General features: G+C 38.0%; 2 protein-coding genes across 2 annotated transcripts; both read left to right on the plus strand.

Moving 5' to 3' along the window:
* The first annotated feature begins 10,661 nt into the window (after window positions 1-10,661).
* Window positions 10,662-21,917, plus strand: LOC149785586 (ETS homologous factor-like). The gene is made up of 5 exons (XM_089931210.1): window positions 10,662-10,796; window positions 12,771-12,909; window positions 13,531-13,854; window positions 14,564-14,759; window positions 15,825-21,917. Exons 2-5 carry the CDS (start codon window positions 12,891-12,893, stop codon window positions 15,910-15,912), a joined length of 627 nt encoding a protein of 208 aa, XP_089787336.1. The 5' UTR covers window positions 10,662-10,796; window positions 12,771-12,890; the 3' UTR covers window positions 15,913-21,917.
* A 35,617-nt stretch (window positions 21,918-57,534) lies between these two features.
* Window positions 57,535-64,699, plus strand: LOC149785587 (ETS-related transcription factor Elf-3-like). Its single transcript, XM_089979385.1, has 6 exons — window positions 57,535-57,664; window positions 57,961-58,078; window positions 58,506-58,682; window positions 59,415-59,648; window positions 60,497-60,692; window positions 61,148-64,699. The coding sequence occupies exons 1-6, from the start codon at window positions 57,656-57,658 to the stop codon at window positions 61,233-61,235; spliced, it is 822 nt and encodes a 273-aa protein (XP_089835511.1). The 5' UTR covers window positions 57,535-57,655; the 3' UTR covers window positions 61,236-64,699.
* The last annotated feature ends 7,390 nt before the right edge of the window (window positions 64,700-72,089 follow it).

The following is a 72,089-nucleotide window of genomic DNA, read 5'->3' on the forward strand; positions in this document are numbered from 1 at the left end:
ACACAACCCCGGAAAACTTATCGGTTGAATGTCGCCATGGATACGTTGTAAATATCTCAAATTTTGCAGCACTAAACACAGACAACCTGTATACACCAGTGACTGTTGGCGGTATATTTGATAGCATTATTTTGCTTTGACCATGTTGCGAACCCCAATGACACTGTGTATACAATGTTGGTAATCTGCGCGGAGTTAACCCGGGGGGCGCAATTTTAACCAGACTAGTTTTGTTAACGATATCAGGAATTCCACTTACGATATCTTCTTGTGTTTTCTTAACTGTATCCAATGTTTTGTTATATCAAAAAGTTTTATGTCGGCCGTGAGCGGAGTACCAAAGAATTCCTCTGCGGTTTCATTAATTTTTCTAAAGTTTGTACGGAGATTTGTGAACGTGTTTACGTGAACGTCATACTCGGCCCGCAACGTGGATAATTTACCATCAACGCTGCTGTAGTTAACGTCAACATGTTTTTTTTGTCTTCATCAGGTATGGATCTGTTACGGCTACTATTTTATTTCCGTTCATGCTGAGTGCACCTGTCATTGTATCGCCAGTTTATTTTACACGATTAGCAACACTCGCTGTGATTTTATCGTTGATGGTTGTAAATGATATACTTGAGTCTCTGATTTTTCCGCTGTCAGTAAACACAGGGATGTTATCGGTGACCGCACCAGGAACACGTCTAACTATGTCATTCCATTTGATATTGCTGATTTTTATCACACCATATTGGTCATGAAAAACAACAACTTCATGAGATCGCCGATTTCATCTCTAGTTGCATATTTTGATAAATCAATATCACCTTGCTGCTTACTAATATCACTACGAAGTCTTTCGTAAATATCTACCATTATTCTTCTTCGTTTTTTCTTCTTAAAATTATAGATTTCCAACGCTGACGACTTTGCCATCCACTTGTATAATCATGCACAACTTTGTGAGGTGGTAATGATGATTTTGATATAGACTCGAGCACATTAATTGCTTCACAGCCACATAATGGTGGATCGGTTAATTTTTGGATGTCTTAGACCTTTTCCTATCTATATAAGTTCCTGGAAGTCTCAGACCTGCTCCCTTTTTTTATGTCCTCGCCCTGTCGCTTTCTTTAACGCCATTCCAGCAGCAGTTCCAACAGCACCTAACGCAGCTGCTTTCGCAACAGCTGGGGCAGCAGCAGCTATCAACGCTGGGATTGCTGCGAGAAGTGGAGAGATTCCTCCGGTTTTAACTGCGTCGCTGATAGCTCCGGCGGAAAGTTGAAATCGCAACCCAGTGTTGGATTGTTTGGCCTTATCGATATGTTTAATCTGACGTTTTGTCAGGGACAGTTTATTTTCGCCACCTGTGATTTGATTATATTTTAACGTTATTGTTGTTCCGGTTTTTTTCACGCGGAATGTAATTTCTTGATCTGACCAGGAGTCAAAGTGACATTAACCTGACTATTTGACATTTTTATAATTAACGCGATTGGTCTAATTGTCTACATGTTTTCCACTGGTGCATCGACGACTTGCATTCGGCCACCAGCGCCTTCAAGTAACATTGATCTATCGCTGAGTATAACTGCAATTGCTCTGCCACCGCCGGCAGGAATATCGGTTAAATTACTTCGAATGATTACATCGACAACAGTTTGCCTAACTAAATCAAGATGTTCCAGCGATAAGTAATAAATCGGGTATAAATTTGTAAAAATCAAACGGTGATATCTGAAGCCCAGTGTCAATATTTTGATCACGCCCCAAATAAGACATTAATCGGTAGTGTGGGCGTGAAATGTCGTGATCGGTAAACTTTATTATTATGTCTTCGGATGGTTCTTGATGGCCGTTTATCCTCAACGAGACATTAGTAGTTCCGAATGTGTAAAACGCCATTGAATTTCCTTCTTGGTTATTTTTTCTGTTAGCTTGTTGAAATGCGATAAATATATGCCTGGGTGCTGAAATTCCTCGTTGTGTTGTTAATTGCCATGTAAATTCCTGCATGTTGACCGCGATTCTATCTGTGCTCATTGACAACTATGATAATGCTGATTTACAACCTTTTTCCATGAAAGCAAGTAATCGCTGTTCTACATCGATCGATGGAGTTAATGTTGGCATCCATAATTGTAGTTTTATTAGTACTACTTTACCTGGGTCTAATGCTGGATCTCGCCATATTGCATCATTGCTACTACCTTTTCTAACAAGTGATACTTCATGTCTGACGCCAAAATATAACTTTTCGGACGTCTCTGCAAAATCCAAAAATATGAGACAATGGAATCGTGCATGAAAACTTTCTCTCCTTACCTTTTAGCATAAATTTACATGTTGCAAAACCCAAGTTGTAATGGGTATTCATTGATGTAACCACAGGTGTTTCTGCGATCCCAGCTGCATTTCTTACATTATCTATGGTTACATGTTTGTGATCTGGTTGATCAGTTGTGTCTTTGGCAAACATCAACGCGAGACCGGACGGTCTTGTGTAGTCATCGGAATATCTTACAAGGCCAAGGATTGTTGTAGCGACGTCGACATCATCATGACATAATTCAATTTCTTTCCCATCAATAGAGTATGTAGCTTTGCTAAATAGTGTCATTACACCGTTATTAACAAAACCAATTTTATCATCGAGTGCGTAATTAGTATTATCTGTTTTTGTGATTCGCCCAGTAATTTCAATGTATGCTTCAGCGGGTAAAAAATATATACTTGTATCATGAACTTGTAAGTCAATTTTTCTTTGTTTGTCGGGTGAACGCTCAGTGTAAGAGAAATGTTGGTAATTGCGCACAGACCCATCTATTTTGACTAGTGCGTCCATGTCAAATGCTGTATCAGATACACGCGTAAACATATTTATTTTAATTACCATGGTTTAATACGAAGTCCACTTCCTGCTATCAAATTCGAAGCTATATTTTTTTCTATTTGTTCGTTAGACAATTCTGCTAATTTTTTATTTGCAGCTTGATCTATTACTTTACTGATAGCTGCCGGCATAGCTTCGGTGCTCGGTAATTTTACTGGTTGAGGTTTTCTGCGTACTAATCGTGTTAATCTGTCTTTGATCGTCGAGAATGCTTTCCCGACAGCGCCAACGATTGCACTTGGTGCTTTCTCACGAACAACATCCATGGCTTTCATTGATAATTGTTTTGCAATTGGACCTATCTTTGGTGCTATCCTTGTAAACAATCCCTGAATAACACTGCTGAATCCATCTCCGTAGTATGTTGTATAAACAGGATATCGTGAGTTTATTACTCTAACCATTCGGACTTTGCGTTGAGAGTCATGTACTGTCATCTTATTTGGTAGTTATTAGTCTAACAATTAGTCACTTTAGTATTCGTCCACGATTTCATCAACAAGTTTCCAGTAAATATTAATATCCATGATTCCACCTTGAAATAATCGTTGGCAAATATCAGCAGCTTCATTAATTATTTCCGGAGAATTATTTCCAGCACGTACTCCTCCTATGAGAACTTCTAACCGTTGCACATCTCCGAGAATATTATTAGTACCAGTGATAGGACCACATCCAGTAAAACCACTTCCGGTTACACCTTCAGGTAATGGTTGTCTCCGTGGTCGAAATCGCTGTTTTGGCGTTGAAATACCCTTTTTTTTATTTCATTAACTTTTTAATAAAATAATAATAATAATAATAATAATAATAATAATAATAATAATAATAATGAGGACTTTGTATAGCGCCTAATCTTTAGAAGCTCTAAGCGCTTTACAACATTAGACAATACCTATATGATAAAAAACATAATGATATGATTACAAAAAACAAACACCATGAAATTAGAAAACATTAGAAAAACATGCTGAGAATATTTCAGGTAGGAAACATTATTAGGTCTTTAAGTTTGTTCTTGCAGTCGAAATAAGTGAGCTTTGAGAGCCCTCTTGAATGTGATCACTGTGTCTTTGTGTCTAAGTTCAGTGGGCAATTCATTCATCGTTGCTGGGCCCTGGTATGCAAATGAACGCTGTCCATATGACTTTGTTTTCATAGTGGGAATAATGAGTATACGATTGTCAGAAGAGGAGCGTAAGTATCTTGCTGGTGTGTACACATGGGTGAGGTATGATATGTATGTTGGACTAGAGTCCGACAGTGAAACGTAGCACAGAGAACAAATTTTGTGCTTGATTATGGATCGAATGGATAGCCAGTGTAAGGTACAGATCAGCAGGGAGGTGTGCTCTGATCGTGGTACTCTAAGTATGATCCGAGCAGCTGTGTTTTGAACTTTTTGAAGTTTCTGGAACAGATATTGAGATGAACCAGACATAATTGAGTTACAATAGTCCAGTCTTGAAAGTACTAATGAACACACAAGTGTTTTAGTGGCATCAACTGAAAGATATTTGGGAATTGAGCTGATGCGTCTCAGCTCAAGATATGCAGCCTTGCATATGTTCATGACATGTTGGTGCAGTGTGAGAGTACTGTCCAGAGTAACACCTAGGTTTCGTACTGATTGTGTGAATTTAATGTTGGTGCTGCTGATATTTATTGTTCGAGGTAAAGGATGTGAATGAGAAAGTCTTTGTGTTGTGATCAGAATGTCCTCAGTTTTATCATCATATTCGCGCTTATATTGTTTTACTGATTTGTGAAATATCCTTATACTCACGAAATACCCTAGTGGTCCACTCGTGTTCTGGAGTGTTATAAAATTCTGGCTATAGAAGCTGATGCCGTAGTTGATACCCACTTACAGCAACAGCAGCAGGATCAGCAATAATTTGCTTATAACCCTGCTGAGTAAAATATTTAGTTTTTCATTTTGGTTTAGATAGATCATCGACAATATTTTTAATATCCTCGATTTCAGCACGTGTTTTATCGGCAGATTCCATAGCTTTGCTCATTTGTTTTGGTAATGTTTCGATAACCTTCTGTGATGCTGTTGTAGCCTCAGTGATCATTTTGGGTGGTTCAACAATTGGTTTAAATAATTGTTCTGTAGCTGTAGTAAATTCAGCTTGAGCTCCCTGACGTGCTTGTAATTTATGTCTGACAGCATCTTTTAAAGGCATGTACTTTTTGAGTGTTTCTAGTCGCTCTCGTGCTAATCTATATGGTTCTCTGATGTTTGCCATTATTGATATAATAATGATTTAATTTATAGCAGCAACGAGGACGCTGTCTCCAACTTGGCACCGACGTGATCGCGTATTTTCCTGCGATTTTTCGCGATCAGCGATAGGCTGGGTAAGTCAAATTAGAATTTGACAGGGTTGTCTCATCGCGATTTTGTTTTGTTGTTTTTTTTTTGTGATTTTTCAGGAAGGCTCATTGTGCGAAACGGAGAGTGAATCAGTTAGAGGTTGTTCACCCTCCCTGCTGCTACAACTATTTTGAATTGCATCAAGCTATTTAGTAAACATTGTTTTTCAAAATATTCATCCAAGGAAAGGGTTTGCATTTACACTGTGAGCACCACATGCTGTCAAAAATGGCCTTCGGATGTGAAAAATGCATGTATAAAATAGGGGTTGGGGTACATAAACTTCTTCTGCTATGAACCGCCATTGACTTCTTTGGTCAAGTGGATAATATTCTTATGCTTTGTTTTAATATAGGTATCTAAAAATATGGGCCTTTTTGACCTCACTTGTGTATTTGATTGTTTATGATTTTTTTTATACTAGGTCGCTGATTGCGACATTAAATTTGACATAAAATCTGGCCCCTGCCCCCAAAGCATATTTCAACGACAATTCCTGACAAACGAATATTCATTTCACACAAAGCCAGCCAGGCTTAACTAACCAAGCAAATTAGGTCAAAATAACACTAGTACATGGATTTGCGCGCGGTTACTGTGTACTTGTATTACCCAAGGCAATATTTTGATATCTTTCATTGTCATGAATGAGGTGAAATACTATACCTGTATTTTTCAACGCTATTACGTCAAACTGTTATACAATGTTTTTCAGACATATTAATAATGGCGATCTTATTTGTTGAAAATTTAATGTTTCATAATACTAGAACCATTGGAACCATCCTCCAGTCAAGATTTAAGGAATTACATGTATAAATATCAACATTTCCTGAAAGCTGATTGACAAACTAATGTCGTGGGCAGCCGTGGTGTCTTAGCGGTAGTGGGCCAGATTTTTTATCAAAGGGGTGTGCGTTCGTACGCCATGGTGCGTACCTGGAAAAGGCACATTAATGCAATTGTCTCGCTGTAAACTAACATTCGTATACTGATGTGCCGTCAAACACCAAACCAAACCGACTACTATCATCGGTCACAAAAACTAACAATACACAATTATATGCATGTTTAGTTAGCAGATACTGTTTATCACAGAATCTTTGGGGTCCCGGGATGCCAAGTGGTCTAAAGCGATCGCCTTAACCGATCACTCCCATCTCATCTCTGTCCACTTGGATTCGAGTCTGAAGTCTCAGGCTCGGCCGATGTGACTATGTGAGAAAGCTTGCAAGAAGCTTCTCGTAGGTCGGTGATTCTTAACGTGGTTTTCTCGGGTTCTCCCTCCTCAAGTTACAGTGACCGCCATGTTCGCCTGTTGTGCGTTGAAAATGTTAAACCCACAACAACAGCAACAACAAACCTTCATAGGAATAAAAATTGTTATGATTTTGAATACCAAACAGCTATTCGTTAAAATTATTTCATCAAAAGAAATATCACGTAATATATTTAGTCCATTGCGAATTGAGGCCGCTAACACGTTAACTGCGCTCAATTTTGCGGAAATGTAATACCATATATATATATATATATATATATATATATATATATATATATATATATATATATATATATATATATATAGTTTCTTGTTTCAAACACAGATCGCTCCGATGTCGTAGTGGTTAGATCGTCCGTCTCAGATGCGGGAGGTCGTGCGTTCGTACGCCATGGTGCGTACCTGGAAAAGGCACATTAATGCAATTGTCTCGCTGTAAACTAACATTCGTATACTGATGTGCCGTCAAACACCAAACCAAACCGACTACTATCATCGGTCACAAAAACTAACAATACACAATTATATGCATGTTTAGTTAGTAGATACTGTTTATCACAGATACTGTTTACCCCAGCGAGTCATACCAAAGACTTACAAAAATGGTACTAACAGCTGCCTCGATTGTCTCTCAGCATTAAGAGGTTAGTGTTAGGACTAGTCGGCCTGGTTTTAGGCTAATGTGACTGGGTGGGACATCATGCTACATGTCTGCGACATGATGTCCCTGTGCTAGGCATCGCTATAAACTGCCACACTGCAGACATCATAGCTATATGACTAAAGAAATTGTTAAAGCTACGTTAATAATCAAAATCACACACACACACGCACACACACTTTCAAACACAGATATGGTTAATCCTTTCAAGCGTTTATGAACAAAAATAGATGTAGCGGATGTTGGCTTACTGCGAAAAGCAATCAATTGTGCAATCAAATTGTAGAAACACTGGTTAGTAGCTGAGAGCATTTTACTCGGTGTTGGGCCGATATGAGCAATACCCGATTCGTGTCTTTAAAAGGACTTAAATTTATCTTGCTGATGTTGAATGGTTAAATTGAAGCAGACAAGATTTCGCTTTTAGAACAATTATTTCCACTTTCGAAGAATATACAGTTGAAAACGCCTTTTTACTAAATGGGAGTCAGTAACGAGTACTTATTTAAGCAATGGCGTTCGAAGACAGCGGACTGACTACCATTTGCCTGCCAGGAATTGCTTATTCGCAATAAATTGCTGATCGTTGTACCACTTGTCACTGGGTACTCACAGTAAAGGATCAGAACCTGATAAAGGGTCAGAAATACATCAGGCATATTTCTGCTTTCCGCGTTTATTTTGTTGTTTTATTTTTTTTTGTATGCTTTTTTTATATTTTTTTTTGTTAAATTTTTTTTACCGGCAATGGTGGGGGTGCGGATAAAACTAAAACGACTCAACTGGGATGTTAAAATACGGAAAGCAAAGCAGGCAAGAAACACGTGACATCTTGGCAGCATATAGTTTCTCTAGGATTTCCATGCTTGCATGTAAAAACCTAATCCAGCTGGTTACGTTAGAGTCAGTGGAGATGACGGAAAATTGTATTGGCTATCTGACGGTATGAACGATTAGGGAAATATATGCTTACGGCTTGAAATAAGGACATAAATTGCGGGTTTTCATGTTAACCGCAAATAGATTTACCATATTTCTAAAACATACCCGCGCTACAAATGCTTGCGAAAAGAGATGATGCAATGACAGGGCGTAATTTGGTAGGTAATTATAGAATCATTACATACATACATACATACATACGAACATGGATGCATGTATGCACGCACGCACGCACGCACGCAGACATACATACATACATACGTGCATGCATGCACGCACGCACGCACACATACATATATACACACTCACGTATGTACGCACGTTCGCACGTACATACATACATACATACATACATGCGTGCATGCATGGATGCATACTTACATATATACACACACGCAAGCACGCACGCACACACGCACCCCCCACACATACATATATACATACATGCATACATACATACGTGCATGCACGCACGCACGCACACATACATATATACACACGTACGTACGCACGTTCGCACTTACATACATACATACATACATACATACATACATACATACATAAATACATACAAACATACATACATGCGTACATGCATACTTACATACATACACACACGCAAGCACGCATACATACATACATACATACATACATACGTACAATATACATACATACATACGAACATGGATGCATGTATGCACGCACGCACGCAGACATACATACATACATACATACGTGCATGCATGCACGCACGCACGCACACATACATATATACACACTCACGTATGTACGCACGTTCGCACGTACATACATACATACATGCGTGCATGCATGGATGCATACTTACATACATACACACACGCAAGCACGCACGCACGCACACACACACATACATACATACATGCATGCATACATACATACATACGAACATGGATGCATGTGTGCACGCACGCACGCAGACGTACATACATACATACATACATACATGCATACATATATACATACATACACATATACATACATACGTGCATGCATGCACGCACGCACGCACATATACATATATACACACTCACGTATGTACGCACGTTCGCACATACATACATACATACGTACATGCGTGCATGCATGGATGCATACTTACATACATACACACACGCAAGCACGCACGCACGCATACATACATACATATATACATACATGCATACGAACATGGATGTATGTGTGCACGCACGCAAGCACGCAGACATACATGCATACATACATACATACATACATACATACATACATACACATACGTACGTACATGCATACGTACGTACTCACGCTAGCACGCACGTACACAAAAATACATACATACGTACATTTATGCATACATACATGCATGCTTACATACATACATACACACAAGCACTCACGCACGCATACATACATACGTACGTATATACATACACACAAACACATACATACACACACATACATACATACATACATACATACATACATACATACATACATACATACATACATACATACATACATATAAGATGGCGAAGATTAATATATATTGCCGATAATTATAGGACGGTACAGCTATGACGTCAGACGTGAATTAAGCGTTTTCACCAATAGTTAAAGAAGATAATACTCAGATTAACTATGTCGACGAACACAAAACGATTTAACGATTGTAACTCTAAGCACGGACAAAAGCCCCTTTCTTTTGAATCGACCCGACAGAAGGAAGCATCGTCTTCTTCGCTACCTGAATGTCGTCTGCATACCATTGTTAGCACCATATAACGCTGATTGGAAAGTTAGGCAGTGTACGTTGCACAAGCAACACAGCTCAAAGTAGGGGTGGGGGGCAAATGAATGTTCATGCCTTGATCCAAAGAGACTGAGAATTGTTAGAAACAATTCAGGTAATTCCTGTCTTGCATGAGGCATGCGATCGTTGGTGAATGTTGTTGAAATGGAAACAACCTAACTGGTTTGTGTTACATTGATGCAGCAGCGGAAATAATAGCTGTAGTCGTTGTATTTGGTACTAGTATGGGTAGTTTGTTCTTACACAGAAACAGCTCTGTGCAAAAGTGTATGTCTCGTGCTATCTCAAGTAGTGAACCCATGTACTCAGGCGTGTTAGAAACTGCAAAGAAAATACATCGACAAAGTACTATTTTTTTAGATTCAGAAATTAAACACATGCAGGAGATTTGGAACAGGTATAAAAGAAGACAAGTGACGAAATCAGTGGAATCCAAATTGTTTCATAATTATAAGATTTTAATGCAGTCGGTTCCGTGTCATCTAATCCAATCACAAAAATAACGAACCTTCAGCACTCTGATGGAAAAGTTAGTTTACGATGACTGGTGACATAAGGAAGAGAATGTAAGACGATGGTCACAAGACTGAGTTTTGCGGGGAAAAGGATTATATAAATGCAAAACATTATGTAAGAAGGGGCAGATTTGCTCAGACAGTCCCTACTTAATAATTTTAGCAGGGAAATTACAGTTTTTAAAATGAATTCCCAAAACAATTCAAAATAAAAAGGCTTCGCTTCAAAGAAAATGGACCAAAGAAAGGAATACGGTCTGGTCTACACGGGAATATCGGTTGACTTAAAAGCCAAAGACGGGTAAGTTTGCATTGCACAAACGTAAAAAATGGGATTTAGGAAACAATGATAGTGCAAAATGTTGGTAACAAATGGATATTCGATGGTATATTTATTTCCTTTCTATACTAATTAGACTTTAGCATTATATTTATTAGGCTGGAGAAAAGGCGGAGAAAAATTAAGGTTTTAAAAGACACACAAAAGCACACACATACACATACCCAATAAGCGATTCAATAATTAAGTCATTCATAGAAAAAGTCCATTTTCTCAGATTTTTTGTTTTAACTAATGAGCAATCATTGCTTCTTACCAGCACTCTCACGCATAGGAATCACGCTTCTGGATCCGGTATTTACACCTATTATACACTAGATACGGAAAGCAGTAATGAAAATGAAAACATTAGATCCATATCGTTATCATGTTTTCAGGCTTCGAAAATGCTAGTAATCTTTTTTGGTGTTGTGGATTAAACATCTCGGTTTGTGTGAGCAAATAATACATTATCGCGATTGTCACATATTTTTTAGCGTTCAAATACTGAGTCGCTGGCTTAAAGCAAAAATGTGCAAAATATTTTCCTGCAGTACTTTTAGGAAATATTTAATCTTCTAAGAACCACAGATTCTTACATGTGTTCAATGAAATTTCTTAAACGAGTCTTGTTACGATGGTGAAAAGAGTTGTTTGTGTTATACAAAACGACACAAAAGTAATTAAAATTGGTTATAAAAGACAATTTCCTTCATAATCCATGTCCCATCAATGTATTACTAAAAAATTAAAACCTTTCCAAAAAGGGGTGGAAACAATAGAAATGTCTCTTTCTCTTACACTCTTTGTACATCACGCTATTGCTCTTAAAATCAATTTCAACAACCCGGCATTCCATGCGCTTTGTCCCCTCTGTAGAGGTAATTGATTACAACCCATAACATACATAAGACAAGTGCTTAAACAATATGTTAGTCGACTATTTCGTTGAGGTGATTCACAGTTATCGCATCATGAACATAATACCACCAATAGCAGTCACGATTTTGTCATCGATTCTAAGAAATACCCACCACAACCCCAACCAAGCTTGCATTAAATGGATATCATAAGGTGGCAAAATTACGGATTTGGCTTCATCCATTCAAGTTAGGAGATATGCATGAAGAAGTATTTACTAAATACTGTGTGACACATTAGACGTCAGCCGAATTCGTTCATACACAGAAATAATGATAGGAGTAAATATTTCCGGGTGTAGACTATTGGATGGTAAAGCTCAAAAAACAAAAACAAAACATGTGGTCGGGTCAGATAAGAATGAGCGGAAATTTTAGTACTGAATGGTCTAGGCATACTCACCAATCACTATTGATTTAAATTTGGGTGTTTGTAAACTCAACGCTGATTGGTCCATCAACACAACACTCGTAAAACTCATCATCAACGTAAATATATAAAAGAATGGGATGCCTTTCCAAAATCATTTAAGAAACAAAATTTCGTTACTTTAAATCTAACATCTTAAACAACTAACAATTGCAAGAAGTTATACAGCAAATATGCCAGAAGTGAGCGTAAATTATATATATATGTATATTATAGTGTCAATGTGTTATAGGCAATAGTTGCAATATCAGTATTAGTAGTATATATGTGAGCAATCAATAATGACACAGATTATCACTATTGATCGTTGGCAGTTTAGTTTCATGAACACTAAAGAGTTTTAGGACAAAGTATTTGCTTCTTTAGGATATGGATGAACATGAGGCATGAGGTCCTCAAGTACATCCACAATGGATGAACATGGGGCACGAAGTCCTCAAGAACATCCACATCTTTGAAAATCATCGATGATGAGGATGCTGCTTGAAAAATATAATTTTGGTTAGGAATGTTGGCATTTAACAAGGAATTAAAATACGTGTTATTGAAGTTCATTTTTGGATTTCATTTGTATAAATGTCTTCTTACGCATGAATTATTTTTCAGGAACAACTTCCCCACTTTGATCTCCTCGAAATTCTGGGCGACCCTGAATTTCCATCAGTATATCCCCACCGCTGTGTTGTTGAAGACATTAAGAATTGCCTGATCATTTCGACCGATTCTATGGAAAGAAACAGAACGGGTATGTATGGATGGACATAAAGCCCTCATTGTTAAATATAATTGAAAACACTTTATATATATATATATATATATATATATATATATATATATATATATATATATATATATATATATATATATATATATATATATATATATATATATATAATTGGACGAGAAGACGATGGATGAATGGTATGATGTAACATTCAATGTAAGTGTAATTTCTAAATTACTTATATCGATGTAGATCGCAGAAGCGAACGAGATCATAGACAAAATTTTGACGTTTTTGGGACATTACAGTTTGAAGGCGTAAAACACCCATGAAAATGTATATGAAGCTGAATATTTTTCTGTGCAAAATGGATGTGTTTAAAAAACATGGAGACCCTTTCCAAATTGCCATTAATTGATGGGAAGTTGTAGGCAATATATTCATATTGCCTAACAAAGGAAAGCTCAAAATTAATAGCATCTGAACTCAATGGCACTTGCTTCTTGCGATAGATTGATCAACCTTGGATGAAGGCAAAACTTTACTTACAAACTCTCCTTTCTATATATTGATGCATATACCATATGAAAGACTGCTGTCGTTTCAATAACTATTCCTAAAACTATTTTCATACAATTACAGATGATATCCAAACATACATTAAGGAGGAGTGTCTCATCAATGAACAAAATACAGAAATTTTATTTGAAATCGGAGGATTCATGTATCCAGTTGATCCTAACACAGACATTAACATAGGTGACAGGTGCGATGTGTCTGCACTGCCAGGATCGCAGTATTTGCAAATGGCGACACACCCTAGCCAATACTCAGGGCCATTTACATCTTGTCCATCAGACTTCTCGACTCAACTAAGGGATATCAATCCATGTACTTCCGCTTCTGATTCTAGCTACTTCCGGCCTAATCCACTGATTAGTAACCGCACAGTATCTGGAAGACCAAGTAAGACAAATAAAGAGAAAATGGCAGACTTGTTAACAAACAAGAAAACTAACTATCCAGTATTTGTTGTAGCGGCAAACGAAGAAACACTTCAGAAAAATCTTATCCATCCACACACTCCACCAAACTGATGTACGCTATTTACACTATCCTACGCCTGTCAACCGAGTATATTACGAACCATTTTTGTCGTTCTAATGTCATGTAGCTATGTACTTACCGATTAAGTCGTTTTTTTTTTCCTTTTGATGCAGAAGTAGAAGAATTTTTTTAAAGGGACAGGTCCCCGGAACTTCATCCCAAATTATCGTACAAACAACAATTACACATAGGTATAATACCTGCAAATATCTATTGTTAGTAATCAATGGGAAATTTGAAATATCTTTTCGCCAAACGATATTTAAAGGACGAAATATAATTTTGTTCCAATCGATATTTACTCTTAAATATTGTTCCAAGTTAAAGACTCATATGTTATTAATATTATTACTACTACAAAATTTGTATTGTTATTATTATTAATAGTACAGAATTAGTATCAAACTTACTATTAATATTACTACCGAATTATTATAGCTATTGTTATAAATACTACATATGTATTACTGATGTTACTATTAATACTAAACGGAATTATTATTAAAATTCTTATTAATACTACTACCGAATTAATATTAAAATTATTATTATCTATTTTTTTCCTCAGGAACACGGGGTTGCCGGTTGTGGGAGTTCCTCCGGAATCTTCTGAGAGATTCACGCTTCAATCCGTCATGTATTTGTTGGGAGAACGAGGCAGAGAGGAAATTTCGGATCGTAAAATCCAAAGAACTGGCGATATTATGGGGCAGTAAAAAGGGGAATGCAAAGATGACATATGAAAAGCTAAGTCGAGCAATGAGGTAAGCCACCTGTTGAGAAATATTGGAAGTACATTTGGCAACTTAAAAAAAAATGGAAATATCAAAACAGTTTGTTTGAGATATAGGTATGTGAGACGCTATTTAAATGATGTACGAGAAGTTATGACACATGATGATATGTATTAATATCTTCTTCAATCAATATATCGGTTACCTTTATCCAAATTATCTGACCCGTATAAAAATGGTTTGTCTTGGATATGCTGCATTTCAACTGACGTTTATTCTTGTATTTTATTTCATTTTCATTTCTTATGAGCTGAATATATATTTAAAAACGGACAAAATTAACATTATATTTTGTTTCTCACTAGTTATTGTGATTTTTGTGATTTGTAAAAAAAAATTAAGGTAGCTTTAACAATTTTTCAGTCATATCGCTACGATGTCTGCATTGTGGCAGTTTATAGTGATGTCTAGCACTGGGGCATCATGCCGCAGATATGTAGCATGATGTCCCACCCAGTCACATTATCCTGACACCAGGCCGACCAGTCCTAACACTAACCTCTTAATGCTGAGCGCCAAGCGAGGTAGCTGTTAGTACCATTTTTGTAAGTCTTTGGTATGACTAGGCCGGGGATCGAACCAACGACCTCCACTAGTTATTGCTGTTTTATGAATATGAAATTTTATCGCTTTTTACTTCGTAATCTATGGCACATTTATGCTTTTGAAACGAAGTGATCCGTATGTAATTTCCAGGAACTGGCTATTTCATATCTAAACAGGTTGCTACAGAAAGCACCAGGCTCACATCCAGAAATTATCTAATAGTTATTTATCTTTCAGGCATTATGAAAACTTAAAGTGGTAGTCGCACGAACGGTCAGAGAATATATCTTGCTATTCATTCATGCTAACATTCCATACTTTGAAGAATGTTCCCTTTTCCATCTTTCATAATTTTAATGCAGTCGTAGGTTTATTTTAACACACAACTTTAAAGAAAGTCTCAGCTACAAGTGATATAAATTTATATAGTCACGTCAAAATGGAAAACATAACATTTCCTGGAATTTATTCCACTGTTTTTATTTATAGATACTACTACAAAAGGAAAGTTCTTGCCCCAGTGATTGGAAAGAGACTGGTATACAGTTTTGGACCCAGGGCTGACCTCACACCATGATGTTATGTAATTCTGTCTTTTTAAAATAAATACTTTATGTCGAAGGTATTGACCCCCAGTGAACTCTCGGCTTCATCAAGGATTCCGATTTTCATCCATCTTTCGTTGAACGGCTGGTAAATGTAACGACCTGAATCCGCTTAGCAAACGTTAGTGATTTTACTTGAGAACACTGTATCCCACTTATCACAATGGTACCTGGTATTGTATGCCAGTTATCTCATTGGTGTGTGACATTGTATATCACATATCTCTATGGTGTAGGAGATTTTGCAAGAAATCGAATGACGGTGACGATCAAATCAGACTGGCAATACATGTTGTCAGTCAAACATCTATCAGGAACGAGACAGTCATGCCGAACAAAGAATGTACACTAAATGTATAAGATGCAAACAATTCGTGTATAAAGAAGTGTTAAGACTAAGCATGGCGCGAAAAACATGCAAAGTTTAGAAAAAGTTATTGTAATTATTAACCTTTTGTTTTTGTAGAACTTTACTTATGTTGTACGTCTATACAAAATCATTATTTTTATATGAATTTATTTTTATGTATTAAACTGATTTCTTATATTTTCTTCTATAAATCTCTTTTGATCAACCTAAATATTGCAGTAATGTAGCTGTACTAACGGAAATAGGTCTACGGCATTTTTCACATGCTGTGTATATTGTTCATGATAAAATCTATCAAAGACTTTTTAAGACGGGCAAAGAGATCCACTTGCAATGCTTTTATGGGAGACAATAACTTCTTTAACATTGCGATTCCATCATTGAATACATCTGTTCATAATACTGTTCCGACTCTATGGTCTTAAACTAAGTAATTAAAAAGAGCTTACAACTAACAAGTTTTGTAAAATTCAACAATAAATAATGTATTTACCTAGAATACAAAGTGAAAATTTCAAAAGAACTTATGGTATTGTGATATAAATCCCAAATAGTCATTTAAGTTTTATCACAACTCCTAAAGCCTGAAGTTCCAATTGAATTCCATTGGTATTCCAAATAAGTTCCAATATTGGATGCCTAGATGTTTCTGTCGTCTCGAACGTGGTAATGTGCCACTAGCCTGGAGTGTGATTATATACCAACAGTTTTCACAATAATATAGTCCCACAATTAACGTTTCTGTCCAAGAATGAGCTCTTTGTATTTCCATTAAATGATAATTTGAACAAACAATTCCACCCAAATGAAAACTGAACACAACATAAAGACTGATTCTGTTTCAAAATGTTAAGGAAATAATGAATAATTTCTCAGGTAAACAACATTATATAAAAAATAAGACATAAAATAGAACCAGGATGAGGGTCAAACGTTAATTTCTAGAACCTTCTACTTTGTCAACAAGATAAAATCTGTTACTAATATTATAATAAAGAACATGACGAACATCAGGTACACCAGGCTTTTCTCATGTCATAGATTCAAATTGAGATTAAAATTATTTACCTCCATTAATAATGATCCTAATATTAAATCTATTCTCACAGAAATATTAATTATGTATTATGTTGGTTACAAAATAAATATCCCAAGTCAGATGCATCACAACTTGATTTTGGACTAAGGAAATTTACAAAATACAAATGTATACAGCGTACAATCATTAAGAAAATCCAACAAATAATACAAAATAAATACACAACATAATATCCAATAAACCACTCCGTATATCACATATTGTTTTATATTATTCGTATACAAGTTTTGTCTGAGGAAAATAATTGATATCGATGTCGTCCGTTTGAAGCAGATACATCACGAAATTGGACGGCGACGAAAAAGACGACTACATAGCAGAGCTATTTTGTAACAAAATAAAATAGTCACTTGTAAACGAAGTTTCCGGTAAGCAGCTTCAAGCTGACGGCTCACACTAGAGTGTTGGATACTATCATGGAACTGGAGAAAGCACCATGAACTCTCTTGGGAAAAAGAACCTCTGGCATAGCGCTCTTGGTAAAGTGTTTGTCTATCCCATCAACCCCTGTTGCAACAAGGCTCCCAAGGAATACGGGCCAGAAGCCATCACTCTGCATAGCCTGATTTTCGGCCGCTAAATGGATGGTGCAGATGATCGTGCCACCATTATCCCTTCTTCCCCACACTAACAATGTCAGTCCTTACCGCACTATTATCTTTGAGGTATTTTTATACGCCGTGTGGCAGCTTTAGTACGTCTTTGATTTGATCAAAAACACAAAAGAATGGATATTATTCTTGCTAACGGCCATTCATCCTAAAATGCACCTGTCTCTAAGATACTCGACATTGACTTTAATAAGTCCTATGACAAGGTCCTGGTGCAGACATCATTCTCGCGGCGTCTTGACCTTATAAAAAAACAAGCGGTACTCTAAGGAGGAACACACCCGAATGTGACCAAGGATTCACGCGATGATGTGGACCGAACATTGAAGCTATGGAATATCTATTGATATGATGAGACCACGAAGTCTTTGGGATAGCATTGCTCCATGGCTTGAAGACTGTGACAATGACCGGGTTAAAGCAACTGGAAACTGGTATACCACTACACAGCGTTTACGCGGTGTTGACCGCGTGAATCCCTGGTCACATATAATTTGGCGGTGGAGACAGCAAACAGATGCATAGTTGACCGGAGACCACGAAGACGGCCACATCTATGTCCGGTTGACAAACAAGAGAAATCAAACGCTGAATACGTCAGGTAGACGCTCACTGAGACCAACCTTACCACTCGATGATGTGGACCGAATACTGAAGCTTGGCAGCGCTGCCTAAGATTTTGTAGAACATGCCCACGTAGTACAGGGTCAGACCTTATGCAACAGGCTTTATATGCATCATGTTAACAGTCCCCATTGTTTCGTAGGGTATTCACAAGATGCCGCGCCATCAATAAATTGACAACGATTGCATGCACCTGAAGAACACAGAATTGCCGACGACACGGGCAGACGGCCGCAATACACAAAACGACAAACCACAACTGGAGAGGAACAGGTAGCAGAAACTAACGACATGCTCTCCCCCATATTTGGATTAGAATGAACAGGTTTTTACGGAGCTGGCACAGAGGAATCAATCCCCCAAGCGTTTATCAACTTTCTTCGGATTTATGTCAACCTGATAAAAGACAACTCAGCCAATATTGTTGTTTAATAAATAAGTACTCTGATACACGTTTTTTATGTGGATGGCGATGACTACAACTCTTTGGTGCGGCCTGCCAAACCTGAAATCGGCGAAAAGACGAAGAGTACTGGTGCACTTAGCATATCATGACATCGGCAACGGGATGAATAATAATGAATTTCACGACCTGCTTCTAGCCAAAACATATTTTAAAGACATTGTTTGCAAAGTTTTAATAATATCATATCAACACATGTATTGGATATTCATCACATGACCTTGTATTAATCCAAGTTGTGCTGCTAAAATTTATGACATGATGCTGGTAAAAGTGACCTTCCTGTGACAGAATGAAGTATAACTATCAATGTTCTTATCTATATACAGTGAGATCCTGGTACAATAACAGGAAAAAGAACATTCGTTGAAATCTAGTATAATTGACTGATATAAGATATCCAAAACTTGTTCATTCCATAACCTTACAATTTGAAATGTTTGTAAATAACACAGGAAAGGCGAGAACAGTAAGATTTACTGCGCCCACTTTATGCATGCAAACTGTATGTACTAACTTTCTATTTTTAGTAACAGGAAGGTACTTATCTGTGTACAAATTAAAGGTGTCATGACCCGCCCGCACAAAAATGTCAAGGAAGTAACAGTGCCAACCACACTAAAATCGTGACTTAAATGTTACTATAACAGTGCAGCCGGGGAGTTACCATGCTTGTTTTACTGGGATATTTCCCGAAAATCAAGCGCAGTAAGTTTAACCATGACGAATTTGAAAAGTAACTGTCTTGCATTTTTAATTGCGCGTCGTTTTTTCTTTACCTACAATAATCATTTTTTCAAAACTCAAAGCCTTCATCATTATTGCCATCGAAAAAGCATGATTCTTTAGCTTTAATTTTCATTAGATTTTAAAGTTTTTCTACACCTATGCAAAAAGCGAATGATAAGAAAACAATTTCGCAGCTTTATTCTAGCCAGTCTTATTTGAAGAAGCGCGATGAAAAGGCAAGACTATTGCTCTTAAATTGTTTTTCACTTTTGTTAAAGACAAATTAATTGAAGATAAAAAATTAAAATCATATGTAAGAAAGATACATAATATTGAAACACTGAAATAATAATTTACAATTGTGTGTTAAGATTTTTTTCTGTCGGTGAACTGATGCTCTAGGGTTTATATTCTTATTCACATTTGTTTCGGATAGTTAAGGAAAGATGGATACAAGTCGGTTTGTCTTTTAGCTCTGCGATAGATTCTTTACGATCGAGTTTACTTGTTTATTCTGTTTTTGTGTTTATGTTTCAATGGTTGGTCATTTTTTATTGTGTACATTTTTGTGAATGCTTTATATTGATTCACTTAAAGAGCCATCCATGCCCCTAAACATTAATTCCATATTGTTATGTTGTGTCAGCGACGCCATCTGATATGTCATGTTAACCTGTTTCCTGACTTTTTTGTTGAATTTAGTGAATCTTATTTTTTGGTTTTCATCATTTCTGTAGACTATAAGACCCCCATACATTTATGAGGACCACACGGTCCCCATACATTTGTTGTGGACTACATTGTCCCCATACATATTTGCAGACCACATGGTCCCCATACATTTTTGAAGATTTCATGGTCCCCATACATTTTTGCAGACTACATAATCCCATACATTTATGTGGACTACATGGTCCCCGTACATTTTTGCAGTCTACATGATCTCCATACATTTATGTGGACTACATGGTCCCCACACATTTTTGCAGACTACATGATCCCCATACATGTATGTGGACTACATGGTCCCCGTACACTTTTGCAGGCTACATGATCTCCTTACATTTATGTGGACTACATGGTCCCGGTACACTTCTGTGGACTACATGATCCCCATACATTTATGTGGACTACATGGCTCCCGCACATTTTTGCAGACTACATGATCCTCATACATTTTTGTGGACAACATGGTCCCCGTACACTTCTGTGGACTACATGATCCCCATAATATTTTGTAGACTACATGGTCCCCGTACACTTCTGTGAACTACATGATCCCCATACATTTTTGTGGACTACATATTCCCCATACATTCGTGGACTGCATGATGCCCAATACATTAGTGAACTACATGGTTTCCCTATCACTGTATAAATTAAGTAGCTTAGTTTATCAGTGTTGGTGGCTGAAGAACTGACTTTGTATTATCAAGATTTTTTAAACACGCATAAGTCACAGGCAGATTGTCGATGTAAAGGAAATATCAAGTTGAATGTGCACTACGGCGAGATTAATTGAATAATGTTCATTACAAGCATAAATGTCAACAAAAATTATATATCTGGAAAACATAACCATGTAATAAAGCGGAAAATTATGTTTTCTTTTTTTTACCTTACAGCAGGTATTTTTGCGGACATGAAACTTCTTTGACTATAACAACCGGAGATTTTAACTATGGTTATTTTAGCGATTACATAGAGAGAATGTATAATATTTCATGTAATAAATTTGATTGTTAATTTCGTTGGCCATCTAACTATGAGACTGAATGTCGCTACCCCACCCGACCCCGAGCTGAAATTCCAGACTATACGGTTTTATATAACTAGATAATATATTGTTTAGTGGTAATTGTTAGATGTGTAGCTGGCTAAATAAATATTTCTGCATTTCATACTGCAATAAACAGAGCGTATTCTGTTTATTTTGCGTTTCATGCAGCAAAAAGCATTCCCTATTGTTTATTTTGCATTTCATACTGCAATTAGCATATCCTTTTGTTTATTTTGCATTTCATACAGTAAGATTGTATTCTGTTTTGTTCGCTTTTCCTATTAAAGTAAAAACTGTCTTATCTTTATCTTGCTTTTCTTACTGCTATTAGCATATTGTTTTATCAATATTTTGCCTTTTATGCTGTAATAAATATCGTATTATCTTTCTTTTGCTTTTCATATTACAAACACATATTTCTTACATTTATTTTGCTTTTCATACTACAATAAACATACTTTCTTATCTATATTTTGGTTTTCATACATCAGTAAACATGTTTACCTAAATCAGCGATATCCACACTACAATGCATCTCTAAGTGATTTGCGTTTACATTTTATCTATGAAGGTTGTTGTGACTTCACTCATTACATATTCTTAGCGACAAGTCTTAATAACCTATTTACCTACAGTTTATATTTATTGAATAATCCTTATCTTATGGCTTCACGACGAGAAAGTGTTGAAGAAAATTTTGTTTTTATTTTTTTCTTCAGATTTGAGATATATAGTGGAACTTATGTATATAAAGATACAATATAGTTAAAAGTTAAAAGTCACACTGCAGACAGTGAAGTCGGTCATTTTTCATGTTGCGCTACAGGCAGTGAAGTCGGTCATTTTTCATGTCTCCAATAATAATTTAACGCAGTGGCGTCGCTAGTGGGGTGCGCGGGGTGCGGACCGCACCGGGTGACACCATCTCAGAGGGGTGACACCAAAATGAAAAATTGCAAATTTTACAGAGCACACACTGCTCGGTCTAGTCGGATTTCATAAGCGGATAACCGATTATAGTTAAATACATGAATAGTAGGCACAGCATTGGCGTCGCTAGGGGGATGCGGGGGGTGTGGACTGCACCGGGTGACACCATCAGAGGGGGTGACACCAAAATGACATTACTAAGGATTCTGTATGGTCTGTTACGGAAGGAGGACCATGGGGGTGACACCATGAGCTGCCGCACTGGCTGACACCAACCCAAGTGACGCCACTGATTTAACGCCATCATAATTTAAACTGTGAAATAATATTGTATGATGAAATGGTTAATAAATCGAAATACGTGTAATATCAATGAGGCAAGTATGGTAGTATTGTTATTCTTGCTGGTTCGAAATAAAGTAAAGCACACGATTCCCGTAAAGATATGTACAGTCAGATCCGGAGAAGATCGGTGAAAGTTACAGACATGTTTATTAGGAAGTGAAATCGGATAAAATTTCCGTGAATCATTTGTGAAGATTTTTATTCTTTTTACATTGTCATATTTTTATAATAGGTTCAATGAACTGTAAAGAAAAGAATGAATATAAACACTGCATTTAATTTGCTATGCTTTTGAACTTCATAACACTCTTTTCTTCTTAATAGTCTTTCTCATTTTGTTAAATGGAAAAAAAAACATGATGTAATAAGTGGGACGTTGTGATTTGAAGAAATGGGGTGAAATTCCCCACTCCCATCACCTACCCCCAAAATAATGGAACATATTATATATATATATATATATATATATATATATATATATATATATATATATATATATATATATATATATATATATATATATATATATATATTATCATGCATATGATAGGTTCCTTGCGTTTTGATCAAATATTTTTTCACTTTCCTAGTGAGAATTCGGAACAGAAAGTACATTAATGTATCTTCAGGTTTATATTAACTGATATCAAATGTAGTATTTTTTTCTGTATTCCAATTAGCATTATGAATACATTTTGTTCCTGTCCTATTTCTTCCTTCAAATATGGCATATATAGCACAACTTGTTTATAAAAGTACAAAACAAGACCGTGTTACAAGCTTAATCAGAAACAAAGGAAATCGGTTCTTTCTATTGCTTTCAAATAATGAATTCACGCGATCATATTTTAGTTAGATAAAAAGATTATATGGAGAAATGATTAATGAATCTAAATATTTAAATAATATTAGGAAGATATGTTAACATTGCTACTCCTCGTGGTTCAAATTCGTGGAAAACATAATAATGCATGTCAAAGTATTTTTTCCTTCTTAATAATGTAGCGAGATTTACAATTTGAAGCTGTTCCGTTCCGATCAAGTACCTCACAATCAAAGTAAAACACTGTTGTGTCTTGTTACGAAACAAAAGCAGGTGTAATCAAAGCTGTAATCTTGACACTGGCTAGTAAGAATTTCTCTACAGAATCAAATTATATAATATTCTCTAACTGTATTCAGAACCGATTCTTATTTTATTTAACTTTTGTGCATACATGAAAGTATTTAGCTGGAGAATCGAAGTAGTATTCATTTGATTGATAATTTATAGTACGTTTCACGGCGTCATCAGAATCCAAGCCCTATCCATTGAATTGAAAATTTGTAGTACGTTTCATAGCGTCATCAGAATCCATGTCCTTCTATGTTATTGCTTGTTTGTTTATTAAAGAATTTGAAGACAACCATAATAATAACGTAAATACAATAACGTAGATAACGTAAGTCTAAGGGTGCTATAGAAGTCATGGGCTATAGTAGATTATGTAAACCTAAGCGTTATAAACGTCATATGATGTAGCAGATTAAGCTTAAGGATTGTATAGACAGAAGCAATTACCGTATTTTTATGGACTATAATAGAATCTGAATACTTAAGGGTACTATAGACAGATGCAATTACCGTCTATTATGGACTATAATAGAATCTGAATACTTAAGGGTACTATATACAGATGCAATTATCCTCTATAATGGACTACAGTAGATTGTTAAGTTCTGGGTAGCTATCGACAGATGAAATTATCGTCCGTTATTGACTATAGTAGATTATTAAGTTCTCAGATACTATAGACAGATACAATTATCGCTTGGTATGGACTATGATAGAATATGGAAGCTTAAATTACGCTAGCTTAATGAATATAGGCGTCAAGGGTTATATTAGAGCATGCGAGTTTAAGGCTGCTAAAGAGGCAATTATCGTCAGTAGTAATTAGGGACGATAGCGGGTCTATGGTCTATAATGTTAAAACAGGGTGTATATGATATGGAGTCTATGTAAATTTAACATGGGAGCACATGATATGGAATATAGGGTCAAGGGGAATTTAACATGGTGAAACATTACAGTGTTAAGGGAAATGGAACATGGTGGGACTGTATAGTGTCAAGGGAAATGGAACATTTTTTTAAGAAAATAAGAAAAAAAATGTAGGCATGACAGTGAATGTCTTTTCGAGGCATTGGAGTGGCCCTGAAAAGGGCCTTTGGGTTTTATGTTAACATACCATACTGTTAACATAGAGGGCACCACTTAGGTCTCCTTCTTGTCCTTAAACTCTGTCTCACTTCTGGACCGTAGATCATCACTCTCTTTAAACAACCTTGTCTTTCTACGTATATTCTTCTTTTCCACACACAGGTATCTGTCGTCCTGACAATGACCCACGAGGATCGGACGTACATGGGTAAGTCCGTTCTAAACAGCATTGAAGAGACGAGAGTTGAGGATTCCACGTCGGTCCACATGTTGGTGACGAGAACAGGTGAAGGAATGCAGCAAACTGCGATTATTTATAGGAAGAGGGAGGATTGAAACGGATTGAGTTGATTGACCAATCCAAACACGCGTTACAAAATTCAGTCACCATTCGTCAAATCGGAAAAGAGCAGTCCGTGACGTCACATTCCCTATATAGAGGCACTAGCGTTTGTGCGCAGTCAATCCATGCGACACAGTTAGCATAAACATGGCGCAAACTCAGAAGACAATGAATTGGAGTGAACCGACCGTCGAGACTACCCAAGTGAACCCGGACTTACTTCCAGAAGAGGTGAATTGGGATTTTGTGGATTTTCTTTCGAAAGAATTTGTTCCGGAACCAGTACCTTCGCCACCTTCTCCTTCTTTACCACACGTGGAGAATTTTAAACAGAGACAGAAAGAAGAATTGGAGAAATTTATACACCAGCAAAAGGAAGCGGAACAAGCTTTTCTCCTACAACAGCAAGAAGAAGAGGTAAGAAAGAAACAACAAGAAGAAGCAGCAAAGAAACAAGAGGGTGAAAGTCAAACGGTTTCGGTACTGTTAGACATTTTAGCGGAGTTAAAAAGTCTGAAACAAACGTATGCCTTGACCGTGGCAAAGGCTTAAGGCAGTTAAAGTTGATTGCTTCCTAAGTTTGTTATTTAAAACCAACAAATACTCAGAGGCCCTTTTTAGGGCCACCCATGTCTCTCGAAAAGAGATACTATTTCAATTGCCAACATCAGTTAAAACTCAAAAAAGCTTTTTTACCCCTACGGTACGTGTGAATGATTGCGTGAGTGTAGATTCTTATTCTAAAAATCAAAACCAAGAGACACTTATGTTTTATAGACTGTATATTCTGGTACAAATTTTACAATTCAATTCACAACACAACATACAGCTTTAAAAAGTTCATAGGTTTCTCCTTTGTCTGTCTTCACTCTCTCTTTTAATAAATGTCTTCACTTTCACAGCTTTTTCCTCCTCTTCATCTTCACTTTCTTCCCTTCTTTTTTTCTCCTGTTTCTGTTTCTTTACCTGTCTTCTTTCTTCCTCTCCATAACTTCCCTCTTCTTCTTCTTCTTGTTCCTGTTGTTTCTTAGGGCAATCTGGAGACCAATGTCCTTTTTCTTGACAATGATAACAGGTATCTTGACTTGTGTCTCTTTTAGCCCCTGTTTTGCTTTTTTGACGGTCTGGACACTCTGGAGACCAATGCCCTTTATTCTTACAGATATAGCAAGTATCTTGACTTTTATCTCGAAAGGAGGGTGAGTAGTCCGTCGGCTGGTCTGAAGAAAATTTTCTGATGACCCCTCGCACAGCTCTGATGAAAAGTTCGATCTGTGTAGTCTCGTCCATTGTTCTGCTCAGTTTGAGAGTGAAATGAATAGTGGAAGGACAAGACACACACCCTTTATATATACGCTGGTCTGTCATGGATATAAAGTGACCCATGGTGTTTAAACTTTAGTCATTTGACTTTTTACATTCAAGATGAAACGATCCAATTCATTCGTGAAGAAAGAAGAAGAAGAACGTAAGAGGCAGAAACGTGATCTATCGCCTCGTACCATTGCTGAAGTCTTGGCACAAATTCATGCCAGTGATTTTGAAGAGGACATGAGTGAACCAGAATCCACACCCGTGGGGTTCTTCATCTAACCAAAGTTCACCACCCTTAGTCAACCCTGAAATGTACTATCACATTCGAGAGACAGAAAAGCCCTCCTCTAGAAAATTTAGAACCACGGCTTACACTTACAGGGTGAAGTTTAAAGATTTCAAGTCCGAAGTACCGTTAGAGAAAGCAAAAGGATTCATCACCGAGATGTGGGATTCTTTGCTCACCACACTCAAACGCCAATCTCCACCCAAAGAATACGATCGCTTGAGACTTTCCATAGAACACGACGGTTTGAAATCCCCTGTTTGGATCGAGTTTAGCAGCCCTGCAGAACTGACCGCTTCCAAAGTCATGGACAAGATTCAACACGTTCAACAATCTAATGACCAATTTGACATCACCGATGGAAAAGCGACACTGTCCATGACCCACGTCTCTCCTCCTCAAGGGACTGGACAACGCAAAAAGGTCTTATTGGTGAACGGCCTTCGCAGCATTAAGCGTAGCCTCGTCCTAATTCACAACCCTCAGGACCACATGTGTTCAGCCAGGGCTATCGTGGTGGGACGAACCTATGCCGACAAAAACGACACGGCAGAATGGAAAAGAACCTGGGAGAACATTCGACAATCGGACCGAGCCAAACAACGAAATGAAACAGAACTCCTGTTACAACAAGCCGGTCTGTCCAAAGACATACCCTGTGGTATTCCTGAAATGCAAAAATTGCAAGATGCCCTAGCTTCACGATACACCTTGAAAGTGCACCCTCAAGAAGTGCGCGGACCTCTGTTGTTTCGAGGCCGAGATTTTAAGGTCGGAAAATACAGTCACGTCTATTATCACGATGAACATTTCGATGCCATTACCACCATCACTGGAACTCTGGGATATGGTTATTACTGTGAGAAATGTGACTGTGACTATAACAATTGAGAGCAACACAAACATTGTAGATCGAAATGCTCAGGATGTTTGGCTTCTCAACCCTGTCTAGACGAAGGACAAGAACGAGTGCATTGCCCTGCTTGTCAGCGCACGTTTGTCAGCCCTGCCTCTTACCAACAACATCTCGAGACACACGGTTCACAGCAGAAATGTGCTTGTCAACTCCTGAGATTGTGCCCTACGTGTGGACAAGGCATATGTACCAGTATTACCAAGGCACACGTATGTCGAGGAAAGAAAAAATGTCACATTTGTCACCACATCGTGGACTTGGAACACCAATGCTACATGCAAAAATACCAACCCCAACAGGAGAAAGATGATGTTCACAAGAAGAAGAAGAAAGGCAATTTCATCTTTTTCGATTTCGAATGCATGCAAGAGACCGGAATTCACATTTCTAATTTCTGCGTGGCTCATCGAGCGTGTGAGAAGTGCATTCAAGAACCTATCTTCAGTTACTGCCCTCACTGCAGCAAGATTCCTGGAGGACGTGAAAAAATCTTTCGGGGACCGAACACGTTAGCCGATTTTGCCCGATGGGTCTTAGACCCCATCGACAAGACGTGGAGCCAAGAGGACATCGAACGTTACGGAGATTGTCACTGAAATGCCACGGTGATGGCTCATAGTTTCTCCTGATACGATGGTCAGTTTCTTCTCAGATACTATACGGAACATGGTACCTAGCGTCCTAAAGTCACTTTGAACGGAGCCAAAATCATTTTCATGCAAATGGGACAAGTACACTTTAAAGATTCGATGAGTTACTTGGCCATGCCTTTGAGTCGAATGCCTGAAACATTTGGAATGACAGAAATGGCTAAAGGGTACTTTCCACACTTCTTCAATACCGAAGCCAATCAACACGCCGTTCTACCCCATTTGCCTGAGGCTCACTATTACGACACCGACAACATGCGTACCAAACAACGAGAAGCTTTCTACGCTTGGTACCAGGCTCACGCCTCGGAACCTTTTGACTTTCAGGAAGAAATGCTAAAGTATTGTCGTTCCGATGTGGACATTTTACGGCGTTGCTGTGGAAAATTTCGAGAACTGTTCATGGAACACGGAGGGGTCGATCCTTTGAAAGAAGCTTGCCACATTGCCAAAGCGTGTTCCTTAGTCTACCGACAACGATTCATGCCTGAAAACACCGTGGCTGTCATCAGTCCTCAAACGACCAGCTATGTCAAACGTCAATACTCGGTCAAAGCCCTACGCTGGTTACATTACTTGTGCGACAAGGAAAACAAATGGATTCAGCATGCCCGCAACGGAGGGGGCGAAAAGACCATCGGAACGTATTCGGTCGATGGCTGGGACTTAGAAATCCCCAAGATCGTGTACGAGTTTAACGGTTGCTTATTTCACGGGTGTCCCGTCTGTTACCCTGATCGTAACACTAAAAATCAGTTTTTACATCTAACCATGGAAGACTTGTACCAGGATACTTGTCAGCGACGCTTAAAGTTAGAACAGCAGGGATACCAAGTGGTGAAAATATGGGAACAGGAGTACGAGCACCGTTTGAAAATCGATTCCGAGTTTAAACGCATCGTGGAAAGTTACCAGTTGATGGACCCCCTGAATCCGAGGGATAGTTTGTACGGAGGAAGAACAATACCACCTGTTTGCTGTACCAAGCCGACGAAGAGAAAGGAGAAGAAATCAAATACTTGGACGTGTGTTCGCTGTATCCCTACGTGTGCAAATATTGTCGCTTTCCTGCAGGGCACCCGCAATTGTTAACGGAACACATCGACATGGACAACATTCGACAATACGAAGGCTTGATCAAGTGCAAAGTTTTGCCTCCCACGGACTTGTACCATCCCGTGTTACCTCACCATTGTCAAGGCAGGCTGATGTTTCCCTTGTGCCGTACTTGTGCCGAAACGTGTTACCAAGATCAACCTTGTTAGCACACCCTGGAAGAACGCGCCTTGATGGGGACGTGGGTTAACGTGGAATTGTTCAAAGCTCTGGACATGGGATACCAACTGTTAGAAGTGTACGAAATTTGTCACTTTCCCAAGACACAACAATACCACAAGGGTGACCAAACACAGAACTCATTTTCGCAGACTACGTGGATGCCTTTTTGAAACTGAAACAAGAAGCCAGTGACTATCCTTCCTGGTGTCACACTCCCGAAGACCAAAAGACATTCAAAGAGAAATACTGCTCACAAGAAGGCATTACTTTAGATCACATCGAGAAAAACGAAGGCAGGCGATCGTTTGCCAAAGTGATGTTAAATTGCCTGTGGGGCAAAATGGCACAACGACCGTGTTTACACAAAAGGAATATTTGACAGAACCTTCCCGCTACTTCCAGATGATTCACGACAAAACCAAATACATCAAACACGTGGACGTCGTTCGTGAGGATTTGATCTTAGTTAATTATGAAGAAGATCTGGACTTTGTAGAAGCCGACGAATTTGGAAATGTCATCATTGCGGCTCACGTGACAGCTCATGCTCGTTTAAAATTGTACGAAGCTTTGGAACTGTTAGGGGAACGTGTCCTGTACTTTGACACGGATAGTTGTATCTACATCGAGCGCACGGGTCAACATCACCCTGACATCGAAGGAGACCGTTTAGGAGCCTGGACAGACGAGCACCCCGACGAGAAAATTTTAAGTTTCGCGAGTGGCGGTCCTAAATATCACGGCTACGAATACCGGTACAAACAAGGAGAAGTGCACACGGAGTGTAAAGTGAAAGGATTGACTCTGAATTATCGTACCAGTCGAGTGGCAAACTTTGGGGTATTGAAAGAAGCCTTGCAGTCTAGAGAAGATGAAAACTTTAAAGTGACTACCTACCAGCCAAACAAGATTGTACGTTTACCCACTCATCACATTGTCAGTTGACCCTTGGAATAAGTCTGTCAAATCGTGTACAAGAAGCGAGTGCGTCTTCCCAATCACTTTACTTTGCCTTATGGACATGCTGGTATAAAACACTGGTTGTAAGATAGCCAAAAACCAGAAGAATGACTTTGCCACAGCAAGAATCGAGTGAGAAACCCAATGAGAACTCCAAGTTCAAACCCTACCATTTTCCTGTCTTCTTGCCTGACTATTGTGATTGTGCCCGTCGATTGGAAACGTTTCAAAAATGGCCCACGGATAGGGAAGGATTACCTACTTCGAATGTTTTAGCTAGAACAGGAATTGTCTACTTGGGACCTGAGACTGGATTGGAATACGAAGTACAGTGTTTCAGTTGTGGCCTGAAGTTACGAATGGATCTATGTATCTATAAAGATTCAGCTATTCTGGAACATACTCGATGGTCTCCGCACTGTCCTTACCTTTCTATGGCCTTTCCACCCATTACACTACGGTACAATTATGACGGCACCTTAGAGATGGTACCTTCCAAAACAAGACATACAAAAGGAACGATGTGCAAGCTTGAGACTTCATTGCGACTAGTATAAAAAGGAACCATAGGCAAGATCGATAGTTCATTGTGACTACCAAGACCAAGCGAACAAGATGAATACTTTCAGAGAAACACAAAACAAGTTGAGACAGGCACAATTCAAGTTTGGGGCCTCTGAAGTAGAATGCGATTGAGAGCCTTGCGATGGGAGCGATGCTGTACGCTGTGACCTTAGCGATGCCGTAAAGCATCATGGGAACTTTGTTCTCACTACCCCTATCATGGAAAGTGATGCTGTGCGTGTCAAACCTGATGGATGCGAAAGCGATGCCGCTCGTCCTCTTGGACACTTTACTGGGTTTCATTTTAAATGTGGATGTCAACCTTCACGTCTACCACCCTACGGATGTCATCCAGCCCTGAGCAAACTCCTGTCCATGTCACCCTGCCCTCATCGAAACGAACCTGTGAAAGACGAATATTCGTTCCCTGTGCGTTTGTCTGAATACTGCAACTTTGAAAATCGTTTTCAATCGTTCAGAGGAAAATGGCCTAAGTATCTGGGAGGACCAACCCCCGAAGAATTAGCCAGAGTCGGATTTTTCTATCTGGGCGAAGGGGATAAACTCAAGTGCTTCAGTTGCGGTGTGTCACTTCACCACTGGGAACCACAATATTCGGCCTACCTAGAACATGCTCGATGGTCTCCCAGTTGTCACTATTTACCTTTAGTAGGAGAACATTCGTGCTTTGCCTGTGGAACTGAGAGAACACATTTACAGAGAACTGGCCAAAATACAAGTCAAACGTAAAGAACAGTTGCATCCGTTACGTCACCGATTTTTAAATCACTGGTACCTGAATGCTATAAAAGGACTGATTCATGCGAAAGTGTTTCATTGGTTAGACCTTCGTCAACTACCCCATGGTTTTAAAAAGGATTGTTTTGTTATTGATGATTCTATTTCTTGCAACGTAAACTTACTGCATCGAATTCCAGAGGAAGAAGTAGCGAGTTATCAACATCTTTTACAGAATGTCAACTTAGTGAAAGAGGAAACTTCTGAACTAATTGTGATGTGCAAATTAGTGACTAAACCATTTAGATTCGACACTGAAGTAAAACCATGTCTGTGCAAACAGTACATTTCTTGTGTCAGACAAAAGAGGATTTAGTATGACCTATTCATGGATACTTTACAAGAGAACATTCGTGGTTTACCTGTGGAGTTGAGAGAACGCATTTACCGAGAACTGGTCAAAATACGTAAAGAACAATTGCAACCGTTACGTCACCAGATGTTTATCCACTGGTACCTGAATGCTATAAGAGAACTGATTCGTAAGAAATTGTTTCAGTGGTCAGACATTTTTCAACAATTTGAGGTCGCAAATGATCGACATGTTCATAATTTTGGTTACTTCGAGATTCACCTAGTGCAACGAATTGAGGAAGAAGAGTTAAAGGATTACCAACATATTTTACGTGGAATCTGCTTAGAGAAAGAGGAAACTTCTAAACGATCTCTTAAGTGTAGGTTACAGTATGCAGCATTTAGATTCCCAACTGGAGAACGAAGATCTCTGGCTAGAAAGTACCTTTATTGCATCCGAAAAAAAAAGAGAATATAAAAACAGGCTGCCATGCCAAGGCTTTTATCACATGTGATTGAACAGATTCCGTGGAAGGAACTCAATGACCATATTCAAACCGTGGATCATTACCATCAATTATTACAAGAACTGTTTCCGTTGAATTTGGGTCGACAAGTGGTGTGTGTCTTAGTGACTTGTTTTATGGGATTTCGTTTACCAGCCGATTCCTTGTGGGCTCTTTACGAACAGTACTTACCACCCGAATGGCCTTAAATGTTCACGAAAGACTCATTTTGCTCAAAGCCTTGCGTTTTCATCTGGATACTTCTTGACCTCTACGGGAAAAAAAGATTCGTCAACTTTTAGCTACCGAAGACGTGTATGACAATGTGTGTGTAGTTTGTGACTTACACCCTCATTGGATAGATGTACGTACCTGGAAAAAATGGGGTTTTGAGGCTTGGACCCAAGAAGTGGCCCAGTATGCTCGAGAGTTGTGATCCTTCCTTTCATCGTCCAATGAAAAAAGTTACTTTTCAACCTGTGTTAGTGACAGTACCAGAAGAAGAACTCGTCACTCAGGACAGGACTGTCGTGGTCATTCCTGAAAGACCCTTTCGGGAGGACACTTGTGTGACCTTACCCCCTGTTGAACTTGTCAGAACATTACCCAAAACATGTTGTACAGAAACTTGTTTCTATTCGACGTTGATCGTTTTCATGTGCATTTTATCGTTGTACTTAAGCCTTTGGCTTTTATGTATTTTTGTCTTTCGTTCTCATTTTAAAGCATCAATAAACGTGTCCTGAAAAAAAGTATACAAACTCTTGTCTTGTCTGTTTTCGTGTCACAAGTGACGTTCCTAACACTATGGCTACCTCTGCTGTCTCTGCTCCCTCTTCCTCCACTTTCAAAGTCATCGACGAACATCGACGATCGTGCCAGTTGGGAGGCTTTGTATCTTCGCCATCCCTTTAACATGCTCATTGCTGGACATAGCAGTTCAGACAAAACCGAATTTGTCAAACGTTTGATCGAACATAAACATCATGTGATCGATCGTCCACCTCAATGCATCGTGTGGTGTTACAAAGAGTGGCAATCGGCGTACAGTCTCTTGCGAGAAAGTCAAGGCGATTCCATCGTGTTTGTAGAAGGCATTCCTAAAGAAGACGATGGAATCGTGTCTGACTCCCGTCAAACCCATTTGGTCATTTTCGACGACATGTTAGGAGAAGACGAAGAAGAAATTAAACTGTGGTTTACGCGCAAAGGGCATCATCGTAATGTCAGTGTCATTTACATCGCTCAAAATTTGTTTCAACAAAGTAAAGCCCATCGCACCATCAGTCTCAATGCGCATTACGTGGTCTTGTTTAAAAGCCCTCGAAATAAATCGCAAGTGCAAGTCTTAGCCAAACAGTTAGGAACACCTTGGTTCACTCATGCGTACGACGATGCCACTCAAACTCCACACGCCTATTTACTCGTCGATTTGAAACCTACTACCCCTGATGATTTGCGATTTCGTACCCAATTGTTTCACCACTGGTGTCAAGACGGAGGGCCTGTCCTGTACACGTCTCCGTCCTCGACTTAACCCCAAAAAATCTATAAAAACCTTAGACACTTTTCGTCTGTCTCACACAGTTTGAACATGGCGTCCCTTCAGTCTCATCTTCCCGTCAAATTGATTCGTGCCTTGTATGGCGTCAGTCGCGAGAAAAATCCACAAATACGTGCTCGTGTCTTAGAAGCCAGTCTCAAAGAAGTCTTACGATGGTTCACGGTGACAGCACGTCAATTACTGCTAGGCATCATTCAGATTCCTCATCAAACCAAACGCTTTTTTGATCGAAACAAAGTCGCTTTGACCCCACTGGCCGATCCCCGCATCGACACTCAAACCAAAAAACAAATCATTTTGAAACCTGGAGGGAGCGGTACTCTAGGAGGTGTCATCATTCGCTCTCTCTTAAGATGGGATCCTAATGCTCCCAAAGTTCTCCCCAAGAAAAAAGTCAAACGAAGCTCCAAGAACAAAAAGAGCCACACTGCTAAGACCAGGTCCCCAAGGAGACCCGTGTCTCCAAGAACTTCTCCAGTGGCGGGACCCTCCTCTTTCCGGTCACCACCCCGGAAAAAGAAAAGCCCACAGAAAAAGAAACAGAGAAAAAGTCCTTCGAAAAAGAAAAGCCCACAGAAAACGAGTCGCAAAAGAGGCACTTCGGCCAGGACGCAACCTTACACTCGCAAACCACGACCTGCAACGGCGGTGACCGCGTCTCCGGTATCCTCAGGTTCATTCACTTCTCCGTTGATGACACCAAGAACTGAGAAGTACTTGGAGACCTTAATAACACCAAGAACTTCTCCGTTGACGACACCAAGAACATCTCCAGTGGCAGGACCCTCCTCTTTAGTGGCAGTGGCAGCTGCTCACAAAGTACCTGCTCCAATAATCAAAGTCCAAGAGAGATCGGGCATGTTACAGAGTTTACTGGATTTGTCCAAGCAAGAACTGGCTCGATTTAGTCCGTTACGTATCCCTGCACGACTTGTCATGCCTGTCCTCAAGTTGATACGACGCAAAGACAATCAGTGGCGACGCGTTCCAGTATAAGAAAGGCTGCGATAAAAGTAGGGGTATCAGTGAACTCCCAAAAGATGTCACCTCAAAGAAGTGCACACCGTCACAATAGTCAAAAAAGAAAGAGACAAGGACAGGCTCGTCATCCGACAAAGCGCTTAGCCAAGCATTGACGTTACCCTAAGAAAAAACACAGTCGTTCAAAGAAAAGGAGGAGTCGCCAAAGGGAAGGATTCCTTGACGATTTTGGAAAACACATTGTCACCTTAATGACAAAGCGATAGTCTCAAAAACAGATAAAAGCGCGAGTGCTTAGACATTGACGTTAGTGTATTTTTGGTGAATGTCACGGAACCCACAAGCAAAAGATGTCACCCTCCAGAAAACATTTCTCTTCTAAACCCCAAGGAAAGAAAAGGAAAGGACTGCCTCCTCGTTTAGTCAAAACATGAACGAGTCCATGGCCGTCATCCTGTGGTCTATAAATTGGAAGACATGAACGGAGAAGTGTTAAAAGGAACGTTTTATTTGCCCGAGTTACAAGGTGTCACCAAAAAAGAAGACGTGTACGACATCGAAAGCATTCTCGAACTCAGAACCCGTAAAGTAGGTAAACGACGTGTCAAAATATCAAAGTACGTTAGAAAGGATATCCACCCAGTTTTGATTCTTGGATCGACGCTTCGCAAGTTATCGACTATAAAAAGAAGTGACCATCATGCCCTTTCACACAGACTCAGCTACTGCGACCACTCCTTCACCCAGTTCTTCTCTGCAAGATTTACAGAAACAACCCTTGTGGGTGTAGTGTGGAAAACGTGTGCCTAAAACGCAAATCGTCTTTTTCTGCCAAATCTTTGTGGTGTATTGCGTCATCGGTGCAGCCATCGCCAATTTGAGTTTGCAAAAAAGGAGACAAACAATTGTGGACTTTATTGAGCAGTTTCATCGGTTACCTGCTTCCCAATTCCTCCCTGAAATTCTCCACGAACGGGAACAACGGGAATCTTGTGTCCAGTGCCAGTGCCAGTCACCACTCCAACAACAACAACAACCCCATTTTGGGCGGAGACACTCCTCTGATTTCCAGTAACCCCTCAGACAGCCACAGAACTCTGGAATCATGAGTCACCATAGCCAATTTTACTTAACCTTACCCAGTGGCAGTTTCATGGAGGTGTTTCCCAGCAACACTTTGTGCTGTTTCACGGCCAAATTACCTTAGGCCATCCAATTAGATCACGAAGCCCATTGGGAAGTGGCTTTAGTGGAAATCATTCATAACTCAGAAACTCAAAAGTCCACCTATCGCTTGATCATTCCCTCAGGCTATTATTTTAGTGGTCAACATTTGGTGAGCACCATTGCTTCCAGGTTTAATGTCGTGTTTCTTAAAGCTTTGGAGAGTGTCAGAAAAAGTGTCACCCTGGAGTACCATAAAGTAGCTCGTCGACTCCTGATGAAATTTCCTGAGGGGAACAAAATGTTGTCTTTCTTATTTTGTCCTGAATTGTTTGACATGTTGGGCGGAGACATGGAAATGAGGATGACCATGATCAAGAAAAACGAATTACCAGTCATTTCCGACAACGCTTCTTTCAACAAGTTCTTTTGTTCCCCGGTAGAATTGAACCGAGGACTGAATTTAGTCTTTGTGTACTCCGATGTGGTGGAGTATAACGTGGTGGGACACACCTCCGTACCGTTACTGCGTGACATTCCTTTTAAAGTGGATTCTGCCACGTTCGCTGACGAGGAAGGTGGAAACACTTATCACGTTCACCGCGAATTTTTGTACATCTTCATTATTTGCCTGTCAGTACGTCTTATTTGGACACGGTCAACATTGCTATAAAAGGAGATCTCGTACAATATATTCCATTCACCAAAAGGGAAAGTCACGGTGAATCTCCATTTTCGAAAACGGTTCTCTAACGACTTGTAAGTCATGTATTCAGTGTATCGAGGTGATGTTCGACAGCGAGGACACGGTTTAGGAGATATGCTGAAATCGGCTTTTCGTTCGGTGGCTCCGGTGTTGAAACCGATGGTGACACGCGGATTGCACGCCTTGAAAGATGCCGCATTGACACACGGTAAAGAATTTCTCCAAAATGTCATCATCGACAAACAAAACCCCAAAGAAGCCTTCTTGAGGGCAGACAAAAATGTCTTTTTGCAAACGGGCAAAGACTTTTGGGTCGACGAGAAACTTCTATAATGCCCTGCACGCTACCGAGTCAGGCATTCCTACTTCCCTGACACCACAGCAAGGACAAGATAGAAAGAGACGACGAAGAAAACACCCTTTCACCAGACTTCACACTTCTAAAGCTTGAAAGACAAAGAAAAAAAGAACTGTTCGAGACTTAGGCGTTTTCGATTATTAAATTATTGAGAAACAGAAAAAATGATGCACCGAGAGTCTTGCGCTTGTTCCAAGTCGGAACTGGATCTTTTTGCCATGACACCTACCATGATGACGATGTAAGAATCCCAATGGGTGGAATTTCACCCCGTCTCCTCTTTGACGGATTCCGCTCCCATCGAGTTTGAAATCAAAGGACAGCCCGAAGATTACATCGATCTGAATAGCAGTTACTTGTACTTGAAAGTCAAAGTTCTAGATAAGGATAATGGTGGAGTAGAAGACACTGAGAATATAGCTCCCGTCAACAATTTCATGCATTCCTTGTTCAGTGGAGTGGACTTGTACGTGAATAACAAACTAGTCAGTAGCAGCATGGATACTTACCCTCATCGTACCTACCTGGAAAATCTCTTGACGTACGGAATAGACGCCAAGAACACTCGTCTCAATGCCTGTGTGGTATGGGAACCTGACGATGCGGGCCAGTTTGAAGAATTGGAAATTGATAGAAAGAAAGACCGCAATAAGGGATTTGTAGAACGAAGAGACAAAATCATAGGAGTCAACAAAAATTTAGAACTGATGGATCGTTTGCATTTGGACATGTGGTTGCAAGAAAAGTATTTGCTGAACGGAGTAGATATCCGTCTGAGACTGAATCGTAGCAGTGCCTCTTTCCATTTAATGGCTGATAGTGCCGATTACAAAACCAAAATCCAAGAAGGCAGACTCTATGTACGACATGTGGACTTGTTACCTAAAGTGGAAAACGATATCAGTCACACTTTGAGCAGAACGACCGCCAAGTATCCAATACGACGCGTGGAAGTGAAAACCTTCACCATTCCCACTGGACAGCGATCCATGATCGAAGATCATCTGTTCCGAGGACAGTTACCCAAACGTTTTATTCTTGGTATGGTTGAGAATACAGCCTTCAATGGAGTCCACAATCAAAATCCTTTCCACTTTCAACACTTTGGCGTGTCCAAGATTGAAGTCAGTCGCGATGGCAAGACCTTGTGTACCCGACCTTTCGAACCTGACTTTGACAAGAAGAATTACTTGAGATCGTTCTTGTCCCTGTACGAAGCTACCGAGACCAACACCAGTCAAAGCATTACGTACGAGGATTATGCAGAAGGCTATGCTTTGTGGGCTTTTGATTCCACTCCAGACCAAGGCAGCGACGAGGGACATTTCCACCCATTAAAATCAGGCCAGATTCGAGTGGAACTTCAGTTTGCAGGTTCTCTAACAGAGACGGTGAACGTCATCCTGTATGCAGAATTTGACAATACGATAGAAAATAACAGTTTGAGAGATAGACTATTAAAAGCCATGGAAGACTGTTATCCCTCTTTACCTCGTGAACCAGGGTCCGAAGTCAGAGCTAAACGCCTCTTACTTGTCAGACATTTTCCAAGAGAAATCAGGATCGAATTGATCACTTATTATCACCTGTGAAGAAAAAAACACAACACAAATAAATGGATACCTGGGAATTTTATTATCTTTTGAACCACAGTTCGTATACTGCTTCTTGGAATCCTGTCGTGTGTTAAAGATGAACTCCCTCATCGCAAACCTCAAGACCATCAAGCTTATGTGATCAACACGGACGACAGTCATCTCCCAGGAACCCACTGGGTAGCGGTCTACTTTCCTCAAGAAGGATGTGTGGACTATTTTGATTCGTATGGATTACCCCCTTTGGAAGACGATATCATTGACTTTTTGAGAAGAAAGCGCAGACCATACGATTCAATAATGTGAAATTACAAGGCACAGATTCCTTGGTGTGTGGACAATATTGTGTGTATTTTCTGCATCATCGCAGCCTGGGCTATTCTTTAGAACATTTAGTGACTTATTTTGATCGTCATTCTTCTTCTAGAAACGATGTGAAAGTAGATAGATGGTTTTGTGACCATTATGCTTATCTTTTGTCTCTAGCTAGGAAACGTAGTGTCCATCAATGGCCCAATGACTTCCAGCAGTGGAAATCACAATCTCATTCACAACGTTGTCAGCAATGTCCAAAATAGAGTGTTATTTGAGAAAAAAATGTTTGTTATTTAAATTGAATTGTTAATGTTAAAATTTTATGGTTACTTGTTAGTGTTAAGTGATTTTGAATAAAAAATGTTGTTTTGAAGAAAAAAATGCTATTGTCTTTTGTTTTGCTATAGGTATCCTGATTCATGCTCTTTGACTTCTTACTATCCCTCATATTACACTATTTGAACGTTCCGACTCGAAAACCGTGTAGGGATGTTTTCCTTCACGTCCGCGCATTGACCATAAAACCGGGGCAGTCTCCAGTCTGAACATCCATTGCCGACTCATCCTCCTACGAAGATGTGCTCAAGACTAGCTAAACTAAACGAAGTCTACGTGAATTTGCATAGGGTCAGACACAGTCTGATACCAATTAATTAACAGGGAGAAAGAAGAATGGACAGAGAAGTACAGACTTCAGAAACAGCAGAGACAGCAGCAACATCAACAACAGCAGCAGCAGCAGCAACCTGAACCTGGCAGGCTTTGTCGACTGTCGTATCGATACCAAAGAGTTCTTCTTTTCTTTCCGAAGAAGCAGACCTTATCCTGAGAGAAAGCCTATCGTCAGAGGAGGCCGCAATCTTAGAACCTAAAAGATTGCCGTAGCTTCAAGTTCACACACAAAAAAGCCCTTTTCAGGGCTACCCAATACTCTAGAAAAGAAATAACAATCTATTACCTATAATAAGTTAAAAAATAGAAGTGCGTGTATAAGCACATGAATTCTTTATCTTGCTTGGAAAGTGTGTGTGTGTGTGTGTGTGTGTGTGTGTGTATAAGCATTTTTTAAAGTGGCTTGTTAAAATAAAATTAGAATAGTGATGGGTATTAAAAAGTGAGTGATTGTTTCCTTTAGGTCCGCGCGTTTTTTTGGTCATGATCTAGGTAATATAAGTTTTGTGTCTTAGAGGGATGTTTTCCTTCACATCCGCGCTTTTCATATAAATTGAAAACAGCTCGGCAGTCTGACTACCCTTGTTGATTGATCAACACTACAAAATGAACAGCAGACTAGCTAAACTGTTAGAACTCCAGATGCACATGGAATATGCCAGGCGTTTACTGAATGAGCTGACATGCGGAGGCCATTGTCGAACAAGGTAGAATGAAAGAGGAAGAGGAACAGAGAAGGAAGAAAGAAGAGGAAGAAAAAAAGAGAGATATTAGGTGTCACCCTATGATGAACCCTGTGTGCAAGGTGACACCTGAGGCAAGGACGCCTGCACAGGCAATATCAGCACCACAGCCTGTAGCTGCAGTACAGCCACAACCACAACAGGAGGTAAGGATGCCAATTCATCCTAGAGTTATAAATAGAAGAAGAAGAGAAAGAAAAGTCTTCACTATTCCAGAGACAGAAGATTGGAATAGTGAAGCCATTCAACCTGCCTCTGCGCTCCCAATGACAAGGGTGAATTGGCAAGGAGACTGGAGTCGGAGATGCGTGTGCGGTGCCAGACCAGGAAGGTGCCAGCATTAGATCAGTGCATCTGGAGTTCAAAAACAAACAGCCCTTTTCAGGGCTAACCAAAACTCTAGAAAAGAAATAGTAATCAATTTGCCAATGTGGAGTAGTGTGATTATAAGCACTAACTCTTTTTCCAGGTGTGATTCTATATATATATATATATGTGTGTGTGTGTGTGTGTGTGTGTGTGTGTGTGTGTGTGTGTGTGTATGATTGTAAGAGCTCAAGTAGATTTGCGTAAATAGTAGATTATTTGATTTTGTAAGTGCTATAGCACGTTTGTGTGGATAGTAGATTATGGTTATGTTTATGCTGCTCAGATTGTGTGGATAGTACATTATGGGTTTGATTTTGCTGTTTGTCGTGTGTGGATAGTATATTTCGGTTTGATTTTGCTGCTTGGCGTGTGTGGATAGTATATAATATGAGATGACAAAAGTAGGGGATGTTTTCCTTCACGTCCGCGCTTTTTATATAAGAACCCACAACGTTCGTCGTTTGAACCATTCCACGGAATAACAAGAAAGAAGATGGCAGTTGTAACAGAGTTATTCAACAACTTGAGACACAGTTATTTTTGGATAGCAGATGGAGTATATGTGGTGGAAAGACTAAAGAAGGAATGTAAATATCCAGTTACAAGGGATTTTGTGACCAGACAAGTGACGAGTGTGAAAATAGCTATGGATCTCCTTGACGGTATGTTAGAAGAAGAAGTGAAAAAAATAAGAGGATTGATTGACCCTCTCTTTGTGAGAGTAGGTAGCTTGAAGGAAGCTCTGGATAATGTAAAGATAGTGAGATGCTTCCTACAAGATATCTTGGTATGGAGTGAGTGGTCATATGTGAAATGGGGTTTAGACCAACTTATAAAAGCCGAGGAACTGATGAGACGAGTGCTGACCAAAGAAGTAAAGAACCTAAATGAAAAGTGGACAAAGGAGAGGAAAGAAAGAGAAAACCTAAAGACCAAAGAAAGCTTTGAGCAACTGAAAAAGAAATGGATCAAGATCCAACAGAAATTCGGAGCGATGGGTCATCCTGACTGGATGCCAGAGACGTAAACGAAGGAGAAGAAGAAAAGAGTAGTGGGAACGATAAGGGGATGGATGAAGAAGTGGAGGAAATAGAAGAAGAAGAAGAAACCAAAGGCCCTTTTTAGGGCCACTCCAATGCCTCGAAAAGACATTCACTTTCATGCCTACATTTCTTTTTTTTTTAAATGTTCCATTTCCTTTGACGCTATACAGTCCCACCATGTTCCATTTCCCTTGACACTCTACAGTTTCACCATGTTAAATTTCCCTTGACCCTCAACAGTCCCATTCCCCATGTTAAATTCCCCTTGACCCTATATTCCATATCCTGTGCTCCCATGTTAAATTTACATAGACCCCATATCACATATACCCTATTTTAACATTATAGACCCTAGACACGCTATCGTCCCTACTTACTACTGACGATAATTTCCTCTTTAGCAGCCTTAAGCTCGCATGCTCTAAAATAACCCTTGACGTCTATATCCATTAAGCTAGCGTAATTTAAGCTTCCATATTCTACCATAGTCCATACCAAACGACAATTGTATCTGTCTATAGTACCTGAGAACTTAATAATCTACTATAGTCAATAACGGACGATAATTTCATCTGTCGATAGCTACCCAGAACTTAACAATCTACTGTAGTCCATTATAAAGGATAATTGCATATGTATATAGTACCCTTAAGTATTCAGATTCTATTATAGTCCATAATAGACGGTAATTGCATCTGTCTATAGTACCCTTAAGTATTCAGATTCTGTTATAGTCCATAATAGACGGTAATTGCATCTGTCGATAACATTCTTAAACTTGCATAATCCACAGCCCATGACAGACGATAATTGCCTCTTTAGCAGCCGTAAACTTGCATGCTCTAATATAACCCTTGACGTCTATATTCATTAAGCTAGCGTAATTTAAGCTTCCATATTCTACCATAGTCCATACCAAACGATAATTGTATCTGTCTATAGTACCTGAGAACTTAATAATCTACTATAGTCAATAACGGACGATAATTTCATCCGTCGATAGCTACCCAGAACTTAACAATCTACTGTATTCTATTATAGATGATAATTGCATCTGTATATAGTACCCTTTAAGTATTCAGATTCTATTATAGTCCATAATAGACGGTAATTGCATCTGTCTATAGTACCCTTAAGTATTCAGATTCTATTATAGTCCATAGGAGACGATAATTGCTTCTGTCTATAGTACCCTTAATTATTCAGATTATTTTATAGTCCACAATAGACGGTAATTGCACCTGTCTATAGTACCCTTAAGTATTCAGATTCTATTATAGTCCATAAGAGACGATAATTGCTTCTGTCTATAGTACCCTTAAGTATTCAGATTCTATTATAGTCCACAATAGACGGTAATTGCATCTGTCTATAGTACCCTTAAGTATTCAGATTCTATTATAGTCCATAATAGACGATAATTGCTTCTGTGTATAGTACCCTTAAGTATTCAGATTATATTATAGTCCATAAAAATACGGTAATTGCTTCTGTCTATACAATCCTTAAGCTTAATCTACTACATCATATGACGTTTATAACACTTAGGTTTACATAATCTACTATAGCCCATGACGTCTATAGCACCCTTAGACTTACGTTATCTACGTTATTGTATTTACGTTATTATTATGGTTGTCTTCAAATGCTTTAATAAACAAACAAGCAATAACATAGAAGGACATGGATTCTGATGACGCTATGAAACGTACTATAAATTTTCAATCCAATGGATAGGGCTTGGATTCTGATGACGCCGTGAAACGTGCTATAAATTATTAATCAAATGGATACTACTTGGATTCTCCAGCTAAATACTGTCATGTATGCACAAAAGTTAAATAAAATAAGAATCGGTTCTGAATACGGTTAGAGAATATTATATAATTTGATTCTGTAGAGAAATTCTTACTAGCCAGTGTCAAGATTACACTTTGACTTAACAAGACACAAGTGTTTTACTTTGATTGTGAGGTACTTGATCGGAACGGAACAGCTTCAAATTGTAAATCTCGCTACATTATTAAGAAGGAAAAAATACTTTGACATGCATTATTATGTTTTCCACGAATTTGAACCACGAGGAGTAGCAATGTTACCATATCTTCCTAATATTATTTAAATATTTAGATTCATTAATCATTTCTCCATATAATCTTTTTATCTAGCTAAAATATGATCGCGTGAATTCATTATTTGAAAGCAATAGAAAGAACCGATTTCTTTTGTTTCTGATTAAGCTTGTAACACGGTTTTGTTTTGTACTTTTATAAACAAGTTGTGCTATATATGCCATATTTGAAGGAAGAAATAGGACAGGAACAAAATGTATTCATAATGCTAATTGGAATACAGAAAAAATACTACATTTGATATCAGTTAATATAAACCTGAAGATACATTAATGTACTTTCTGTTCCGAATTCTCACTAGGAAAGTGAAAAAATATTTGATCGAAACGCAAGGAACCTATCATATGCATGATACTATATATATATATATATATATATATATATATATATATATATATATATATATATATATATATATATATATATATATATATATATAGAATATGTTCCATTATTTTGGGGGTAGGTGATGGGAGTGGGGAATTTCACCCCATTTCTTCAAATCACAACGTCCCACTTATTACATCATGTTTTTTTTTTCCATTTAACAAAATGAGAAAGACTATTAAGAAGAAAAGAGTGTTATGAAGTTCAAAAGCATAGCAAATTAAATGCAGTGTTTATATTCATTCTTTTCTTTACAGTTCATTGAACCTATTATAAAAATATGACAATGTAAAAAGAATAAAAATCTTCACAAATGATTCACGGAAATTTTATCCGATTTCACTTCCTAATAAACATGTCTGTAACTTTCACCGATCTTCTCCGGATCTGACTGTACATATCTTTACGGGAATCGTGTGCTTTACTTTATTTCGAACCAGCAAGAATAACAATACTACCATACTTGCCTCATTGATATTACACGTATTTCGATTTATTAACCATTTCATCATACAATATTATTTCACAGTTTAAATTATGATGGCGTTAAATCAGTGGCGTCACTTGGGTTGGTGTCAGCCAGTGCGGCAGCTCATGGTGTCACCCCCATGGTCCTCCTTCCGTAACAGACCATACAGAATCCTTAGTAATGTCATTTTGGTGTCACCCCTTCTGATGGTGTCACCCGGTGCAGTCCACACCCCCCGCATCCCCCTAGCGACGCCAATGCTGTGCCTGCTATTCATGTATTTAACTATGATCGGTTATCCGCTTATGAAATCCGACTAGACCGAGCAGTGTGTGCTCTGTAAAATTTGCAATTTTTCATTTTGGTGTCACCCCTCTGAGATGGTGTCACCCGGTGCGGTCCGCACCCCCCGCACCCCCCCCCCCCCAGCGACGCCACTGCGTTAAATTATTATTGGAGACATGAAAAATGACCGACTTCACTGCGTGTAGTGTAACATGAAAAATGACCGACTTCACTGTCTGCAGTGTGACTTTTAACTTTTAACTATATTGTATCTTTATATACATAAGTTCCACTATATATCTCAAATCTGAAGAAAAAAATAAAAACAAAATTTTCTTCAACACTTTCTCGTCGTGAAGCCATAAGATAAGGATTATTCAATAAATATAAACTGTAGGTAAATAGGTTATTAAGACTTGTCGCTAAGAATATGTAAGGAGTGAAGTCACAACAACCTTCATAGATAAGATGTAAACGCAGATCACTTAGAGATGCATTGTAGTGTGGATATCGCTGATTTAGGTAAACATGTTTACTGATGTATAAAAACCAAAATATAGATAAGAAAGTATGTTTATTGTAGTATGAAAAGCAAAATAAATATAAGAAATATGTGTTTGTAATACGAAAAGCAAAAGAAAGATAATACGATATTTATTTCAGCATAAAAGGCAAAATATTGATAAAACAATATGCTGATAGCAGTAAGAAAAGCAAGATAAAGATAAGACAGTTTTTACTTTAATAGGAAAAGCGAACAAAACAGAATACAATCTTACTGTATGAAATGCAAAATAAACAAAAGGATATGCTAATTGCAGTATGAAATGCAAAATAAACAATAGGAAATGCTTTTTGCTGCATGAAACGCAAAATAAACAGAATACGCTATGCTTATTGCAGTATGAAATGCAGAAATATTTATTTAGCCAGCTACACATCTAACAATTACCACCAAACAATATATTATCTAGTTATATAAAACCGTATAGTCTGGAATTTCAGCTCGGGGTCGGGTGGGGTAGCGACATTCAGTCTCATAGTTAGATGGCCAACGAAATTAACAATCAAATTTATTACATGAAATATTATATATTCTCTCTATGTAATCGCTAAAATAACCATAGTTAAAATCTCCGGTTGTTATAGTCAAAGAAGTTTCATGTCCGCAAAAATACCTGCTGTAAGGTAAAAAAAGAAAACATAATTTTCCGCTTTATTACATGGTTATGTTTTCCAGATATATAATTTTTGTTGACATTTATGCTTGTAATGAACATTATTCAATTAATCTCGACGTAGTGCACATTCAAGTTGATATTTCCTTTACATCGACAATCTGCCTGTGACTTATGCGTGTTTAAAAAATCTTGATAATACAAAGTCAGTTATTCAGCCACCAACACTGATAAACTAAGCTACTTAATTTATACAGTGATAGGGAAACCATGTAGTTCACTAATGTATTGGGCATCATGCAGTCCACGAATGTATGGGGAATATGTAGTCCACAAAAATATATGGGGATCATGTAGTTCACAGAAGTGTACGGGGACCATGTAGTCTACAAAAATTTATGGGGATCATGTAGTCCACAGAAGTGTACGGGGACCATGTTGTCCACAAAAATGTATGAGGATCATGTAGTCTGCAAAAATGTGTGGGAACCATGTAGTCCACATAAATGTATGGGGATCATATAGTCCACAGAAGTGTACGGGGACCATGAAGTCCACATAAATGTATGGAGATCGGGTAGCCTGCAAAAGTGTACGGGGACCATGTAGTCCACATACATGTATGGGGATCATGTAGTCTGCAAAAATGTATGGGGACCATGAAGTCTTCAAAAATATATGGGGACCATGTAGTCTGCAAATATGTATGGGAACCATCTAGTCCACAACAAATGTATGGGGACCATGTGGTCCACAAAAATGCATGGGGACCATGAAATCTTCAAAAATGTATAGGGCCATATAGTCTGCAAATATGTATGGGAACAATGTAGTCCACAACAAATGTATGGGGACCGTGTGGTCCTCATAAATGTATGGGGGTCTTATAGTCTACAGAAATGATGAAGACCAAAAAATAAGATTCACTAAATTCAACAAAAAAGTCAGGAAACAGGTTAACGTGACATATCAGATGGCGTCGCTGACACAAGATAACAATATGGAATTAATGTTTAGGGGCATGGATGGCTCTTTAAGTGAATCAATATAAAGCATTCACAAAGATGTACACAATAAAAAATGACCAACCATTGAAACATAAACACAAAAACAGAAAAGTAAGTAAAAAAGTAAACTTGATCGTAAAGAATCTATCGCAGAACTAAAAGACAAAAACGACTTGTATCCATCTTTCCTTAACTATCCGAAACAAATGTGAATATGAACCTAAGCTCCAGAGCATCAGTTCACCGACAGAAAAAACATCTTAACACATAATAATGGTAAATAATTATTTCAGCGTTTCAATATAATGTATCTTTCTTACATATGATTTTAATTTTTTATCTTCAATTATTTTTTCTTTAACAAAAGTGAAAAACAATTTAAGAGCAATAGTGTTGCCTTTTCATCGCGCTTCTTCAAATAAGACTGCCTAGCATAAAGCTGCGAAATTGTTTTCTTATCATTCGCTTTTTGCATAGGTGTAGAAAAACTTTAAAATCTAATGAAAATTAAAGCTAAAGAATCATGCTTTTTCGATGGCAATAATGATGAAGGCTTTGAGTTTTGAAAAAATGATTATTGTAGGTAAAGAAAAAACGACGCGCAATTAAAAATGCAAGACAGTTACTTTTCAAATTCGTCATGGTTAAACTTAATGCGCTTGATTTTCGGGAAATATCCCAGTAAAACAAGCATGGTAACTCCCCGGCTGCACTGTTATAGTAACATTTAAGTCACGATTTTAGTGTGGTTGGCACTGTTACTTCCTTGACATTTTTGTGCGGGCGGGTCATGACACCTTTAATTTGTACACAGATAAGTACCTTCCTGTTACTAAAAATAGAAAGTTAGTACATATAGTTTGCATGCATAAAGTGGGCGCAGTAAATCTTACTGTTCTCGCTTTCCTGTGTTATTTACAAACATTTCAAATTGTAAGGTTATGGAATGAACAAGTTTTGGATATCTTATATCAGTCAATTATACTAGATTTAAACGAAAGTTCTTTTTCCTGTTATTGTACCAAGATCTCACTGTATATAGATAAGAACATTGATAGTTATATTTCATTCTGTCACAAGAAGGTCACTTTTACCAGCATCGTGTCACAAATTTTAGCAGCACAACTTGGATTAATGCAAGGTCATGTGATGAATATCCAATACATGTGTTGATATGATATTATTAAAACTTTGCAAACAATGTCTTTAAAATATGTTTTGGCTAGAAGCAGGTCGTGAAATTCATTATTATTCATCCCGTTGCCGATGTCATGATATGCTAAGTGCACCAGTACTCTTCGTCTTTTCGCCGATTTCAGGTTTGGCAGGCCGCACCAAAGAGTTGTAGTCATCGCCATCCACACAAAAAACGCGTATCAAACAACAATATTGGCTGAGTTGTCTCTTTTCAGGTTGAAGAAAGTTGATAAACGCTTGGGGGACTGATTCCTCTGTGCCAGCTCCGTCAAACCCTGTTAATTTTAATCCAAATATGCAGAAAAGCGTGTCGTTAGTTTCTGCTACCTGTTCCTCTCCAGTTGTGGTTTTTGTCGTTTCGAGTGTTGCGGCCGTCTGCCCGTGTCGTCGGCAATTCTGTGTTCTTCAGGTGCATGCAATCGTTGTCAATTTATTGATGGCGCGGCATCTTGTGAATACCCTACGAAACAATGGGGACTGTTAACATGATGCATATAAAGCCTGTTGCATAAGGTCTGACCCTGTACTACGTGGGCATGTTCTACAAAATCATTAGGCAGCGCTGCCAAGCTTCAATGTTCGGTCCACATCATCCAGTGGTAAGGTTGGTCTCAGTGAGCGTCTACCTGACGTACTCAGCGTTTGATTTCTCTTGTTTGTCAACCGGACATAGATGTGGCCGTCTTCGTGGTCTCCGGTCAACCATGCATCTGTTTGCTGTCTCCACCGCCATATTATCTGTGACCAGGGATTCACGCTGTCAACACCGCGTAAACACTATGTAGGGGTAGACCAGTTTCCAGTTGCTTTAACCCGGTCATTGTCACAGTCTTCAAGCCATGGCGCAATGCTATCCCAAAGACTTCGTGGTCTCATCATATCAATAGATACTCCACAGCTTCAATGTTCGGTCCACATCATCGCGTGAATCCCTGGTCACATTCGGGTGTGTTCCTCCTTAGAGTACCGCTTGTTTTTTTATAAGGTCAAGACGCCGCGAGAATGATGTCTGCACCAGGACCTTGTCATAGGACTTATTAAAGTCAACGTCGAGTATCTTAGAGACAGGTGCATTTTAGGATGAATGGCCGTTAGCAAGAATAATATCCATTCTTTTGTGTTTCTGATCAAGTCAAAGACGCACTAAAGCTGCCACACGACGTATAAAAATACCTCAAAGATAATAGTGCGGTAAGGACTAACATTGTTAGTGTGGGAAAGAAGGGATAAAGGTGACACGATCATCTGCACCATCCATTTAGCGGCCGAAAATCAGGCTCTGCAGAGTGATGGCTTCTGGCCCGTATTCCTTGGGAGCCGTCTTGCAACAGGAGTTGGTGGGATAGACAACAAACACTTTACCAAGTGCGCTATGCCAGAGGTTCTTTTTCCCAACAGAGTTCATGGTGCTTTCTCCAGTTCTATGATAGTGTCCAACACTCTAGTGTGAGCCGTCAGCTTGAAGCTGCTTACCGGAAACTTCGTTTACAAGTGACTATTTTATTTTGTTACAAAATAGCTCTGCTATGTAGTAGTCTTTTTCATCGCCGTCCACTTTCGTGATGCATCTGCTTCAAACGGACGACATCGATATCAGTTATTTTCTTCAAACAAAGCTTGCACACGAATGAGACCGCAGCGCGGAAATGTTTAATTGCATTTTTGTTTTGCTTGTAGTTCACAAACGATTTTATTAAAATATATAATTGCTCCGTTCTGTAATCACGTCATATCCCTTGCAGCATGTGGACAGCCGAAGCTACATATACTGTAATCTATCCATGTTCCATCACCGCACTTTCAGCATGGGAGTATTTTACAATCTTTTCTACACTCCATCGTATGCATACCACACTATTTAGCTACAATGATTTTCATGCACATCTCTTAACCGTCTTGACGAAGTCAAGTATACTTCTTTTTGCCTTGAATATATGGTAATTTGCCTTGAAATACCTTAGTTTATTGGTAAGAGGTAATGCTTACGGCCCTGTTTAATAAACCCAAAGAGAGGTAATATATTATATATCCTAATTACATGAAATAAGGGCAGGCATCTCTAGTAAAAAGATCTCCCCATCAATGTATTACTTCTTGAAGAATAACATAAAACAATATGTGATATACTGAGTGGTTTATTGGATATTATTTTATGTATTTAATCTGTATTATTTGTTGGATTTTCTTAATGATTGTACGCTGTATACATTTGTATTTTGTAAATGTCCTGAGCCATCACCGTGGCATGACGATGACAATCTCCGTAACGTTCGATGTCCTCTTGGCTCCACGTCTTGTCGATGGGGTCTAAGACCCATCGGGCAAAATCGGCTAGCGTGTTCGGTCCCCGAAAGATTTTTTTCACGTCCTCCAGGAATCTTGCTGCAGTGAGGGCAATAACTGAAGATAGGTTCTTGAATGCACTTCTCACACGCTCGATGAGCCACGCAGTAATTAGGAATGTGAATTCCGGTCTCTTTTGCGTGCATTCGAAATCGAAAAAGATGAAATTGCCTTTCTTCTTCTTCTTGTGAACATCATCTTTCTCCTGTTGGGGTTGGTATTTTTGCATGTAGCATTGGCATACTAAGTCCACGATTTGGTGACAAATGTGACATTGTTTCTTTCCTCGACATACGTGTGCCTTGGTAATATTGGTACATATGCCTTGTCCACACGTAGGGCACAATCTGGGGAGTTGACAAGCACATTTCTGCTGTGAACCGTGTGTCTCGAGATGTTGTTGGTAAGAGGCAGGGCTGACAAACGTGCGCTGACAAGCAGGGCAATGCACTCGTTCTTGTCCTTCGTCTAGACAGGGTTGAGAAGCCAAACATCCTGAGCATTTCGATCCACAATGTTTGTGTTGCTCTCGATTGTTATAGCCACAGTCACATTTCTCACAGTAATAACCATATCCCAGGGTTCCAGTGATGGTGGTAATGGCATCGAAATGTTCATCGTGATAATAGACGTGAATGTATTTTCCGACCTTAAAATCTCGGCCTCGAAACAACAGAGGTCCGCGCACTTCTTGAGGGTGCACTTTCAAGGTGTATCGTGGAGCTAGGGCATCTTGCAATTTTTGCATTTCAGGAATACCACAGGGTATGTCTTTGGACAGACCGGCTTGTTGTAACAGGAGTTCTGTTTCATTTCGTTGTTTGGCTTGGTCCGATTGTCGAATGTTCTCCCAGGTTCTTTTCCATTCTGCCGTGTCGTTTTTGTCGGCATAGGTTCGTCCCACCACGATAGCCCTGGCTAAACACATGTGGTCTTGAGGGTTGTGAATTAGGACGAGGCTACGCTTAATGCTGCGAAGGCCGTTCACCAACAAGACCTTTTTGCGTTGTCCAGTCCCTTGAAGAGGAGAGACGTGGGTCATGGACAGTATCGCTTTTCCATCGGTGATGTCATATTGGTCGTTAGATTGTTGCACGTGTTCAATCTTGTCCATGACTTTGGAAGCGGTCAATTCTGCAGGGCTGCTAAACTCGATCCAAATAGGGGATTTCAAACCGTCGTGTTCTATGGAAAGTCTCAAGCGATCGTATTCTTTGGGTGGACATTGGTGTTTGAGTGTGGTGAGCATAGAATCCCACATCTCGGTAATGAAGCCCTTTGCTTTCTCAAACGGTACTTAGGAGTTGAAATCTTTAAACTTCACCCTGTAAGTGTAAGCCGTGGTTCTAAATTTTCTAGACGAGCGCTTTTCTGTCTCTCGAATGTGATAGTACTTTTCAGGGTTGACTAAGGGTGGTGAACTTTGGTTAGATGAAGACTCTCTGGGTGTGGATTCTGGTTCACTCATGTCCTCTTCAAAATCACTGGCATGAATTTGTGCCAAGACTTCAGCAATTGTACGAGGCGATAGATCACGTTTCTGCCTCTTACGTTCTTCTTCTTCTTTCTTCACAAATGAATTGGATCGTTTCATCTTGAATGTAAAAAGTCAAATGACTAAAGTTTAAACACCATGGGTCACTTTATATCCATGACAGACCAGCGTATATATAAAGGGTGTGTGTCTTGTCCTTCCACTATTCATTTCACTCTCAAACTGAGCAGAACAATGGACAAGACTACACAGATCGAACTTTTCATCAGAGCTTTGCGAGGGGTCATCAGAAAATTTTCTTCAGACCAGCCGACGGACTACTCACCTTCCTTTCGAGATAAAAGTCAAGATAATTGCTATATCTGTAAGAATAAAGGGCATTGGTCTTCAGAGTGTCCAGACCGTCAAAAAAGCAAAACAGAGGCTAAAAGAGACAAAAGTCAAGATACCTGTTATCATTGTCAAGAAAAAGGACATTGGTCTCCAGATTGCTCTAAGAAACAACAGGAACAAGGAGAAGAAGAGGGAAGTTATGGAGAGGAAGAAAAAAGACAGGTGAAGAAACAGAAACAGGAGAAAAAAAGAAGGGAAGAAAGTGAGGATGAAGAGGAGGAAAAAGCTGTGAAAGTGAAGACATTTAAAAAAGAGAGAGTGAAGACAGACAAAGAAGAAACCTATGAACTTTTTAAAGTTGTATGTTGTGTTGTGAATTGAATTGAAAAATTTGTACCAGAATAGACAGTATATAAAACATAAGTGTCTCTTGGTTTTGACTTTTAGAATAAGAATCTACACTCACGCAATCATTCACACGTACCGTAGGGGTAAAAAAGGGGTTTTGGAGTTTTAATTGATGTTGGCAATTGAAATAGTATCTCTTTTCGAGAGACATGGGTGGCCCGAAAAAGGGCCTTAGAGTATTTGTTGGTTTTAAATAACAAACTTAGGAAGCAATCAGCTTTAACTGCCTTAAGCCTTTGCCACGGCCAAGACCTACTTCTGGACTGCGTACTGTCGATGATGATGATTTGGTAGAAAATATTAAGGGTGGTATGGTAGGTGTTGTTACAGGGTTGGGTTGTTTAGCTCGGGAAGGTCTTTTTCTCTTCGGTCGTAATAAAGAGGTCTGATACATTTGTTTCAGACTTTTTAACTCCGCTAAAACGTCTAACAGTACCGAAACCGTTTGACTTTCACCCTCTTGTTTCTTTGCTGCTTCTTCTTGTTGTTTCTTTCTTACCTCTTCTTCTTGCTGTTGTAGGAAAAAAGCTTGTTCCGCTTCCTTTTGCTGGTGTATAAATTTCTCCAATTCTTCTTTCTGTCTCTGTTTAAAATTCTCCACGTGTGGTAAAGAAGGAGAAGGTGGCGAAGGTACTGGTTCCGGAACAAATTCTTGCGAGAGAAAATCCACAAAATTCCAATTCACCTCTTCTGGAAGTAAGTCCGGGTTCACTTGGGTAGTCTCGACGGTCGGTGCACCCCAATTCATTGTCTTTTGAGTTTGCGCCATGTTTATGCTAACCGTGTCGCATGGATTGACTGCGCACAAACGCTAGTGCCTCTATATAGGGAATGTGACGTCACGGACTGCTCTTTTCCGATTGGACGAATGGTGACTGAATTTTGTAACGCGTGTTTGGATTGGTCAATCAATTCAATCCGTTTCAATCCTCCCTCTCCCTATAAATAATCGCAGTTTGCTGCATTCCTTCACCTGTTCTCGTCACCAACATGTGGACCGACGTTGAATCCTCAACTCTCGTCTCTTCAATGCTGTTTAGAACGGACTTACCCATGTACGTCCGATCCTCGTGGGTCATTGTCAGGACGACAGATACCTGTGTGTGGAAAAGAAGAATATACGTAGAAAGACAAGGTTGTTTAAAGAGAGTGATGATCTACGGTCCAGAAGTTAGACAGAGTTTAAGGACAAGAAGGAGACCGAAGTGGTGCCCTCTATGTTAACAGTATGGTATGTTAATATAAACCCAAAGGCCCTTTTCAGGGCCACTCCAATGCCTCGAAAAGACATTCACTGTCATGCCTACATTTTTTTTTTTTTTTTTTAAAAATGTTCCATTTCCCTTGACGCTATACAGTCCCACCATGTTCCATTTCCCTTGACACTCTACAGTTTCACCATGTTAAATTTTCCTTGACCCTCAACAGTCCCATTCCCCATGTTAAATTCCCCTTGACCCTATATTCCATATCCTGTGCTCCCATGTTAAATTTACGTAGACCCTATTTTAACATTATAGACCCTGACCCGCTATCGTCCCTACTTACTATTATCGTCTGTCATGGGCTGTAGATTATGCAAGTTTAAGAATGCCATCGACAGATGCAATTATCGTCTGTTATTGACCATAGCAGATTTTGAAAGCATACAGGAACTACAGACAGATGCAATCATAGTCTGTAATGGGCCATACTAGATTATATAAACTTAAAGGCGCTATAGACAGATAAAATTATCGTCTGTTATGGACCATAGTAGATTTTCCAAGCCTACCTGAGCTATAGACAAATGCGATTATTGTATGATATGAACTATAGTTGATTGTATAAACTTAAGGGTTTATAGACAAATGCAAATTTTTGCTGTCTGTTATGGACTATAGATTTTGTAAGCTGGTAGGTGCTAGAGAAGCCATGGGTTTTAGTAAATTATGTCAGCTTAATGACTCCTTAGACAGGTAGAATTATAGTATGTTTTTGGCTATATTAGCATGTGCACGCTTAAGGGTTCTATAGATAGACGTAATAGTGACTCTTTAGACACGTAGAATTATAGTCTGTTCTGGGCTATAATAGCATGTGCACGCTTAAGGGTTCTATATATTGACGTAATAATGACTCCTTAGACACGTAGAATTATAGTCTGTTTTGGGCTATAATAGCATGTGCACGCTTAAGGGTTCTATAGATAGACTCAATAATAGTCTTTATGGACGCTTGTAGATTATATAGGCTTAAGGGTGCTTTAGACATACGAAATTGTATTTCATTATGGGCTGGAGCAGATTATGCAAAGTTAAGGTGCAACGGAGACCTGTTGACGATAAATTTCATAGTCAGTGTCACCTTTATTTTATAAAAATAGTTTTATTTCTTACTTGTGTTCATTTGCGCCCGTTTTATTTGACGATACAACGCAAAAAGCAGTAACTGTTCTGTTCTTGCATTAAATTTGTTAAAGCAGATATCAAAAACATTTCCTGAAGAAATGTAAACAAACAACTCTTAAAAATGTGCGGACAGAGTAATATGTTTTACACAGTGATGTTTAGCTATCGTTTTTAAAGTTGTTCACGTCTTACAAGTCTTACAAACCTGACAAGTCTTTCCAAATTGCAAGTCTTACAAGTTTGAAAAGTTTGACAAGTCTTGAAAGTCTTTTAGTCTTTAAATCTTTAAAGTGTACGTACTTGCAACACGTGAGATTATATGAATCTTACCGTCATACATTTGAATATATGAATATAAAAAAATTGCTTTCTATTTGCGAATGTTTGGATGAAGTAATTGAATGTTTAGAGCGTGAAAGAATCACTGCATTGATAGAATATATATATATATATATATATATATATATATATATATATATATATATATATATATATATATATATATATATATATATATATATATATATATATGTAATTAATTTCATAAATTTCCGGGGCCCCGAGTGGCCGAGTGGTCTAAAGCGCTATCCGTTACGGATCACTGCCATCTCACCTCTGTCTGCGCAGGTTCGAGTCTCGGATTCGGCCAATGTGGGTATGTGAGAAAGCTTGCCAGTAGCTTCTCGAGGGTCGGTGGTTCTTTCCGTGGTTTTCCCGGGTTCTTCCTCCACCATTAATACTGGCCGCCATGTATAGCCTATCGTGTGCTGAAAAAAAATGGCGTTAAACCCTACAACAACATCATAAATTTCCATCTTTCACCACTTTGTGTTGTTTTGTCATTTGATCCTACCATTCATTCAGGTGTATCCTGTTATACATACTAACCTATAACATACAATACCCACATGCGTAAGCAATACGTCTGTCCTCGGTAGAGGTGAAGCACACGAATAGCGTCATAAACTTACTACAACCAATGTCAGTAGGCGATTTGTCATCGATTCGGTGAAAACGCCCACCACCCCAATCACCTTTGCGTTAACTGAAAGGACCGCATAATGTGGCAATGAAGGCAGACGTTGCATGATGCATTCAAGTTGACTATGGGTTCATCAAAGGTCATACGTTATACAATACTGAGTAATTTTGATTCAGTCATACCCAGATAAAATGACAGCAATAAATATTCCCTCGTGTAGACAATTGGCTCGTATAGCAACAAAAAACCCACAACGTCAGGTCAGATAACAATGAAAGTTAGTTTTAGAACGGAATGGTCTCAAAATACCCACGAATCGTCATTGATTTTACATGGGGTCTTTGGAAACTTCGTGCATGTCAATAAAATATAGGCGCTGATTGGTATATCCTTATACAAGCTTGTGGAAAATTATCTCTAGTTAAAATATAGAAAAGAAAAGAATGAATTTCTAAGATCATTTAAGAAACACCATTTCGTCACTTTGGATCTACATCTTAACAAGTAATAGTTGCAAGAAACTTTAGGGCAGAACTATGCTAAAAGTGAGTGTAAATCACACACACACACACATACACGCACACACACACAGACACACACACACACACACACACACAAATATATATATATATATATATATATATATATATATATATATATATATATATATATATATATGCATCTTGGAAAAACATGCATGAAGAGTATATTTCTTGAAGAATATTAATATTATTTCGATGATACTTGTCGGCATTTGACAAATAAATTGCAACTCGTCTTATGGAAGTTCGTTTTGCACTGTTCTTTTTACATAACTCACTAACCATGGTTTGTTTTTCAGGAACAGCTTCCACCTTTTGATCTATTCGATCCCGAACTCCCTTCAGAACCATGTGTTGATGAGGACGTTAGGAATTTCCTGATCTATTCGACGAATTCTTTGGAAACAAACTGTACAGGTACGTACGGACAAGCTGAAATATGTCAATTTTAGATGCAATTAAAGTGTATTGTTTTACTTAGAAATAAAATTAAAAATAGATGCTTTATCCCTATCTTTTCGTATTTAGCTTGCTTTGCTTTAATTACCGATCAAAGGGTCCGCCAAAGTGCTGGTTACTTGAATACTTATAACTCTATTGCCTGACAAAAGGCATTAAGTGAAAATGGAGACACTGGTTCTTGCGATGGATTCCTCAAGCTTGGACAAATGACAAACTTTTCGTATAAACTTTACTTCTTTTTAGCATATCTTGTTTGGTTATACCCACATGAATGCTGAATTTACTATACCCAGACTTATTTCCATATAATTTACAGGTTATATCCAGACTTATTTCCTTATAATTACCGAAGCTATTCAGACTTGTTTCCATAAAATTACAGGTGATAACGAGACTTATGCTAACGAGGAGTGTCTCATTAATGGACGACATAGAGAAATTTTATTTGAAATCGGGGGATTCATGTATCCAGTTGATCCTAATATAGACATCAACATAGATTGCAGGGGCGATGTTTCCACATCCCATACATCGCAGTCTTTGCCAATACAAGCCAGAGGTAAATTACATTTTTATTTGGTTTGGTGTTTATGCTGTTTAGTTGCCAACCATAAACAAAATCAAATCTATTCCACTAGCTACGAAATCGTCCGCTTTTTAGTGAGATATATTTGTCCGCGCTAGAATAGCAATTGCAAGATTATCCACTAGCATTATAAAGTGCACTGAGTGAATAAAACCTCGAACGATCAGAACATTATTATTCTTACGACCTCTGTATCTCAGTCTCTCTGTTTGCCCCCCCCCCCCAGTCTGTCTCTCTGTATCTGTCTCTCTGTCTCTCTGTCTCTCTCTCTCTCTCTCTCTCTCTGTGACAATGTATATTTTTAATTGCAAGTGCAAAAAGGCAATAGCCGTATTTTATTTCAGGTAGAATCCTTCACTCATGAATACCTGGCATAATATGACAAGATTTAAGTGTCTCGTCGCTAAGTCAGTGATGGGTTAACCATAGGTATGGTGGGAGATCAGATGGTTTTTACAGTTGCATACTATGCATAAATGAATATTTTCAAGGGACGAAATCAAAACATATATGAAGTCTGGAAAAATAATTTTAAAAAACAATCCTAATTCTAGCAATGTCATCCAGGTCTTTTGTGTTTAAATCATGATAGAAAAACCTAAAAATTGGTGTCCAAAATGGCGTAAGAATTCTTGAGGAAATACCCTTTAAGACTCAAAATCTCTTTTAGAACTTGATAAAATGTTACTTTAACCCTCATTGCAGTCCATTATGCCATAGAATACGATGGCACGTCCAAGTACGAGCAAGCAGTTCGTCCTGGTCAAGGAATCATTGACGAAGTGGCTACTCTTGACCAATATTCAGCGCAACATAAACATCGTTCATTAACATCCACCATTGATCTTAGGCCTGCTGGACCGTGTCCCTTCACATCTGACTGCATCTACTTCTGTCCTAATCCACGGAGCAGTAACCGCACAGGATCAGGACGACAAAGTAAGAAAAATCAAAGAGAAAGAAATCGCACACAAGTTGGAACAAACAAGCAAGCAAACAAGGAAACACACTACCGTTTGTACTCACTTATAAGACGAGACCAACTGCAAACTACACTGGCCCAGATCTGTCGTCCCATATTCGCCGGCACATGTGGGTCTGTGCAGTCTGTTAGGGATAATCAGCAGAACAAACATCACTGACCCTGATCTGCAGACACATTATGCCTCGGCAGATCTAGATCACTCTTTACAGTTTGACTCCTTCTAGAGGTGCCTACAATCACCTTTCCCCATAAATCTAATTAATTGTTCTCTGGCCTAATTAATGTGTTCTTCATAGATCGACAGAAATCTGCATCCTTACATTCCTGTTAAAATCGAGTAAAGACGGTAACAGGCTTCTGTATTTTTCTTTTGGACCTTGAACAATTCAAATAAATCTTACCCGTTTCACACACGCCACTGCTATACTCTCTGCACACAACTAGATATATAAACTGAATATACAGTATGTGATTTTGTCGCTCTAACATCGTGTAGCTTTCGACACTGTCGCGATGATGTTGGAATTTTCCTTTCCGTGCAAAACTGAAAGAAATTTAAAAATCGACATGTTCTTCGAAGTTCTCTCTAAATCGCGGCACAGGCAATTCTGCAATAGTAAAACACTTGCATGTATCTTTTTAGTAATCATTTGGAAATCAGAAATGATCACGAATCATAAACACTGTTTCACCCAAAAATATGGTTTTAAGTTAGAGACTACAATGTTAATTAACAACTACAGCCGTATTATTATGATAACACTAGTTGTAGTTGTTGTAATACAAGTATTTATTTGTTCAGGAACACGAGGTTGCCGGTTATGGGAGTTCCTCCTGAATCTTCTGAGAGATCCACGTTTCAATCCATCATATATTTGTTGGGAAAACGAGGCAGAACGGAAATTTCGGATTGTAAAATCCAAAGAACTGGCGAAATTATGGGGCAACAAAAAGGGGAATGCAAATATGACATATGAAAAACTGAGTCGAGCAATGAGGTACGCCACCGGTTGAGAAATATTGGAAAGACTTTCGACAACTTAAAAAAAAGAAATGGAATCATTGGAACAGTTTGTGTGAGATTAAGGATTGTAAAGTAAAATAAATTGATATATGACAGATTACGACTAAAAATCAGTTGTATTGGATCTACTTACGATTCGCCGTTGAAATGAAACTTGTTCTAGTATTTTATTTTCATTAGGAGTCAGGTTTATTTATATGTAAATACATAATAAATCGCACGAAAAGCAAGGGTAAAATTATACCACTGCCTATTCACGCTAACATGCTCCCTTGTCCAGCTTTCATAATTTTCAGATGCAGTCTTGCTTTTATATTAATCAGCAATTCTAAAGAGTGACGCCGTTACAAACGATACGATTATATAGCTACGTCATATCGAAAAACAAAACATTTCATGATATTCAGTTTTCTTTTCTCTTTTTAATAGATATTACTACAAAGGAAAAGTTCTTGCGCCTGTGATTGGAAAGAGACTAGTGTACAGTTTTGGACCCAGGGCAGAACTTACACCATGAAATCGTGCAACCAGGACAAGTCTGTCCTGTACTTTCTCCCAAATGTATTGACAAGCCTTGAATTCCAATGCAAAGTTGTACGGTGGCTTAATCAAAGGTTACACTTTTCACCCACGTCTGGTTGAACTGCTTGCCACTGTATCGTGCTAATTAAGCTTAGGTCAGTTGGTGTTTCATCTCACAGGTGCGTGAGTTTGGTTTGTTTTAAAAAAGAAAAATTGACCGTGACGATCGAATGAGATGGGCATTAATGACAGTCTTTTAGGAGGGAGAACGTAGTTTTGCACAAAGAATGGAAAAGGGACTTATAAGATCCTTGCAATTTGTTTATATCATATACTCTTAGATAAGATACTTGCAATTTGTGAATACCATACAGGTCTAGACAAGATACTTTTAATTTGTGTATACCATTAATGTCTAGATAAGATACTTGCAATTTGTGTATACCATAAATATCTAGATAAGATACTTGCAATTTGTGTATATCATACAGATCTAGATAAGATACTTGCAATTTGTGCATAATATAAATGTCTAGATAAGATGGGCTTATTTGCAGTTTGTGTATACCATAAATATCTAGATAAGATACTTGCAATTTGTGCATACCATAAATGTCTAGATAAGATACTTGCAGTTTGTGTATACCATAAAGATCTAGATAAGATGGGCCTATTTGCAGTTTGTGTAGATCATAAATGTCTAGATAAGATACTTGCAATTTGTGCATACCATAAATGTCTAGATAAGATACTTGCAATTTGTGTATATCATAAAGATCTAGATAAGATACTTGTAATTTGTGTATACCATAAATATCTAGATAAGATACTTGCAATTTGTGCACACCATAAATGTCTAGATAAGATACTTGCAATTTGTGCACACCATAAATGTCTAGATAAGATACTTGCAATTTGTGCACACCATAAAAGTCTAGATAAGATACTTGCAATTTGTGTATACCATATAGGTCTAGATAAGTTACTTGTAATTTGTGTATACCATATAGGTCTAGATTAGATACTCGCAATTTGTGTATACCATATAGGTCTAGATAAGTTACTTGTAATTTGTGTATACCATATAGGTCTAGATAAGATACTTGCAATGTGTGTATATCATAAAGGTCTAGATAAGATACTTGCAATTTGTGTATACCATATAGGTCTAGATAAGATACTTGCAATTTGTGTACACCATATAGGTCTAGATAAGATACTTGCAATTTGTGTATACCATATAGGTCTAGATAAGATACTTGCAATTTGTGTATACCATAAACGTTTAGATAAGATTGGCCTATTTGCAGTTTGCGTATACCATCAATGTGTAGATAAGATACTTGTAATTTGTGTATATGATAATGGTTTGGTAAGATGCTTGCAGTTTGTGTATACCATACAGGTCTAGATAAGATACTTGCAATTTGTGTATACCTTAAATGTCTAGATAAGATACTTGCAATTTGTGTATATCATAAAGATCTAGATAAGATACTTGTAATTTGTGTATACCATAAAGGTCTAGATAAGATACTTGTAATTTGTGTATACCATAAATGTCTAGATAAGATACTTGCAATTTGTGCATACCATAAATATCTAGATAAGATACTTGCAATTTGTGTATACCATAAAGGTCTAGATAAGTTACTTGTAATGTGTGTATACCATATAGGTCTAGATAAGATACTTGCAATTTGTGCATATCATAAAGGTCTAGATAAGATACTTGCAATTTGTGTATACCATATAGGTCTAGATAAGATACTTGCAATTTGTGTATACCATAAACGTCTAGATAAGATTGGCCTATTTGCAGTTTGCGTATACCATCAATGTCTAGATAAGATACTTGTAATTTGTGTATATGATAATGGTCTAGGTAAGATGTTTGCAGTTTGTGTATACCATACAGGTCTAGACAAGATACTTGCAATTTGTGTATACCATACAGGTCTAGATAAGATACTTGTAATTTGTGAATACCATAAAGGTCTAGATAAGATACTTGCAATCTGTGTATACCATAAAGGTCTAGATAAGATACTTGCAATTTGTGCGTACCATAAATGTCTAGATAGGATACTTGAAGTTTGTGTATACCATAAAGATCTAGATAAGATGGGCCTATTTGCAGTTTGTGTATACCATAAATGTCTAGATAAGATACTTGCAATTTGTGTAGATCATAAAGATCTAGATAAGATGGGCCTACATTTAATCTGTGCATACTATATATGTCTAGATTAATGTGTAGATAAGATATTTGCAATTTGTGTATAGCATACAGTCTAGATAAGATACTTGCAATGTGTGTATAGCATACAGGTCTAGATAAGATACTTGCAATTTGTGTATAGCATACAGGTCTAGATAAGATACTTGCAATTTGTGTATAGCATAAATGTCTAGATATGGACAGACGTAACTAATACATGCTTATCAAAGTGTATTGTTCTCACTAACGGATATATCTAGAAAATGATTTTATTTAACCTTATTTTCATTGCTTGTATATACATACTATTGTGCATAAGCTTAAAATAAGTTTATGTTTGTGTATTAAATTTTATCCAAGTTTATCACCAGTAAATCTGTTCGACACCAAACTGTATCGTTGCAAATATATGTTCGCTTAAAGTAGAAGCGTGTCAGCAGCCTTTTTTAAGATGTTCACATGTTGACGTTGAAAATGTATCAAGGCTTTACATGCTGTGTAACACATGATTAGTATATAAGCCCTTTACGCAGACATAAGCTTCCCAAATACCATGATCCCATCATTGAATGCATGTATTCATCATATCCGGAAGTCGCTCCATACCAAAGATGCCTTACAACAATGTTCAAGTACATAATGCATTCATGTGACAATCAATGGATGGTCAGATCTTTCTGGCAACCTTTAAACCCGTAACTGGAAAATTTAATTCACTGCATCACTTAGAATATATTAAATATGATAGTATGCACTACCTTCAATGTAACATTGAAAAGAGTTCTTGCCCCTGTTACCGTACGAATTTATTTTCTTATAAAAGAAACTGGCACATACTAAAAAGTGAGCGTTTAAGAAACCGCAGGTTTTTCTTTCCAAATCAAGACTAACTATCAAGCTCATGTCCTATTTGTATGTAAGACGTATTCACATGTGAGAGAGATTCGTCAGTGAAATCATTCCCTTGAAACAATGCTTGGTCTTTGACAGTTCCTCTGCACAACTAAAACAACCATTCCTCTTCAATACCCGCGATTCAGTATGATAATCTGATTGCTTCCACTTACAATGTCCAGAATGTCCAAACTCTTCCATTAGCGTATACGGTATTAGACTAGTATTTGTTGCTAGTACAAGTTAATGAGTCTAGTTATCATTACTCTTGATGTGGTTGACGAAATAAGTTTGCTATATTATTTAGAAAAGAAAAGGACACTTGCTGAAGTGTCGAGCTCTGAAAAAATATTAAAATTAAATTAATTCAGCTCTTTTGTTAGTTGTTTTAAATCTCTCTCTATAAAAAAAATCTATTTCGAAACTATCATATATATATATATATATATATATATATATATATATATATATATATATATATATATATATATATATATATACTTACTTCCACACCTTTATGCTCAAAATTGTTTTAGATGATTTTGAGGGATGCTTTTCTTTTATTTACTAAATTTGCTGATTTCTCTGAGGTTAATTTATAATCTTTCCAAATTAGCAATTGAATAAAGCAAAACGTAATCATAGCGTGCAGAGAAAACATCTTTCCACAATTAGGCAGCCACAGTGCCTATGTGGTTAGCGTGCCCGACACACGACGGAAAGTGTGGGAGAACGAATTGTACCATCGAAACAGCTACCATGGTTTGTCCCTGGGCAATGGATGTTACTCCATTAAATAATCTACTTGAATTGACGTTAATTGTAATTATTATATAACCTCATGCTTTGAAATGTTTTAAAATATATCAGACTCGAGAACATTAAGAAATTTAATATTGTTATTTTATGCTTGTATAATTTAACAAGTGACTAATTTTTTTTCTCGGTTTGGAATAATGCATAATCAGAAAGGTAGGTATTGAACTATGTAACTAAAATTAATAAGCCAGAAAAAGGATTCGAACCAAATTAACCACTTGTGAAATCCACTCTTAACTGATAAAAATTCCCCTTCATATCTCTGTTGTGTTTACCCAGGATGCTAACATCAGTGTTGTACTTTAATAATCCAAGGGTATGTGCCGAAAATAATGTGTACTTAACATCCACTTGAATGTCCTTGAGTCAATCGTACAATGTGTGGGTGCCGAAATCATTCTGAACAGCTATCGTCTTTCAATTCTTTTCTTTCTTCACCTGGTGAAAAGCACCATTGGTATGCGGACGTGTTCTCTAATAGTGTAACCATCGTAATCTAACGTCATTTTGATGTCAATACAGCTAATTTACGTATACTGTCCCAGTATTTCATTGTGACTGAGTTAAATGATATAAAAGTATTGAATAATATTACATCAAGCAACAAAAACCTGTTTTAAAATTGAATTATATTGGCAAGTTCTGTCTTACAATGTAACTTTGATACTGTGTCTTGAAGTTATATACACATGCGTGTCATTTCAAGACAAACATGCAAATTATATTGAGAACATGTGATAAAAACATGTCTTTCCTCTAAAACAACATTTTATTTTTCAAAATAGCTAATACTTTCAGTATAAAGATCAAATTAAAAAGGCATTAAATTCATTTTTAAGTTTTCGCAAAAGATGTTCCAAATGATTTTATTTTTCTCATAGGCTGAGCGCGTGCCAAATATGCAAGGAAGTTTGACCAGGAAGCGACAAAGAGATTTGCGTCATTAATAATTGCATAAAGTTTTGTTTGGCCATTATTTCCACAAGAGTGACTAGAAACGAAGATCAGGGACGTCATGGGTGGGGTGGGGGGTGGCTGGGAAACTAGCTCTCGTCCTATACTTCCCTGGCCCTGTTATTCAGGTTAAGATATTTACGATCTCATCTACAGTACATGCATCGTGTGTTACGGATTACCCACTCAGTCCGGTAGACGTGCACAGAGGGGCAGGGGATTAAGTACCCACTATGACAAGTCCACTCAGTACTGTGGATATTCCTCCTATTCTAATGAAAATCCACTCAATCTAGTGAAGTCCGTCACGGATTTTATTGCAGTCGTAGTGGGTTTTATGACTCCCAACGCCGATTATATTTTATTATCTGCGCGAGTCGACACACTAAACAAACCAATGGGAGAAGCCCCAACAGCGTAAACCCGACCATGACAGATGTCAAATTTCATACCTTTACCTGTACAAACTATACACCGGTAAAATGTATTGCTATATTTATCAGTGGCCTAGCTAAACAGACACATAACCACGAACGCGTAACGTAAAAAGTGAGGTTTCAAATTTTATCATTATCTTCCCACCCGTCATTATGTAGCGTACATCACAATAAATTATTTAGCTACAGTTTACAATTACATACTGTCCTGCATCAAGTCGTAACTTCGATATTCTTTCTCAATAGATTATATTTCACAAGTGTTTTGTGTGCTAGTTGAAACTCTGTAATAGTTTCCCTTTTATTTCCATAATATTTCCTAGACCCGCTGTGAAGAAATTCATGAAAGCAATGCAACATATAAAACTCGAAAAGAAAGTGAAACCGAACGCTGCAATATTTATATCGGACATGTACGATCAAGTACACTGGAACATTATGACCCGGCATGTCCTAATTCTTTCTAAAGTTTGTTCTACAAGAATAACATGGCATCGGATATTAAAATGAAAGAGATACACGAGCTGTGTTACGAAAAGGGTTTTCTGCACTTTTACCCCATAAGTTTGAAAACAAAAGTGTTTATGACATAGTACGGCAGTTTTTTGGTGGTGGTGGAGTGTCAAGGACTATTGTACACTGTATTGGCTGTTCCACTCAGTAGGGTTCATATCATCAACAAAGTGATTTCAACGAGGATTGCAAAGTGACCTCACTTTTTTCGTCAAATCTACATGCATCACGTGGCACTGGCGTAAGGAGTCTTGCTTTGAAGTCAGCCGCTACGCCTGTTACTGTAGCTTCCTGCACCCAGTCAGTCATGACAGTACGCACATGTATAAGCTACTATTCAATGTTGCGCTTGCCTTCGAAGTTTCAAGATGTACATTATCCTTTGAAAGTAAATTTCACAAAACCACACACCTTAAAACTACAAAATATGTTAGTTTGTAAATTAAAATAATTAAAAAAAATCAAAATCATGAAAACAAATTTGGACTGAAAAACGTGAAAAATAAGACACCACATTATACTAGCTATCGGTGCCATTAGAAATGAATTTTATAGCATTGGCAATCACGTGGCTTTGCCATTTTCCGGCGATCGACAGGGCAGTATTGATAGGTATAATGTGTTCAGGTACACATCATATATATCAATAATGCCCTGTAGGTCCCGTAATGTCTTAATGCCGTACAAGTTAAACAACGGGGTGGGGAGTTGGTCAAGAAGAAAATCCACAGATAAAGCACAAACCCAACCGACGTACAGGGCAGGATCAGAAATTTCAAAAGAGCCCTGACTTTCCTCGAAAGGGCACCAACGCAAAAGACTGCATGTCTCTTTCCTCAAAGTATGCATAATACCCAATAAACATGCTCAAGAATAAAACGATGGCCAAATTTCATGCGACAAGTGACTGTACTTGTGTGTGTGTGTGTGTGTTAATTATTCATCAAAAATACAATCGTAACTACCACAGATACCCATTTCACAACTAAATCTACATGAGAGTGATGATGATAATGTGGATGTATTGGAGATTTAGACCACTGTAGCAACAGGGGAAAAAAACATTCACATATGCTGATACTAACTGGCCCCACCCTTTTTACCATCGTTTATTATTACTTTTAAATGTACTAGTCCAATATGTCTTAATGTGTCTCGTCGAAGCTTCAGTGCTATTTGAGTAATTATCGGCATAATTTCAGTAATTTTACATTGTTCGCCTAATTGATGAACCCATAATAAATATGAAATTGGATCCATATTCCTTTGAGACAAAATGTCTTATTTTGTATTTACGTCAACTTTTTAAAAATGATAATTGTGTCAAATGTGACAGATTTGTAACTAAACTGATAAACAATATTTGTATGACATTTGCGTAGTGTTTGCAGTATTTGTCAAGTGTACTGAAAGAATGTACTGTACCAAATAAATACAATCTATTTAGCTGAAAATAATAGTCCATTTCCTACAGAAACTATTTAAATGGTTACACTTTTTTCTCATTTCCCTCGTCCGTTTGTTAATATTACATGTAAACTCGTCATATGAACAAACCAGCAATCAAAACATATTTTAATGTGCCGTTGGTTATGGAATGCGGCATCACGTGCTTCATAGAGTCTGCATAAAATTTCTCCCGGTTAGGGACCATGCTCTGAAATGTAAAAATGTGCAATGGTCCTGATTCAAATATTAGCACGAGAGAGAGAGAGAGAGATTATGCACCATAACTTTAAAATCGACGTCATCCTTGACTTACATCACTAACGTGGACACGGGCAGTGATAATTAGAGAGTATGCATTTTTTTTTTGTGCATCTGTTACATTTATCTTCAATTTGGAATTAGTCTACTGGTAAAATTGAGAAATAAATTTATTCCGCTCTTTATTCGAAATAAGTAAATAGGTAAACTGTTGTGCAGTTGTTCATGTTGTATTAAGCAATAATTTATCTAATAAATTGCATTATTAGCCTGCTAACAGTGTGATTTTCTTATTTGCTTATTATCTAATGTAGGAAATTAATGTTTCAGAAATATAATAGACGGAAAGTCGAATGAACTAGCTTTAATACAGTAACATTCGCGACGACCTTGACATTAAAAGGAATATAATCGGGATTTACAATCTTTGAAGCCCAAACCGCAGACACCTACTTCACACCTAAGTCTGCATACTAGTAAGCATTGACGTACTGGGGAAAGTAACTGTTACTGCAGTAATTGTCATGTAGATTGAAAGAATGTAAGGTACAAAAGTTTCATCTGCATTAACTGAAAATAGATGCAAGTTTATCTCCAACTGAAAATAATTAAGTGATTACAATTTCATCCGTCCAATTAGTAATATTACACGTAAACTCATCAGATGACCCAACCAGCAATTTTAAGTATATTTATTAAGCTGTTGGTTATAGAATGCAGAATCACGTGCTTTGTCTACCCAGCGTAAAAACAGTAAGTCAATGACGTGCGTGTGATTGAGATTTTTAATGTAGATTTTAACAATTTTTCAGCCAGATTGCTACGATGTATGCATTGTGACACTTTATAGTGATGTCTAGCACTGGGATATAAAGCCAAACACAATCAAAAGTTTAAATTATATCGGAAAAAACAAACACATACAAGTATGCATTCAAGTGCTGGTGCGATTTGATAATAAATGTCAGGCATTTAGTATACTGCTCATTTGCAGACTAATTCAAGATAGTCATTCAGACATTTTGTTTTTTCGATATCCTTAAAATTCAATTTCCTTGAATCACTTTCTTATTTGACAAGCAGAGTAGGAACCGAATAGAAATTTATTCTTTAAATAAAAAATCGAACAATCTTCCAGTATTCTTTCGAATTAGAAGAACTAAAGTTCAAAATTTCAATCTTCCTAGCAAATTTTTCCTTGGCTTTCTTTGTAAGATTATTCATTTTATTTCTTACTTTCCATTAAATTTGCCATATATTGTGATTGATGGTCCCTGATACAACTTTCTTACCTCTACCTATTTTTCTACTGAATTTTCGTAACTTGCTCTCCGTACCAAGATTGATCGCGGTAATGCGCGCGCTCTTGTGTGTGTGTGTGTGTGATTTGGATTTTTAATGCTGCTTTAACAATCTGATCACAGTAATGTTTTCTTTATCTGGTATGTAAGCTAAAGTCACGTCCCATAATTTCGATATAAAAGATTCATCAACCTCGTCAATGGTTGCTTGCAAACAAATAATTCCTCCGAAGGAAAATGCTCGATTTCAAAAGTATCGGAATCCGCATAATAACCAAAATCGTACGAGTATAATTTTATTTAAGCTGAAAAAATCCGTTTCAACAAAGGCAACGGTGATGTAACGGTCGGCGATCACCACCAATTCATATGGAACAGTACAAGCTTATTCAAATAAAGCGGTTATCGTCTTCAGATACCATTATCAGTGATAGCTTTAATATCATCTGTATGCGGAACTGCAATCTGATATTATAACCTTGTTCACATAAAGGCATGTTGACGTCAGTAGAGCTTTTGTTTGGCAAAGCGTTTTCATTTAGGCTTTGCAAAGGAATCAAATACTTCGTAAATATAGAATCCAGTGATTACAATTTAGAAAACGTCAGTCAAGCAACAAAAGATTCAGATAAAACTATACTGCAGCATAATTGTTTACCTCTTTTTCGCTTAAATTCTCCGGTTAAATTACAAGTGTTTTCTTGAAACGAAAAGTGCACAGATGTCATTTCGCGGGGAAAAAGTGCAAACTGCGTTGACAAAAATCCGAAAACAAGAGAAGTCCATGCTCCTACGATAAATGTTAAAAAGCAACGTGTTTACCAATTGTTTGGCAGCAAATTTAAAATTCGAAAATAAACATGTAAATTACTGTCGCAATTCTGGTATTTCAAAAATTTCCAAATAATAACATCTATTACTCTTGCTATCATAGATTAAGAAATATTTGGGGGTCATATTGTTTTCTTTTTTCTTTTTCTTTTAATTTGATTGTTTTTTTAAATTTATTTTTCCATTGTTTTCTTCTAAATTGTTTATGCTGGTAAATATAAACTAATCTAGAGGAATTTCAACACATCCTTTAAGCATTTACATAATCAATGGAAAAACTGAGTAACTATCACGTTCAATTTATGATAATAAGATATTAATAAAAAAAGTCAATGTGTTATAAAATTGCTGTTGATTTTTCAGCCAGCATTATAGATTAGACAGTTGTTGTTGTTGTTGTTGTAGGGTTTAACGCCATTTTTCAGCACACGATAGGCTATACATGGCGGCAAGTATTATTGATGGAGGAAGAACCCGGGAAATCCCCGGAAAGAACCACCGATCCTCGAGAAGCTACTGGCAAGTTTTCTCACATACCCACATTGGCCGAATCCGAGACTCGAATCGACGCAGACAGAGGTGAGATGGCAGTGATCCGTAACGGAGAGCGCTTTTGACCACTCGGCATAGATTAGACAGGAAGAGAGTATATGACCAATACAATGCTGATCTGTTGAGTATGTGACCATTAAAATGCTGACCAAGAGAATATGTGACAAATTAGTTGCTGAGGAAGAGAGTCTGTGACCAAAATAATGCAGACGAAGAGAGTCTGTGACCAATAAAAGGCAGACGAAGAGAGTCTGTGACCAATAAAAGGCAGACGAAGAGAGTATGTGACCAATAAAAGGCAGACGAAGAGAGTCTGTGACCAATAAAAGGCAGACGAAGAGAGTCTGTGACCAATAAAAGGCAGACGAAGAGAGTATGTGACCAATAAAAGGCAGACGAAGAGAGTCTGTGACCAATAAAAGGCAGACGAAGAGAGTATGTGACCAATAAAAGGCAGACGAAGAGAGTCTGTGACCAAAATAATGCAGACGAAGAGAGTCTGTGACCAATAAAAGGCAGACGAAGAGAGTATGTGACCAATAAAAGGCAGACGAAGAGAGTATGTGACCAATAAAATGCAGACGAAGAGAGTCTGTGACCAATAAAAGGCAGACGAAGAG

The sequence above is a fragment of the Sinohyriopsis cumingii genome, chromosome 13 (genome assembly GCF_028554795.1).
Source record: "Sinohyriopsis cumingii isolate HCF-2022 chromosome 13, ASM2855479v2, whole genome shotgun sequence".
Lineage (NCBI taxonomy): Eukaryota > Metazoa > Mollusca > Bivalvia > Unionida > Unionidae > Sinohyriopsis > Sinohyriopsis cumingii.

Bases quoted from the DNA above. Each gene is read 5' to 3' on its own strand.
- LOC149785586 (XM_089931210.1), top strand. The intron at 13,855-14,563 runs GTAAGACAAATA...TTTTTTCCTCAG, and splicing joins CACAGTATCTGGAAGACCAA to GAACACGGGGTTGCCGGTTG. The intron at 14,760-15,824 runs GTAAGCCACCTG...TTTTATTTATAG, and splicing joins AAGCTAAGTCGAGCAATGAG to ATACTACTACAAAAGGAAAG.
- LOC149785587 (XM_089979385.1), top strand. The intron at 58,079-58,505 runs GTACGTACGGAC...ATAAAATTACAG, and splicing joins TTTGGAAACAAACTGTACAG to GTGATAACGAGACTTATGCT. The intron at 60,693-61,147 runs GTACGCCACCGG...TCTTTTTAATAG, and splicing joins AAACTGAGTCGAGCAATGAG to ATATTACTACAAAGGAAAAG.